Below are 72,089 nucleotides of genomic sequence, written 5' to 3'. Positions count from 1 at the left end.
CCAACTCCTTGCCAATCACTAACAATTGAAGAATAAACAAATAAAAAACCTATTTTCTAAGCTGTCCCTCAATACACCAAAGAAATAGAAACCACTTCACCAATTAAAGCGAGAATTTCCCTATTATTCATCTTGAGTTCTTTAATTACAATTGCATGATGGTTGTTTTAAATATTCATAAAGTGCCTACAAAGAATTTTGGACTCCAGGGAGTAAAATAAATTGAAATAGGTCCTGCTTTCTCCAACTTACATTTGAAACCTCTTTATATAGATTTGTTACTTTTTATGTTACTTCTAATGTTACTTATTAAATGTTTATGTTACTTCTAATGTTACTAATTAAAGGCAGGAATTCTAGCACAGTGCCTGGGATAATGCAGATGATATTCCTTTCTAGGCTTTTATTAAATTTTCATTCTTTATTCTTTGGATCCATCTTCAGCTGGCAAGGTTTTCAGAGAAGTCCAAAGTACTTGACATGGAAAAGGAAAATGCTGTAGTCATAATCCACCAAGAAACTTCTCTTTCTAGATAGAGTAGGTGATAAACTTCACACAGGAATGAAACATGTTTGCCCTTGCAAAACGACAGCCAACCCAGAAATTAAATAAGCTCATATAACCTGGTTAAACCAGATAGGTAAGTCTTTTCTTCCCCTACAAGTGAAACAGTAGTTGACTCACTGTACTAAGTACTATAATCTGAGATAAACAATCCAGTTACCAGTCTACTGAAAGCTTCCTTGAGAAGTGCGAAGCTTGTGTCTGTCTTCTCTACCAGAGTCACTCTTATCACATCTAAATATGTACTGAAGAAATAATTTAGCCCAATTTCAAAGATACAGTTTTTTACATCCTAAGCAAATAGCAAATGGAACTAAATCATTTGCTGTTTTAGATATGTGGTAGGAGCTTATCATAATAAAAGTTATTATTAGGTAAACTTGGCTGGATCATAAATTAAACATGCCTGTAAAATATACTTTCAAGATAATATACTCTGCCGTAAGTAGTACACTTACATAAGCCTATAAAACTATTACCTCCAAGATAGTTGTGTTCAACCTGAGCTTCTCAGTTAGTGTCATAACACGTTTCTGTTCTCCTGAACACTTTTTTCTTTTATAGTTAGAACACTGTAGAGAATTTAGATTCTAGGAAAATATCTTCTTTTTAATAAATTAAATGCTGAATGGCCTTTCATATTCACATTTAACATCTGTTACCCATAATTAATTGTCATCATTAATGAAAACAAGTGAGCTATTAGCACAGAGTGAGTCAGTCCAGTACATTTTACATTTAAGTTGGGTGAACTGAGGCATTTTCATTTTGCCATCTTTCTCAGTATAAAATATTTCAAAGGATTGACTGTTGGAAGAGTTCCTCCTCAGCAGTGTGTGAGTTCTACCTGACCACCACAGGTCTCTCACTCCCATGTAGTAGCTAACTTTGAAGAGAGCAAGTGTCTACAGTGGTTTCAGCAGCTTCAGTGAAATTTTCTTCCTTTGCATGGCTAAGTACACTTACTTGAGGTTTGTCTTTTTCACTAAGGATCATCTGAAAGTTCAGAGATAACAGAACTATTTAAATATTGGAATTAAATGTAATAACTTTAATTAAACTTGTCTTTAGAACTTTTGCCTACTACCGTAATCTGCATCCTGTTTTTAACATCAACAAACATTATATGGTTTAAAAAAAAAATGGGAAAAATTGATAGTGAAAAGAATGGAGAGGGGGAGCCACTGTGGAAACAATTATTTTTCTTACTATTTTGTTTTTGCCACCTTTCTAATTTGTTTTTAAATAGGTAGCAAGACTAGATGTGCTGCTTAATAATTCTGATTTAATGATTCTGATACAATTGTTTTCACTGAGAAGGCATAGCTTAGAAATGCCAGCAGGACTTGCAAGTTAAAAATATGAAGAAGGGGCTTCCCTGGTGGTGCAGTGGTTGAGAGTCCGCCTGCCGATGCAGGGGACATGGGTTCGTGCCCCGGTCAGGGAAGATCCCACATGCCGCAGAGCGGCTGGACCCATGAGCCATGGCCACTGAGCCTGCGCGTCCGGAGCCTGTGATCCGCAACGGGAGAGGCCACAGCAGTGAGAGGTCCGCGTACCGGGGAAAAAAAAAAAAAAAAAAAAAAAAAAAAAAAAAATATATATATATATATATATAAAGAAAAAGAGGAGGAGAAGGAGGAGGGGTCTGGGCAGGGGGAGGAGGAAATGGAGTGGAAGGGGAAGAAGAGGAAAGGGGAAGAGGAAGAACAACACAAGAACATTTGAAAAATCTCATGAATTAATAGAAATCTTCTTAAAGTTTCATGACATTTCTTTTCAAGAGGAGTAAAAAAGATATCCAGCTGTTGATATGGACTTCTCACTGGAGTTCTTTTCTCAGGAAGCTGGAGTGAGCCTAACCAAACCTGACAAACTTGAGTTGGTTTCTTAGAATTGCAGAGGGACCAGAGAAAATCAACCTGCATAATAAAAGAAAAGCATTTAATAGGAGGAGAGATTAAAGAGATTTTGTTAGTAAGGTTAGAAGCATGAAAGAAGAGGGTAACTGTGTTAGACTGGATCCTCCAACAGCTGATGCCAAGATAGGATTAAACGTGCTAACATTTTAAGTGAAGCAGCTGCTAGAAAAAATATGAAGGGAGCCTAAGACGGCTGGAAGAGCTTTTAGACCACAATGCAAGTCTGACCCTGAGTGAAAGAGAGGGAAGGAAGGTCGAGTGCAAACATCCTTGACTACTGGATAGTCTAAGGAATGTTTGGCAAGGCTGTCAGGTTGTCCTCAAGGCAGAGTCAGATGTCAGAGGTCCTGAGTCTCCTAGGGGTCCTAGCATCATATCTGCCTTAGTTTCCCTGGCCACTATCAGTTGATTGTTCAGTGCCTCTTCCATGGTGGGTATTTTCCTCTGGACATTAACATATGATATAGAAATCTTCACATTTGATGCTTACTTGAATATATCAATTCACATTTCTCTACTCCAGACCCTGGAAAGTCTCTGCTTTTTCAACCTTTTTTCTTCCATGACCTAACTAGATGGCCAGGCCATTGGCCATTACCCAGTAAGCTCTCTCTTCCCACCTTGGGCCACTTCTCTTTCCACAGGTCCACTATTAGTCATTTCCTCAGTTCCCAAATTAATAAATAAAACAGAACTGGACTTTAGCCATCGTTCCACGTGTCCCCTCTACCCCCACATTCTGATAGAGAGCCAGGATGGTGATTTGGGTCTCTGGGATCAAGATAAACTCACACCTTGTGTTTGTTAAGTCCTCAAAATATTTGGTTATTCCACCTTTCCTCAGTGTATAGTCACCCAATAAATAGGTCCCTTTGTGGAGAGTCTGGGGAATTATCATGGTATAAACTTGTCATAGTGTTGCAAGGTCCTTTCTTCTAGGGACTTGAGCATCTTTTTAGTATTGATCCATATCTGGGAACTGAACAAGGGATTGTGACTTTTTATTGGGTGATCACCTTCCATTACCTTAAGCACCTTGTTATGTGCCTGTCTATTTTGCTATTAGTTCCACATTCCTTGCTGGTTACCTCCTTGGCTATACCTCTGACCTTGCTGGTCTTTATGGAAGTTATGGCCTCTTGACTTCTGAGAGTAAAGCCCCACGACTTGGCCTTGATTATTTCAGGACCCAAGATCCCCATGAGTGTTAATGAGCTCAGCTTTGTCACCTACCATCCTAGGTCTTGGGACCAGGGCCTGCAGAGGATAGCTACTAAAAAATTTCTTAGTGTTGCTGGTGCCCTTTCACTGTTGCATTCCTGATGGCCTTGATGAATGCATTGTCCTTTGAGTCCTCTTATAGAACATAATCCTCTGATGTGTCATCTGGCCTTCTGTAGCATATTCATTGTAGCATGCCCATGTCCCTCAGCCTCTTTATTCCTTTCTCTACATCTACCAGGGCAGGGGAGTCATTTCTATCTCACTGTGATTAGCTGTCTTTTTTTCAAGGCTTCTAAGAACCACTCCAGCAGCAAGATTTCTCCATCCTCTTGGGTCCTGTGTCCTGAAAATGGCCCTCAAATCAATGAATTTCTGCAAGCCAGTCTTACGTTCTAGCCCCTCAATCACACACATTCCAAGTCCAATCCCAGGAGCACTCGTCTGGCTCCTGCTGGTACATGTGGCTAGCTTTTTTGCGTTTTTAAAGTGGACCCTGCAGGTCCCAGCAGGGTCTTGCTTGGAATTTAATCCTAGCTGTTGGCCTGGGAACTAGAATGGAGGAGGGAGAAGTTCCTCAGGAACCACCTGTTGCCTTACTGAGGAGAGGCTTCTTCAGCATTTGCTAGGGTTGTGGAAGTGCTAGCATCTAGTAAGGAAGTTTGAGCCACCTCTTCAAGCCCAGAGAATCCAGGGGTGTACTGCAAACATCTGCTCAACATGTAGAGCAAACATCTTCAAAGCTTTCCATCTAGATGTCTCCCTCCCATGTTTTGGGACTCTAGATTTCTCCCACCAGGTTCCTGACCTTTATATACACACTTGCCTTGACTGAACATTCAGATATCTTTGGAGTTTTGCTACAAACAATTATGTATTCAGTTTGCTTCTCCACTATGTCTGCCCCTCCACTGCAGGAGAGAAGAAACTCTTTTTTTTTTTTTTTTTTTTGCGTTACGCGGGCCTGTCACTATTGTGGCCTCTCCCGTTGCGGGGCACAGGCTCTGGACGCGCAGGCTCAGCGGCCATGCCTCACAGGCCTAGCCGCTCTGCGGCATATGGGATCTTCCTGGACCGGGGCATGAACCCGCGTCCTCTGCATCAGCAGGCGGACTCTCAACCACTGCGCCACCAGGGAAGCCCGAGAAGAAACTCTTTGTAAGCTACCACGGAGGCTCTCTGGCTCCCACACTTAGCTATTAGGTGCTTGTTAATAGATCCTCAGACCCTTATTATCTTTCTGCATGTCATCAATACAACTTTAAAGTAATCAGCCAACTTGGCTCTCTTTGTAAGTATTGAACCTGTAACTTTCAAATGCCTGCGTCATTGCACCTGGCACAGAATTCCCCTCCACCAGTACATTTTCTAGATCACCATTATAAAATCTTTAGCAAATATGCTACCATCTTGTGTCAGGCGCTATCTGTACATCACTTAACAACCAGGATGGAGTTCCCTAGGTGGATGAGCCAGTCCTAAGTCCCCATTTTACTGCCTGTTTTCTGGTACCACCCGTGTTAGTCCCTCTGAGAAGCAGATGCCAAGATGGGATTAAATATGCAAGAATTTTAGTAGGGAAAACTCTGGGAGGAAATGGGGAAGGAGCCCAGGAAGGCTGGAAGAGCCTTGTAAACTGTAGGAAAGCAGGAAGCAAAGGTGAGCAGAAGTGTCCCAGTCAGCTGTGTGTCCTCCTGTAGTTTTGGCAAGGTCATCAGCAAGCCCTCGAGTCAAATACCTATGTCTCCCAGTGTCAGATCTGCTTTAGTATCCCTGCAATGGTCAGTCATTGGTTGGAAGCAGTTTCTTCCATGTGTGGCCTGGGCCCAAATGTGGTAATGGATTTCAGAGCACAAGAGCTGGCCAATTTTGGTCCCTGTTGTTGGAGGTCTGCAGCTTCCATTCTTATGGCCACGCTGACCAACAAAGGTGGAGGAAAGACATCTGTAGACTGGGCCCCACTCTGATGTCCATACTTAGGGGAATCACACATGGCTCACGGGCCCAGCCGCTCCGCGGCATGTGGGATCCTCCTGGACCGGGGCACAAACCTGCGTCCCCTGCATTGGCAGGCGGACTCTTAACCACTGTGCCACCAGGGAAGCCCAGAAATGTATATTTTTAAGGGCAACGTGTGAGATTAACAGCTTCATGCCACTGACTTCATGATTCTACAAGTTGATTTTAAAGTATTCTTTTAATACATGTCCAGAATATAAACTTTATTATTGGTAGTCAATAAGCATGTATTAGCCTCAAAACATGCACCTCTGTTAATGTCACTTTTTAAGATGACATCTTGCAAGTTCTCTAATTGTTTTTGTTTTTTTTCTTCTAAGATGATCAGCAGTTTAAACAGCTCAGAAGGCTTTGTTAATTACTGGGAACATATGATGTCCTAGCCCCTAGTATTTACATCAAGTCTCAAGAAAAGTTATTTCCTTTTTTTTCCAATTATTTAGGAAACTACAAGTAGTTACTTAATTGTTGAATATCTGAGCTAGCAACTGGATCCTCAGCAATGGCAAGTTTAAACCCTGGGAACTGAGAGACAGTTGTAAAAGGGGATTGCACAAGGAAGCAATTTCTGTGCGCTCTGAAATTTGTCTTTTAAATTGTTGGAAATAAACAATGTTGTATCTCTTTAATAGAAAGGAAAAATACCCTAAAGAATCCTCCCCTGCAGAAATCTTTCATTGCTTCAATATTCTTTAGAATTATGGTGTCTCCAAAGTGCTTTATTATTAAGATGTACTGAACCACATAAGTCAATGTTATCTTGAAGTTCAAACACATCAGATAAGAGGAACCACTAAATAACATCAAAGCTGTTATAAAGAACAACTCAGGAGGATTTTAAAAGGAGTCTTTAGATTTGATCTATGTGAATAAACAATACTGTGCCTGCCCATTCTAATTATAATTACTATAATACACAAAAGTTGAGTAATCGTAAGGTAAAATTGTTGTCATGGGAAAACTCTTATTCCACTATTGCATGATTCTAGTTATTTTAACATGGCAGGGCATACGTGCAGCTCTGAAGATAAGAAGCACTTTGGCATACAGATCTGAGAATGAATCACTTTTTGTATATACAAAACTCTGAAAAAGCCATGTGAAGGCTGCATGATGTGTGAGTGGTTTTAAAATATTTCATCAAGAATCTTTCAATTTTGCAAGAAAAGAAAATACTGTTTACCATTAAAAGGAAAGTTGACAGAAATGACACCCGAATATGAACAAATTGAGTTCTGATTTATCTGAACAGATTTTTTAAAAATAATTTCAGACCTACAAGGACATTTCTTATACATCTCTCAGATTAAGATATTGAACGAAACATGCTTTTGTTTTCTTTCAAAATCTGGGTTCTAGTGTCAGAGAAGTTAGTGACATTTTCTGACTGCCTCCCTGTCATCTTTTTCACAGACTCAGGGCTGTTGACACTGAGCAAGGCAGAGAGCAAAAGAAACATTGATGAAGAAACTCTCTCTCTTCAAAACACTTAATTATTAGTATTCCTTACAATCATTCATACAGTCCTTACAATCAATCAAGCCGTCAAATGGTATATAATGTCTGGTATTATTTTTCTCCATCTTCTTCATAGGTGACCTACAAACATTTTACAATATAGATATCAGAGGTCAGATAGGAGCATGCATGTCTTAGGCTTTTTAAAAAATATTAAATCCTCCTCCAATAGGAAGTTGTCCCTGATAAACTTTGAAAAGCCTGTTTCTTTTTAAATTTATAAGCTTTTATCTGGAAATAATTTCAGACTTACAAAAGAGTTGCATGAATAATACTAGCACAAAGAACACACCCGTATACTTCTTATCCAGATTTATCCATTGTTAACATTTTACCATTTGCTATATAATGTGCTCTTTTTCCCTGTCTCTCTCCCTCTCTTTATATGTATTTATATATAGTTTATATATAAATATATATATGTGTATATATATATATATATGTATACATATATACACCATTTGATTATTTCTTTACTTTCTGTCATAACAAGATGTTCAAGCTTACGCTTATCTTATATTTAGCCTGCCGCAGCCCTGGAAACAGACTCTCTGAGGAGCCTTCATTCCTTTCAGTGGAAAATTACATTAGAGACCGAGATCTGAGTATGAGGTGTGCTCGTTTCTACAGGGTTGTCATTGCTTCTTATACCATTCAGCAGGCAGAACTAGGAAACATGTACATGTGTATAAATGCACACACGTGCAAATAAACACACAATACACATACATATGTATCCATTCTGCCCATAACCTCTTCCTTGCTTTACTCTTAGCTAGAAGTTATGAAATACTTATCAGTATATGAGATATATTCATGAAAGTATGAAATACTAAACATTAGTTGCTTTATCAACATTTTCCCAGTCATCTTTGGTTGGATGAATCTCATCCTTGTGTTGATTATCATGTTTCACTTTCATTTCTGTAAAATCTTTATTTTACCCTCCTACCTTTCTCCGTTTCCTGTTTTCCTTTTACTGTTTCATCTCCAAAGGTTCACCTTCTTAATATATATGATTCTGTTCCAGAAGCAGTGCATCTTTGAGGCTGCCACTTCTGGTGCTGTATACTTTCAAGTTCCTTTCCTGTGGTCAATTCTATGAATTAGTAAGTTCTGACATACGTTCAGTATTTTATCATTTATTTTTGAGCATTTTCTTTTTGATAATGATTTCATCTATGCCTTGAAAGGATTCAAAATGAACGTCCCTAAAATGTGCCACTTTGTCATGTGGATTACTTTGAGCTGAAGTCAATCAAGGCCCAGAAGACTCAGGGAGAGCTTTTTACTCCCTGTTAACTTCCTGAAAGAATTTAGATAGAGGGCCTGATTCAGGAAGAGAGCTATCACCAGAAATAACTACAAGGAATATGGACTAGGTGTGGTAAGCTTGGGGGAAGCTAGGTAGGGCCTGGAGATCAAACCCTTTTTCCCATTGTTTCTGCATGGCATAGCAAACATTTGTTTACTGAACATTTGCTCTTCCCATCTTCCTGTGGATTATCTTCCTCCCGTTTTTAAACCCAGACCCCTGCCCATTCGCCTTAGTTTAGAATGACATATACACCACAATTGCCTGACTGCCTTTGGGTCTCACAGTCTCAGCGGCCCCCTGTACATATATAATTAAGTTTGGTTTTCTCCTGTTAACCTTCCCTATGTTAATTTGATTATATCGGTCAAAGAACAAAGAGGATAGAGGAAAAATTCTCCCTCCCCTACAGCTTCATCTCAGTCCTTTGCTCTCCTCTTATTCTTACTCAAGGAGAGTTGTTAGTCTTCTCTCTTCTGCTCCCTGCATCCACAGGCTTGCAGCACAGAGCTGGCAGTGGGAAAGACATTGGAATTTTTGCTTTGTTTCTTTTCTACTTACAGATAATTATAAAGTTGCATTTTCCTGTCTCCCCAACAAAGCTTAAAGTATTGGTTCTATGTGGCTTATTTCTTCTCCCTGTTGATTTTCTGGAGTGCTGATTAATCAAAAATAGTTTCTTGCCTTTTGAAAAACCTTAAAAATATTACAGGCATAGAATAAATATTTTTATAGAAATTACCAGTTAGATTTAAATATTTAGAAGTTAGAAATGTGAGCCAGACACCAAATCTTCAGTTAATTTGGGGAGAGTGAGTAAGAGGTCAGAAAGTGAAAGGGACCATGTAGGAGAGGTGAGTAGGGTAGCCAGAGGGCAGTGGGGCAAAGTGGGAATGATACAGGAGAGCAAAAATATAATGGGTCAGAAAAGCACTGGGGAACAAGAAAATTTTTTTATCATCTCCCAAATAAGAGGTTTTTGAAAATCAACAGTGTTTAACGTAGAGCTTTTGGGCAAGTGGTATCCTCAAAATAGAGCTATGGGGAGGGAATATTCTGTGAATAGTTGGTTTCCAGAAAATAAAAAATTGGTGAGTAGTGGCGCATTCAGATTGGAGAGGCTAAGTAAGGCAGCATCAGGATTAAAGTACAATATGGAGAATGGCTAAGGATGGCTGGGATGCACCCACCCCAGGTTTGGATGAACTGTTCTTAAATAGAAATCGCATACAAAGTAGCTTCAATGGGCACAGGTAAGTCTGCAATTTGAGCCAGAAGTTTATACAATGGTCCAAGCAAAGGGCCTTAGGAGAAACAGATGTCTCATCTGTGGGCACTGAGGCAGACACAGGCAGAAGTTCCTGGTTGAGTTTGTAGGGGAGGAAAAGTATTTTTTCTTCATACTTCTAGGTTTTCAGCTGGGTTTCTGTAAGAAAAGAGAGATTAACAAGAGACAAAAAAAATTTTTGACATGTATATCTCATATACACATGGGAGAAATTCAGTCATGAGTTACTCAAAGGGATGTTTTGGACTGAGGCTCCTACACCATCTTAAGGAGGGGGTAGACTTCTGGACAAGGGGAGGTAAGTTATGGGAAGGTAACTAGGAGAAGTATAGCAAACAAGGGTAAGGGTTGTTGTGCAGATCAGAGTGGTACCTTCTCCAGTGATGAGTCTCTTGTGATTAAGAATCATCCTTCTCTTCTGGGTACAGAGAGAGAGAGAGAGAGAGACCCTTAGAAGAGAGACCCTTAGAAATGTACAAAATGTAAATTTCCTTTACAAAAGGGAGACTTTTTTCCTTTCTTCATAGCTTCTCCTGTGTCAGCTATTTCTTGAAATAATCAGCTCAAAATTATCTTTATGCCAAAGAGGCATACTTTGGGGTGGCACATTCTGGTTTACGAATCAAAGTCCTGGTGTGTGGACCTGTAAGCTTATGCAGATAAAGACTGGAATGGAGCTGGAGATCTACATCTAATCTACTGAGAGCTTTAGTCCTTTCCTTTTAGCAGTCTATAAATACTGTATGCCAATGCACTCTTTTCTTGCCTCCGGTACTGCAAAAGAGATATCTAATAGTGTCATCACTTTCTCCTTTTCATGGGTTATAGTATGATACTTAGATATGTGTCCTTCATTCACAATTCAGTGAAATCTCTCAATCTGTGGACCTAGCACTTTCTTTAATTTAGGGATATTGTTTATTATGATATAATTAAAGGTTCTCCTCCATCCTGTTTATTCTTTAGAAGCCCTCATTATTCAATATTAAGTTCTCTTTTTCCTCCGTATTCCCTTCTCTCTATACTTTGCCTCCACTCTGAGACAGTTTTCTCCTATTTTGCCTTCTAGACCGTTAAAGCGGGTTTCAACAGTCTCATCTCCAATTTCAATTTATTCACTGAATTGTTAAACTATGAACAGTTATGTTAAACCATGGCTTGCTTAACTTTAATTTCCTTAAGTTTTGTTATTAATATTTTAAATTTGGATTTTCAGTTGCTTTTTATACGTGTTCTGTGTGTTCTGACTGACATTTCAGAAGCTGAGAGGGATAGCTAGTTCTCTATATTTAGCTCATTGTAGCTTAAGCATAATAGTAGGAGGGTGTGGTTGCAGTTCTACACTGGTAGATTTCTAACTGGCTGTTTCTCTTTGAGGCATGGCCTCAGATGTAGAAGCAGGCACGTTCCAGTTTGTAGCAGAAATACCTGGAGGAAGTCTACCTGTTCTCTAGTTTCCTCTAACTCTCAGTCTGAGAGTCATGGAAAACCTGGTTCACTTGTCAGCTCCTCTAGGTATTGTGGGCCCCAAAGGAAAAGTCAAACCTACATAGGGTCATTGTCAAATGGTACCCTTTTCCTACCATGAAGAGGTGCTCTCTACAAATCTCTGAGTGCCAGTGTCTTCCCGTAAGATGCTACTTGCTGACTCATGCATGGGAGGCCCTGATAATGTCTCCAGGTCTTCATGCTTAGCCCACCATAAAGAAAGGCCTGTACCAGTTATCTGCAGTGAGATTCCCTTAAAGTAGGGTTACCTGATAAAATACAGGATACCCGATTAAATCTGAATTTTAGATACACAGTAATTTTTTTTTAGGGACCTACTTATAGTAAAAAAAAGTGTTCATTGTTTACCCAAAAATCAAGTTTAACTGAGCATCCCATATTTTTATTTGCTAAGTTGAGCCATGCTACCACAGAGCTCAAGGCCATCTTGCACATAGCTTCCTGTAGGGTCATGCAGAAGGTTGAGGCAGGAGGAGCAGCTAGATTGGTCTTGAGAGGTAGAGGAAAGAGGTTCAGTTCTTGTCACCATGTTCCAAATCTCTTTGTCTACAATTTTCTACTTCCCTTTTCACTTTGCCTATCATATATATTCTCCACAATGAACAAGACCTTATGAGCTAGCCCAGGAAATAAAAACAACTATAATAAAAGCTTTCCCCATTAGAATCATGTGCTTGTAAATATAAATATTTTGGTTTCTTTTCCAAATCAATGATTTTATTATTATATTAGGTTGTAAAGCAAAATCTAGCTACAAACTATTTTAAAGAAACAATTTAAAATGAATAATTTAAAAAATAGTTAAAATAAAGGGACACTAGACAAAGGAAAACAAAATATTTTTAAAAAAGGAAAAGAGGAAGAAAGCAAGAGTGAAAAGTCAGTAGCAGATTATTGGAAATTTAAGTTTAAAGTCACTAAACAGGATAAAGAAGTACATAATGTAATCATAAAAGCACAGTTTATTAAGAAAATATATTAGCCAAACATCTACATCTTATACACAAAATAGATAAAAACACAAAAAAAGTAAGCATTGACTAGAAATAATTATAATGGAAGACTTCCCTACTCTCAAAATTATTCAAATTGAATGACCACAAGAATAGCAAAATAAAGTAAAGGATACTCAGGATAGGGAATTAATTTTTAAAAAATAAGTAGTTATAACATACTATTGGTGAAGGGCCTGTAGAGTAAGGAATGTTCTCATAGGGTGAAAAACTGGAGGAAAATAAAGTGTTATAAGAATTTGGAAAAGCAACGGGGAAACATCTACTAAATTGAACTTTCAAAAATCTTTTGGCCCAGCAACCCATTAATGGAACTTTTTTCCATAAAAGGGAAAACAGTATCTGAAGTCGAGTAGACAGGAATGTTTACTGCAGTATTGTTTGCAAAGATAAAAAAAAAAAAGGGTGGAAATCAAATGAACGTCTCTCAATAAGAAAATGGCTGAATTCTATCCTTAACAAGGGATATATGTCAGTTGAAATGGAGGGAGTTGTAGTAGTTACTAGCTGAGAGAGAAAATCATGATGCAGAAAAATACATATAATGTGATATTTTAATTTATATTATTTATCACTTAATGTATAAGTTTATATAGGGTTGAATAAACAAATGAAGAAGCATGGGTCAAAATATATATATTAACACAGTTCACTTTATGTTGATGGGTAAGAGGGAGAAGGAGAAAGAAAATGAGAAGGGAAACCCAAGAAGAAAAGGGAAAAGATAAAAATTCTACCTCACAATGAAACATTTATCTGAACTAATCAATGAATTTGGTAAAGTAACAGGATACAAAATTAATGCAGAGAAATCTCTTGCATTCCTATACACTAACAACGAAAAATCTGAAAGAGAAATTAAGGAAACAATCCCATGTACCATTGCAACAAAAAGAATAAAATACCTAGGAATAAACCTACCTAAGGAGACAAAAGACCTGTATGCGGAAAACTACAAGACACTAATGAAAGAAATCAAAGATGATACAAACAGATGGAGAGATGTACCATGTTCTTGGATTGGAAGAATCAACATTGTGAAAATGACTCTACTACCCAAAGCAATCTACAGATTCAATGCAATCCCTATCAAACTACCAGGGCATTTTTCACAGAACTAGAACAAAAAATTTTACAATTTGTATGGAAATACAAAAGACCCTGAATAGCAAAAGCAATCTTGAGAAAGAAAAATGGAGCTGGAGGAATCAGGCTCCCTGACTTCAGACTATACTACAAAGCTACAGTAATCAAGGCAGTATGGTATTGGCACAAAAATAGAAATATAGATCAATGGAACAGGATAGAAAGCCCAGAGATAAACCCATGCACATATGGTCACCTTATCTTTGATAAAGGAAACAAGAGTATACAATGGAGTAAAGACAGCCTCTTCAATAAGTGGTGCTGGGAAATCTGGACAGCTACATGTAAAAGAATGAAATTAGAACACTCCCTAACACCATATGCAAAAATAAACTCAAAATGGATTAAAGACCTAAATGTAAGGCCAGACACTAGAAAACTCTTAGAGGAAAACATAGGCAGAACACTCTATGACATAAATCACAGCAAAATCCTTTTTGACCCACCTCCTGGAGTAATGGAAATAAAAACAAAAATAAACAAATGGGACCTAATGAAACTTAAAAGCTTTTGCATAGCAAAGCAAACCATAATCAAGATGAAAAGACAACCCTCAGAATGGGAGAAAATATTTGCAAACGAAGCAACTGACAAAGGATTAGTCTCCAAAATATACAAGCAGCTCATGCAGCTCAGTATCAAAAAAACAAACAACCCAATCCAAAAATGGGCAGAAGACCTAAATAGACATTTCTCCAAAGAAGATATACAGATTGCCAACAAACTCATGAATGGATGCACAACATCACTAATCATTAGAGAAATGAAAATCAAAACCACAATGAGGTATCACCTCATACCAGTCAGAATGGCCATCATCAAAAAATCTACAAACAATAAATGCTGGAGAGGGTGTGGTGAAAAGGGAATCCTCTTGCTCTGTTGGTGAGAATGTAAATTGATACAGCCACTATGGAAAACAGTATGGAAGTTCCTTAAAATACTAAAAATAAAACTACCATATGACCCAGCAATCCCACTACTGAGCATATACCCTGAGAAAACCATAATTCAAAAAGGGACATGTACCACAATGTACATAGCAGCACTATTTACAATAGCCAGGACATGGAAGCAACCTACAATTTACAATTATTTACAATAGCCAGGACATGGAAGCAATGTGTCCATCGACAGATGAATGGACACATTGATGATGTGTCCATCATCATGATGAATGGACGGATGAATCGGTAAAGAAGATGTGGCACATATATAAAATGGAATATTACTCAGCCATAAAAAGAAATGAAATTGAGTTATTGGTAGTGAGGTGGATGGACCTAGAGTCTGTCATACAGAGTGAAGTAAGTCAGAAAGAGAAAAATAAATACCATATGCTAATACATATATATGAAGTCTAAAAAAAAAGTGGTTCTCATGAACCTAGGAGCAGGTCAGAATAAAGATGCAGATGTAGAGAATGGACTTGAGGACATGGGGTGGGGAGGGGAAGCTGGGACGAAGTGAGAGAGTAGCATTGATATATACACACTACCAAATATAAAATAGATAGCTAGTGGGAAGCAGCCACATAGCACAGGGAGATCAGCTGGGTGCTTTGTGACCACTTAGAGGTGTGGGATAGGGAGAATGGTAGGGAGGGATTCTGGGGATATATGTATACATATAGCTGATTCACTTTGTTATACAGCAGAAACTAATACAACATTGTAAAGCAATTATAATCCAATAAAGATGTAAAAAAAAACATTCTAGACATGATCACGCCTATGAACTTATGTAAAGAAACATATTGCCTTATGTGTAAATAAATTAAATTGACTAATTCTTAAAAAAGTCTTTGGATTCCTACCCAGTATATGCATATTACAGAAAAAATCTTTGCTCCAGATTTTGATCTCAGAATTTATCTTTTCTCTGCCTCTCTTTTTTGTGAGTCTTGTTTACCTATGTCTATTGAAAGTTTGTTCCCTCAACAACCCCAGGTCAGAAGTAGGCATCTACTTTTCAGCGGGGATCTCACACTAGTGGTTTCTATTTTGTTGTTTCCTTCCTTTTTAAGCATTTCCTGCACAGCTCTCTGTCAGGTGCTATGGAAGTTTAGAGAACTGTATCACTCAATCTTAGTTTTGAAGGAGCTTTCAGTATAGTTGGAGAGGCATGTGTACTTAAAATATTACAATTTTAGAATAAAGCACTGCATATGCTGGTATAAGCCAGGACGTAATTAAGAAATGCATGCAGTCTAAATAAATAAAAGGCAAAATAATAGTGTTTGTTACTTAGTCCAAGCTCATACGGCTCACCACATAACAGGCCAATAAATCGAGAGATGAGTTACTGGGGCATTGAATAGTGACTTTATTTGGAAAGCTCACAGACCGAGAAGATGGTGGACTTGTGTCCCAAAGAACCGTCTTGCCTGAGTTACAATTCAGGCTTCTTTTATACCAGCAGAGGAGGGGATGTGGTTGGTTGTTGCAAGTTTGGCATCAGAATCCTTTGTTCTTCCATCTGTCCACTAGGTTAGGTCATGATGTTCTTGTAAACTTCCAGTAAGACAAATGTTATTCTCTGTTCTGCAACTTTTTATCTCTGTATGAATGGAAAAGTGTTATACCTTTAAAGGTCAGAGCCTTGAGAATGGGCTATCCTGTATATTTCAGGCTATAGGCAACATTCTTAATTGTAGCAAAAGCAATAGAATACAGAGGTTAAAGCAAAAGAATCAGATCCAATATGGAGACAGATTTGTTCTTCCCTATTACATGTTCGTAAAAGGGAGAATTTGGGTTAGAGTGATCAGGAGAGAATTCGGTGAGGCTGTTAGGACAAGGACTAGGTTTCTGAAACATGTGGAAGTAGAAGGGTAGAAGGTATTCTATGTAGGCATGTTTTCTGAAAAAGAAACCAACACTCTCTAAAAAGGAATGAAGAAACACCACAAAGAAAAACATAGCATCACATTATTTGATAATGAGAATATCTATCCCCCAAGGGATGACTCTTTGCTAAATAAACCTACATCCAATTGCTTACTACACTGAGGTGGGAAAATAGGTCTACTCAACACTACCATTCCTTGAACACAATAATAGCTAATGCTTCTTGGATATTCACTACATTCCAGACACTGTATATATTTAGAGGCAAGTAAACTGAGTCACAGGTATGTTAATACTTGCTCAGGGTCACATTGCTGTTGAGGGGTAGAACTAGGATTGTAACCTGGGCTCATAACCACTATGCTGACTGCCACTTTAACAGTGGCCACGTTACAAGGCAGTGGTAGAGTGGCTATTGGACTGGATGTGGAAACAACTTCATTACACGAGAGTACACATTTTAAAACATTTATAAAAATGAGATTCTAGCTATGCAAACCAACTTCCTACTGCATCAGGGAAATACCTTCAGGACCAATGGTAATTAGTGAAAGGAATCTTTAGATGACTTCTATAATCACTGTAGTGGGAATGTAGCAGGGTACCCATGGCATATTTTATACTTGCTATATAATTTAGACAACTGTCAGCCCATGGGGAACTCATATTTAAACTAATTTAAAATAAATGAGTAATTAGCTTTTCATGAGCTAATGAATCAAACATTTTCCTAAATGGAAAACAAATCATGTTTGTAGCTTAGCCCTCAATCTCAGCTATAAGTCCTATAATTCACTTAAAAATAAGCTCTCTGGCCTTTGGTTAAAAAACAACTTGGGGGCTTCCTTGGTGGTGCAGTGGTTAAGAGTTCGCCTGCCGATGCAGGGGTCACGGGTTCGTGCCCCGGTCCGGGAAGATCCCACGTGCCGTGGAGCGGCTGGGCCCATGAGCCATGGCCGCTGAGCCTGCGCGTCTGGAGCCTGTGCTCCGCAACGGGAGAGGCCACAACAGTGAGAGCCCCGCGTACTGCAAAAATAAATATATAAAAATAAAAAAAATTAAAAACAACTTGGTCTTTTTCCTCTGGAGATATCTAGATTTTCATCACCTACCAGCCACCTTAATATACACTTGATATCAAAATAATGCATTTTGATTTGTTCCATGAGTTTTTTTTAGTGAACAAGGTACATTGAATGATCTTTTCAAGATAATTTACAGTGTGATCCATGTTATAATTAAAACCTTTATTTGAAATGGTGGGGATAAAAAAGTGGGTGGAGTCTAGAATAGGAAATTTCAAAAACAAAACAAATGAATAAACATAGAAAAATGGAAACAGATTTATAGATACAGAGAACAAACAGGTAGTTGCCAGAGGGGAGGGGGGTGGAGGGAGGAAAAAAATAGGTGAGGGAGAGTAAGAGGTACAAACTTCCAGTAGCAAATATATCTCTATCTCTATCTACCTATTTATCTATCTATCTATCTATCTAATTTTTCTACATTTTAGGCCCTATGCTGAGTTCTTTACATGCAGTATCCAAATGGGCCTCATAGTAATATTAGGTGGTAGTATAATTACTATCCCTAATGTAAATAGACTCACGAATTCAGCATTTCTGAATATCTATCATGTGTCAGAGACTGTGTTACACAGGACCCATCCCTTTGAAATGTAACCATCAAGAAACACAAAGCCCCTATCTCCCAGCCTCTGTGGGAGTGTAGCAGCCTAATTTCTTCCCAAATAGCAAATGCAAATGGCCTAATCATATTAACCAACTTCCCTCCTCTCCTAATGTCATCCAGTACTTTTCCACTAGCTCATGCTGATGTTTAAAAACTCTCTCACCTTTTGTTTCAGTAGTAGGAATTGAGTTTAATTTCTCCTTATTGCAACCATCTTGAATAAAGTCTTACTTGATGAGGCACAATTTTTTTTTTTTTTAATTACAGATCTAATCTCACAGAACACAGTGTGAATGGCTGGTGGCTTCCTGGAGTGGCCCAGTGTGTGGTCCTGGTCAGGCTAGAAAGGGGTGGGGGGACATTGACACATGATTACATAACAACACAGCTACAAATATTACAAATGCTAATAAGAAAACTGCAAAGTATCATGAGAGTTTTAACAGTTAACCCAAGCTGAAGCTTCTAGGAACACTATGGAGAGAGAAAAATCACACTTAGATTCCATTTGAGGTCCCACTTGGAGTATAATTAGAATTGTGAGGTAAAGACAATGTGTATGTCTTTCAGATGGAAAGAACAAAGGACAACTATCAAATAGCTTTGGCTACAAGAGTGTAACAGAGATAAAAGATAGAGATTAAAAGATAAGTAATCACAGACTTTCCCCCTCTTAACAAGAGATACAGGACTCAAAGGGAAGTGGACTGTGCAAGCTGAGTTTCATGGCTACTCTTAGGTAGCAGCAGTGGGTGGATGAGGGATGAAGCCCAGAGACTGCATGTGTCAGGGAGGAAGAAATTCTACTCTACCCTTCTAGGTTCTTCTGGCTGGTCTAAGAATTAAATTGACAGAAGACAGATTAGCAGGACAAAATCAAACACAAGTTCAGTAACATTTATACATGGGAGAGACACAGGAGGACTGAGTAACTCAACAAAATGGCTGAAGCCCTCAGCTTAAATACCATCTTCAGCTAAAGACAAAAGAGGATGTTGGGGATAGTGATTTGGGACTTCAAAGGCAAGGAAGGCAATTCACATGGAGTAGGGAAAGCAAATGTTTGGTAAACAAATGTTTGCTTGGTCAAGCAGAGACAATGGGACAGAGAATAGACTCTGAACTCTAGACCCTTGTTGGGAGGCAGAGATGTTGAATAATATCCTCCAAACTAAGAAGGAACTTTGAGACCAAAAAACAAATCAGGCAACTCCATAAAGTGCAATTATGAAGTTTACAGGGGGTAACTTACATACAGACAGGGTCAGGCAGACAACCATCCAGAGATATTCACAGCTGCACTTTGCATGGCCAAAAGGGGTACAGGGGGTTTTAAAGGGGCCAAAACTAAAAATAGAATCTGACTTCCAAGTGAAAAGCACATCCACTCCCACAGGAACAGAGGTTTTCCTCCCCCCAGGGGTCTCATGACCATTAATGCACCTTTAGGTTCTTGGGCTACAGGAAGGAAGGTATTTCACCTATTCTTAGAACTCAGAGGCAAAAGGGATGGAGCTGACCGAGAAGTGGACAGTGACTGATTGCTGAAGCGGAGCAAAATTTGCCACCGAAATACGTCTCTTTGGCATAAGGATTATTTTAGGCTGATTACCTTTAAGAAACAGCAGACACAGGAGAAGCTCTGAAAACTGCGTAGAACATGTCCTTTTGTAAGAGAAATCTGCTTTTATAAGGGAAATCTCTATTTGTAAAGATGTCTTTCTGTCTACCAGGAAAAGAAGGATGACTAAATCTCTAGAAATTCTTATCAGTGGAGAAGGCTGAACAGATTTAAATCTGCATAACATCCATACATTTGTTTACTGTGCTTTGCCTGATAATATCCTAAAACTGGCTTTTCACCAACTCCCCCGCCCCCGCCCCCCCCACAACATCTTCTGGCCATTTTGAGAGTTACTCACTTTTCCTGGGTATGTATATGGGAGTAATACATGTTATTAAACTTATAAGTTTTTTTTTTCCTTTTTCTGTTAATTTTTTTTTTTAGGGAGGCCTCAGCCAAGAACCTAGAAGGGTACATGAAAAACTATTTTTCCTTCCTTTGATTGCCTTTTCCCCAGAGACACAGTTCCCCCATCTCAGTAGCCTCCATAAACACAGACACCCAAGCCTTGAACAACACACACTTGACTAAAAAGTTCTCAGCACCTTTCTCATGCCTATAGTCTGAGGAAACCGAATTCTAGACCTAAGTGACTTCTGTTAAAAGGAGCCCTCTTCTCAATGAGCTTGACAGTAAAGTTATTCTTTAACAGGGGCTGAGTACTCAAGGAACCCCTATTCTTTGGTCCAGGCCAACACCTGCTTCAATAGAGCTTTGTGTGTATATTCAGATAGACAGATGATAAAGTAAAAAAAAAAAAAATCTTAGGAAATATGCCTCCACTCTGTGGTAAATTCCCATTCATGAGAAAGAGTTAAAATATTTATTTCTGGGACAAAAAGGATCTCATCTATTAATCCTTTTTTTTTTTCTTTTTCAATTTTCTCCCTTAGTCATACTAATTGAAATTAATTTCCAAAACAAATTTTAAAATAAAGCTTGCAAAATTTCTCACATTGGAAAGGTGAGACAACTTAGAAGGTATTTGTTATTCTTTAATGTGTCGAGCACTGTTCTAGATACTGTAGGTACAAAATAAATAGGTCACCCCAAGCCCTTAGACTCCTTGGGACAAGTTGGCTGTTCCTACATTTCTCTAAATCTTGCCTATGATTTCCTTTCCAGGCACACTTCATCACTTTATTTCTGGTTTGTTGTTGTTGTTGTTTTTCAATTTCTGTCCCATTCCCTCAAAGCTCATTTCTAGTTGGTCAGGAGTCAGGAAAGCCTTCATATTTAAAATGAACTTTCAACTGATATGCAGTGAGTGGATATTGCTAGGCAAACAGGGAAGGAAAGGCAAAGAAGATTTAGGTAGGAGGAACCGCAGTTTCTCACACAGATGTGTCAAATAGTCTGATTTATTTGGTGAATTTTAAGCAGTTCAATATGACTGGGTGGAAAATTCAAGGAGTGATATTATAAGGATGCAAGTGTGGAGAAGGAAGCAGGGGCTAAATTATTATCTTGTGATAAAAGCTGTTTAGACTTTATTTTATAAGAAATCTGGAGAATCAATCTTAATCTTGAATCAGTGAGTTTGGTCCTGCTCGTATATTTCAGGAAGAAAAAAAAAACTAAGCTATGTAAAAATTAATAAACGGAAACCTCCATTAAATATATTTGAGAGACGCGGTTCGGGGCTGGTGCTGGAGAGCTCTCACTCCGTGTGATGATAGCCGAGTCCAAAAGAAAGAAGAAATACTCCTCTTTGTACCTGGCAAGGACTCAGCCAGTGAAACACCATAGACTCTTTTTTACTATACCCCTCTCAGCTTCCTTCTCTTCTATATAAAAGCCCGCCCTCCTCCTTTCCATTGCCTTGGGAGCTTATTACAGACCACAAATTGAAACTCTCTGCTGATCCTGAATAAACCTGTCTTTGCTGGAGAAATATGTCGCAATCTATTTGTTTCAGGTCAACACAAAAATACGAGAACGTCTTGTATCTTGTATCACTTTTTTCTTTTTTAAATTGCAGTATAGTTGATTTACAATATTGTGTTAGTTTCAGGTGTACAGCAAAGTGATTCCGTTATACATATACATGTTTCTGATCATAGGACACTATCTCCCCTTCCACAGTCCTGACCTAATATCAGACAGCTTCTTCTTGAACCAGTGCTGTGATAGGGGACTCAATATTTAAAAAAAAAAAAAAAAAATCAATTCACTGTTAGCCAGCCCTGGATGTCTGCTTATTCTTCATTTGGTTGAGGTAGAATTGTACTCTGTGAAACTTTACCAAACTGTTCCTCTAGTTCTGCTCTCTCAAGCAAAACTGAATAAGCATTCTTCTTCACATGACAATTTCTCTTAAAATATTAATTTCCTTTGAAGCACGCTGTGGAAGAAATTTCCTACATTGATCTAGAGATTGGTCTGGGTGGCCTCTATAATTCTATTATTCTATGAAGCAAGTATCATAATAAAACCGTGCAAGTACAATAATGAAAATAACAACTACTTCTTTTTTTTTAATGTCTACCAAACATTTGCATTCATATGAAAACAAATATTTAAAAAATTTCATATTAACAAACATTAAGCCAGAAAAAGCAAAAGGCAAAAGTATGTGCATAATATGATCTCAAATATGTAAATAATATACATAGAAAAAAGACTAGAAGAAAATATTCTAAAATATTAACAGGATTGCTTCTAGTTGGGAAGATTATGTTTTTTAAAAAATCATGGTTTGCACTATTTCCCAAATGCTCTATAATTCACATACATTATTTCCTTTTTTTTTTTTTGGCTGCACCATGCAACACACAGCATCTCAGTTCCCCAACCAGGGATCAAACCCATGCCTCCTGCAGTGGAAGCATGCAGTCCTAACCGCTGGACCACCAGGGAATTCCCATGTACATTATTTCTATAACACATGTTATTGAAATCTTTTTTTCTTAACATCTTTATTGGGGTATAATTGCTTTACAATGGTGTGTTAGTTTCTGCTTTATAACAAAGTGAATCAGTTATACATATACATATGTTCCCATATCTCTTCCCTCTTGCATCTCCCTCCCTCCCACCCTCCCTATCCCACCCCTCTTGATTGATGGGCAGGTGCCAAGTCTTAATCTTTACAATAACCCTGGAGAGTTGGCATTATTATTCTACTCATGCAGATTAGAAAATTAAGGTGAGTAACGTACTCATATGTGTGTAGCTGCTAAGTGATGAGCCCAAGATTTAGGTGTAGTTCTATACTCCTATTTCTTAAAAAAAAAAAAGGATGCCATACAGTGTTACATCTTTTCACACTTCGGTAGGTTAATTAACTTTACTTCTCATTTTAAAGAAGTTTTAAATGTTCATTAATGTCCTAGGACATTCTTATTGTACCATTTTGATCTGAGACCCAAACCCGTAGATTCCAGATATTTTAATTAGACACAGTTTTTTTTTTTTTCTATGAGTAGCATTATACTCCTACATTGCTTTAATTTTTTCAGGGGAATATAAAACTTTGTTAGAGTAATTACTCGAATATTGTCAGACAAATGCTGAACATTTTGTTTATAGTACTTTAACTTTTAATTAAAACAACTAAACAAAGCAAACTATGAATTAGGAAAGAATAAAGCAAAATAGCATTTTGGGAGGCCTTACACATTCTGGGGTTTGTTCTTTAATAAAACTTTGCATGTGCAATTTTTAATTTTTTAATTAATTTTTTAAAATTTATCTTAGAGCCCTAATATAATTATTATAATTAATAATTTGATTACTTTGTCAACAAAACATTAATTGATTTTAAAATCTGATAGTGTCTAGCAGTTTGTATACTACTAGGCTTCTTTAGTGCTCCAGAAGTATTTTATTTAATTATTCCAAATATTTATATAAAAAGTATGAATTAGGTCAATTAAAAATATATAAAAATTTTGGGTATATTTGAATCAGTATATTTAAATCAAAATTATTTAAAGAAGTGCTTTAATTTTGAATATCAGTACATTATTATGGTATTAGAGTGTTTGATAAATGATCTTAATAAAATGATGAGAGAATTCTATTCTTAACAAATGTCTAAAAGCCTGGGTTTTGAAATCTATTAGACTGAGGCACTAACTCATTGTGTGATCTCAGGTCATAACCTCCCTGCTCCTCAGTATCCTCATTACTAAATCGTGATGATAATGTTCTCCTCACAGAGACCATGGGTCAATGATATGGGACATATGTATAATGTATAGAGCAGTTAATATTGTCTGTGATTGTGAGGAGATCATATCAACTAAACTTTTGAGAATAAAGAAAGTGGATATGCTTCTGTTGTTAGAAGGGAAAGCATTCAGTCTTTCACCATTAAGTATGGTGTTAGCTGTGAGTTTTTACAGTTGCCCTTTTTCAAGTTGAAGACATTCTCTTATCCATCTATTTTTCAGAGCTTTTTTTAGACAAAGATAATGCGTTTTTTAAAATGCTTTTTATGCATCTATAGTTTTCATAATTGTCACTTGTGAACTTTATAAATTACAATGATTGATTTTTAAATGTAAAACCAAATTTACATTCCTGGGATAAATCTGATCAAGTCATGATGTATTATCCATTTTATATATTTTTGGATTTGATTCATTAACGTTTTAAGTATTTTTGCAATTATGATTATCAGGAGTCTGGTCTGTTATTTCATTTTCTTGCAGTCAAAGTATGTTGTTATTCAAATATCTTTCCAAATATCAGGTTTTAATATTAGAGTAATGGTGTTAGATGTTAGAAAGTGTTAGGAAGTATTGTCTCTGCTTCTATTTTCTGGAAAGGTTTTTTGTAGGACTGATACTATTTCTTCCTTATATGTTTGGAAGAATTCACCAGTGAAGCCATCTGGGGCTTGAGTTTTCCTTGTGGGAAGGTTTCTAACTATGAATTCAATGACTTTAGTAGATATAAGACTATTTAGTGTATGTATTTCTTCTTCACTGGGCTTTGATAGTTTGTATCATTCAAGGAATTTGCCCATTATCACATTTATTGACAAAAGTTTTTCATAATATTCCCTTAAAATCCTTTTAATATTATAGAATCTATCATTATATCCCCTCTCATTCCTGATATTGGTAATTTGTGTCTTTTATCTTTTTATCCAATTAGTCTGCCCAGAAGCTTATTAATTTTATTGATCATCTCAAAGAAACAGAGTTTGGTTTAATTGGTTTTCTTTTTTTCTGTTTTCTATTTCATTAATTTATACTCTTTATACATTGACTGTGATCTTTATTATTTCCCTTTCTTCTACTTGCTTTGCTTTTTATTTGCTCTTGTCTCTCTGGTTTCTTAAGGTTGATGCTAAGGTCACTGATTTGAGACATTTTCTCTTTACTGACATAAGCATTTTGTGCTATAAATTTCCTCCTATTTACTGCTTTAGTAAGATCACACAAATTTTGTATGATGTTTCAAAAGATTTTTTTTTTAATTGCTTGTGCTATCTTATCTTCTCAAGACAACATTACCAAACATTCATGCATTACAACCTTGTTCTTGTGTGTGTGTGTGTGTGTGTGTACATTTGTGTCTGTGTGTTTCTTTTGTCCAGTTGGTCAAAAAGATCTAGAACTGGAACTGATACCATATTGAAGAAAGGACAGAGTAAGTGTTTTGCTTATAGTCTGACATGAGCCTCAAGGAAAAGGATGTTCTAGTCATTTTTATAATCTCTCTTGTGGCAGAAATGATTGGTAGGGTTGATATCCAATCACAGGTTTCTTATCTCATTTGAGGAGGGTTAATAGTCAGATACCTCTCTAACTCTTAATACCAGCATAAAGTGGCCAGGAGGCACAACTATAAACAGAGCTATCACAGAAAAGTTTTGCAAGCATTATATTCTATTTGTGCTAATATGTGAACTTTATTTCTTCAAAAGGTACATACAGATTTTAATAGTACTAATTTTATTCAAACTCATTTTTTTCTCATGAGAGAGGAAGAGTCATACAAGGTACAGGGTAAGACATCAAGATTTAAAGAGGAAATTTGATGAAATTTGTCCATCAATAAAATGTCCAGTTCAGATTATTGCAACCTGTGCATTATAATTGTGCTTGATTTATTTTAGTAGTGTGTTTATTTTGATTTATTTTGTGAGTGAAACCTTTCGCTAACTAAATAAATTTCACACACGCATAGAATTTAATTTACTGAATTGTCGATTACACTCATCATAAAACATAAAAATAAACATTATTAAGAACTTTTACATATAAAATTACTACCAGTTACTGAGCAATGAGTGCATGTACATTATCTCATTTAATAGTCATAAGAGTTCTGCATGCTAGTTATTATTATCCCCATTCTGCAGATTAGGAAATCAGGCTCAGGATGATTACCCTAATTGGGTCACACAAGGAGTTGAAACAACATTTGTCTGACTACAATGCCAATGCTTTCCACTTTACAAATACACTATTTCAAAGAAATTAAATTATAGCAGCATTTATTTAACAACATTTACTAAGTTATGTACACACTTTAGGCCAAGCATTTTGGTGAAGGGATTCTAATCTCAGACAAATTAGAAGCCCAGAAATGACTAATAAATATTATTGTCAGATCCCATCTATATTCTGAAACCAATAATTAAAACTTAAAATATCTAAGGTTTTACCAGTAAAATTGTTGCATAGAAGGAAAATAGGTATTTTTCAAGTCCTAATGGGTATTTTCAAGTCCTCATTAAATTAAGACACAAATGGATTTGTATCATTATTACGTATGACTATAAACTCAAACTCACATTTATTTTTTTCCTGAAAAATTATATGCTTGAATGTCAAAAAAGGCTATGCCTGTGAATTTACTATCTCTTTACAGAAAATGCCAGGCAGTGCATATCATTTCTGAGGAAGAAAAACAGAAAAACAAAGCCCCGTATGCACGTTTGAGTGTGTTAAGGGAAGTCAGGACTCATTTGTAGAGGGTTTAAGTCAATCATCCAACTTTCTTGTCTTCCCACGGTCCCACAACAGAGACCTTGGACTTGAAGTGAACTTGGAATCTCTTAGCTTTCTCTGGTGGGTCCAAAGTGTTCAGGCCTGGGACTGCCCTTAGTTTTGTGAATAGCCATGCCAGGAAGTTCTGGAAAATTAATTTTCATATCCTCCCTGTCCTGGACTTGGATATTGTAAGATCAGGTAGTGAAAGGACACGGTTCAGTAAAAACTTAAAATTAATTCATTAGATGCTTCTCTGAGCCAAAAAGTTTGAAAAGCCTAAGAGAACTACCTCTGAGGTAGCTTCACAAATACTGAATAAGGAGGGATCACCATAGGTCATGAAAGTGAGCATTCTCTCAGGACAACTTTTCATTCACTGGCTGGTCTGAAAATAAATAGCCTGAAGTGCTTTGTGCACAAGAGCCATAAAAATGTTCATTCTGCAGGGTGCTTACCATATTCTTCATTAACTTCTGGGCATCTCAGCACGTTTAATTATATGCTCTTGAAACCATTGAATTAAGTTGAAAAACAAGTTGAGAAAACTTTCCTGAGTGGAGTGGGGATGTTGATTTAGCTTCAAAATAAATTTTACAGTTCTCCAAATTTTGACAATAGTATTGTTAAGGACTTAAGTTGCTGTGGAATTGTAAAACACTTGGCTGCTTGAAGCCAATTTCTTTAATAAAAATGGCAAGCAGTGTTTATAGCTTATAACTATGTGTCTTAACATCATCTCTTCCAATCTGTGTGTACCACACTGTTCAAAGGGCACATAACGATATTGTTAAGCAGTACCATCCCTCTCTGAAGGTGACATGAAGAGCTGCTTACATAGTATAATTTCTTTCTTCATGTAACATTTTTTTTTGTAATAGAAGTATATAATAATTTTTCAAAATTCAAAGAATCCTAAATAATAGAAAGAAAAAATAAATAAAAACCTCCTTGTGACTCTTACAACCTAGGAATAAAATCACTGAAAACACATTTAGAATATTTGTTTAGATAATAAACAAAAAATATATATAAGGAGTTTTTATGAAAAAATAGGGTTAATTGTATTTAATCATAATTTATATGCACTGGGGAAATGAACCAAATGCATTTTCTCAGGCTTTACTTAATCTCAAAAGCTCAGAAATTTCAGTTAGTCTTAGAAAGTTTATGAAAAGCTTTGCATGACCCAAAATATCATTAGTTTATGTACTTACTAACTCTGTGATTATTATGCAAAAAACAAAAAACCTAATGGGAAATTATTCCCTGCTCCTTCTCTCTTTAATGTAAAACTAGTTTTACTATATTTTATGTCTTTCTTTAGCAGGTCATTCCATTACTGGAAATTACTTTCAGCACTCTTTTAAAATGGCTTCATTTTCGGGTTTCCCTGGTGGCACAGTGGTTGGGAGCCCACCTGCCAATGCAGGGGTCACAGGTTCAAGCCCTGGTCCGGGAAGATCCCACATACTGCAGGGCAACTGAGCCCGGGCGCCACAACTATTGAGCCTGTGCTCTAGAGCCCGCAAGCCACAACTACTGAGGCTGTGTGCCACAACTACTGAAGCCCGCACACCTAAAGCCCATGCTCCACAATAAGAGAACCACCGCAGTGAGAAGCCCCACACCTCAACGAACAGTAATCCCTGCTTTCTGCAACTAGAGAAAGCCCATGCACAGCAACAAAGACCCAATGCAACCAAAAATAAATAATAAATTAATTTAAAAAATCGTATTAAAAAGATAAATAAAATGGCTTCATTGCCTTCATTTATAAGTTTTGATTTGCTGCATATATAGTATAGTCCTAGCACCAATCAATTTTTTTTACATTCGTTTTAGTGGGTTTTTTTTTTTTTTCAGTTATATAATGAGCATCTTCTTACAGCAAAGGGAGAAAACAGTTGTGTGATTATTCACATTTGTGGGTTTTGCTCCTAGCTCTAAGACTCTAGACAGCTCCTGGGATGGATGATAAAGGACTCTTCTAACATTTGGTAGATGGAGGTGGGAATTTTAGTTTCAAAATTAAGCTTTTCTCAGTCCTAAAAAAAGAGACCATTGAAACTATCAATTGATGCCTCAATCTATTATCCTATTAAGGACTCTCCCTATAGAACGAAGAAAGCAGTGGTGGGTTTATAATGGGCTAACATCTATAATATATGAACCCACGGATACCACCTTTCATTAATTAAACATATGATGGCTCTGTCTAGACACCTAGGTTCTAGTTATCTACTCATCATTTGGACTGGTGGAGCAATTAACTTCTTTTGGTTACTCTTAGGATAACAATATTGCTTAATCTCTTGTGCCAGACACTGCTAATTGCTTAGCCAGTAATCACGTTCCTCTTTTCCAAATTATTAGAGATCTGACTTTGCTCCAAATGTTATCATGATTAGTTACATTTGCCAACTTCCTTGCAGCTAGGGGAATTATTTCGCCCAGTTCTGGCCTGTGAGATTTAAAAAGAAATATTCTGGGAATTTATTTAAAAGTTTTCTTTCCTTCTATGGATTCCATCCACTCACTCTCCTCGTCACTTTTTTATGCTGGAAAGGGAGATGGAAGATGTATATGGAGCAGCCATTTTGTGACCAGGAGGAGGAAAACCATGCACTATGGATTGCAGAACAGAAAGATTAAATAGCCTGGGATGCTGATGGCATCTTGGAGCTACTATACCAAGCCTGGATGTCCTGCACCTGGGCTTCTTGTTACGTGACAAAAAATAATCCTTTTAAGATGCTATAGGTAGGTTTGTAAGACAGGCAACCAATGCATACTTTAGAGGTGGTATTGTGAGAACTAAATAAAAATATAAAAATGAACTATCCCTGAATATCACAAAAGCAGTTTACATTGATTAGAAATCTAATTATTTTTGTTGTTGTTGTTATTGTTGTTGTTGACTTTAGGAGCATGAAAATTAATTTTATTTAAAAATTTATACATGGGTGTCAAATTTATTGGGTAGGCACTGGGAATATAAAAATGTCAGTTTCTTCTCTCAAGGAATTAGGTCTAGTAAGGCTAAAGATAAATACATTTTTACATAAACAAAAAAAGTAAAACACTGTGGTGAATCCAAGGAGTGCTTCCTGGAGGAGACATCTGTGTTGGTAGCAAGTGCTAGAAAGTGAAGAGATGAGAAAGAGGGGAAATATTCAGGAGCAGAGCAGTAAGTGAAAAGCAGGGAAGTTTAGCTGTGAGATGTAGTTCACAAAATGTAGTTCAGAATTGCAGAAGCAAAGGATAATAAGATGATGAGGAGGCATTGCCTTATCAGAAAGGACTTTGATGTTGTGTTTACAGTTTGGAATTTTATCCTGAAGGCAATAGAGTAGCTCTGAAGAACTTTATACCAGGAAGGATGATACTTGGCATGTTAGGCAGGGCACTGGGAGAGGTGTGGACAATACTGCTTGAAGAGGACAAGAACAGAATGAGAAAACCCAATTAGAATACAATAATTATAGTCCAACTGAGAGATGGTAAGGATGGGAAAGTGGGACAAAATCAGTAAATAATGGAGATAACAAAGAAAGATTTCTTCACCGATTGTATGCGTGTAAGAATTTGGTAGAGGCTGGGGGTGTGGCAGAAGCAAAATGTAATAACATCTCTCACTACTATAAATTTCAGGCCTGTATTCTCGACCATTAAAATTCCTTATAAGTGGTAGCCAAGCAAAGATGATATCCAAGAAAAGAAATGCCCCAAAAGTTCCAGAACATGAGATGATTTCTTAAGATTAGGTTTTAAAAGAAATCACTGTTGTTTTGTAGTTAAAAACTAACTCTTAAGTAACCAAGATGTCTTTCAATAAGATAAATTGATAAGCAAATTGTGGTACATATAGAAAACAGAATATTACTCCATAGTAAAATGAAATGAGCTGGCAGAACACATGGAAGAACCTTAAATGAATATGGCTAAGTGAAAGAAGGCATTCTTAAAAGGCTACATATTGTATGATTCCAATAAGACATTCTGGACAGAGCAAAACTATAGAGACAGTAAAAAGATCAGTGGTTGCCAAGGGATAAGAGGGAGAGGGAGTGAGATGAACAGATGGAACACAGGACATTTTGGAGGCAGTAAAACTATTCTGTTTGATACTGTAGTGGTGGATGTGTGGCATTATGCATTGGTCAAAGCCTATAGAACTGTGCAACACAAAGAGTGATCCTTAATGAACTGTGGACTTTAGTTAATAATAATATATCACTATTGGTTCTTGAGTTGTAACAAACACATCACACAAATGCAAGATCTCAGTGACAGGAGAAACTGTATTAATGTTGGAGGAGGGAACCATATGGGAACTCTACTTTCTGTGCAATATTTCAGTAAATCTAAAACTGCTCTAAAATATAAAGTTTATTAGGAAAAAGCTTTCCCCCAAATAAATCAAGTCAGAGTAATAGTAAGTCATAGAAATATTTTTTTTTCAAGATAGGAAAATCTTTGAGCACAAGTTCCTTATCACACAATTCATCCTTCAACAGAAGTTTGAACTCCTCACTTTACTTTTTCTTCCCATTTTTTTCTTTTCTTAATAACGACCAGAAACTCTCCTGAGCTTCATATTTTCAGTCTAATGTTTCTCATCAGATCAAGAATAAAATTCCATAGAGGGTTCTACTGATAAATTAATATCTGACACTTTGGGGTTTTCCTCCTGACTTATGGATTCTTTAGGTTTACAAAACTATATTTAAGCTGCTCCTCTTCAGACTCTGCAGTTCTGTTGTCAAAATCTGGCAAATATTTGTTACTCCTATCATGTGCAAAATGCACTTCTAGATGTTACCGTGACATCCAGTACCATTCAACTCTAAAGAGCAGAGAAATTAACCCATGGGGAAGGTAACATTTCCTTCATGTATGTATTATGTGAACCACCTTATTGATTGCCTCTACTGTGGCCCTCCACTAATGATTTTCAAGATTCCCAGGTGATTTCTGACTTAAGTGTTTGCTTCAGTGATAGCCAAAATAAATCAGTTTCTAGAGTTATTGACTAATATATGTATGAGACACCCTGAAAATCATACATGCCCATTCCTTCAAAGTTAGTTATCATATCATATTTAAAATAATGACATCATGCACCTCTATCTTGACATTGCTATTTAGAGTCGGATTCCTACCCAAATATAATTTCTTTGTAACCAAGTTTTTTTCTTTTTTAAATTAATTAATTAATTAATTTTTGGCTGCGTTGGGTCTTCTTTGCTGTGTGCGGGCTTTCTCTAGTTGCGGTGAGCAGGGGCTACTCTTCGTTGCGGTGCACAGGCTTCTCATTGCTGTGGCTTCTCTTGTTGCAGAGCACAGGCATGCAGGCTTCAGTAGTTGTGGCACGCGGGCTCAGTAGTTGTGGTGCACAGGCTCAGTATTTGTGGCTCGCAGGCTCTAGAGCACAGGCTCAGTAGTTGTGGCGCACAGGCTTAGTTGCTCCACGGCATGTGGGATCTTCCTGGACCAGGGCTCAAACCCATGTCCCCTGCATTGGCAGGTGGATTCTTAACCACTGCCCCACCAGAGAAGTCTGTAACCAAGTATTTTTAGCCAAACACAGTATTACCCAGCTAGATTAAACACTATTTTCCAGGCATAATTCCAAATGACATAGTTATTCCTTAAATAAAATATTCTCTTAAATGGAGAAAGTATGCTACTACAAGCAGCTATATGCTAATAAAATGGACAACCTAGAAGAAATGGACAAATTCTTAGAAAAGTGTACTCTCCCAAGACTCAACCAGGAAGAAATAGAAAATATGAACAGACCAATTACCAGTACTGAAATTGAATCAGTAATTTAAAGACTCCAACAAATAAAAGCCTGGGACCAGATGGCTTCACAGGTAAATTCTACCAAACATTTAGAGAAGAGTTAACTCCTATCCTTCTGAAACTCTCCCAAAAAATTTCAGAGGAACACTTCCAAGTTCATTCTATGAGTGCACCTTCACTCTGATACCAGAAGCAGACAAAGATATTACCAAAAAAAGAAAATTACAGGCCAGTATTACTGATCAACATAGACGCAAAACCCCTCAACCAAATAATAGCAAACTGACTCCAGCAATACATTTAAAGGATCATACACTATGATCAAGTGGGATTTATCCCAGGGTGTAAGGATTTTTCAACATCTGCAAATAAATCAATGTGATATACCACATTAACAAAAACATATTACTACCTCAGTAGATGCAGGAAAAGCTTTTGATAAAATTGACCATCAATTTATGATAAAAACTGTCCAGAAAGTGGGCATAGAAGGAACATTCCTCAACACAATAAAGGCCATATATGACAAACCCATAATTAACATCGTACTCAACAGTGAAAAGCTGGGAGAATTTCCTCTAAGATCAGGAACAAGACAAGGATGCCTACCCTCATTGCTTTTATTCAACATAATTTTGGAAGTCCTAGTCACAGCAGTCAGAGAAGAAAAGGAAGTAAAAGGAATCCAAATTGGAAAGGAAGAAGTAAAACTGTCACTGTTTACAGATGACATGTTAATATACTTTGAAAATCCTAAAGACACCACCAGAAAACTACTAGAGCTCATCAGTGAATTCAGTAAAGTTTCAGGATACAAAATTAATATACATAAATCTGTTGCATTTCTATACACTAACAATGAAAGATCAGAAAGAGAAATTAAGGAAACAATCCCATTTACTATTGCATCAAAAAGAATAAGATACCTATGGATAAATCAGCCTAAGGAGGCAAAGGACCTGTTCAAAAACTGTAAGACACTGATGAAAGAAACTGGAAGATGACACAAACAGATGAAAAGATGTACTGTGTTCCTGGATTGGAAGAATCAATATTGTTAAAATGACCGTACTACTCAAGGTAATCTACAGATTCAGTGCAATCCCTATCAAATTACCAATGGCATTTTTCACAGAACTGGAACAAAAATTTTTTAAATTTATATGGAAACACGAAAACCCCTAATACCCAAAACAATCTTGAGACAGAATAACGGATCTCAAAGACTCATGCTCCCTGACTTCAGACTATACTACAAAGCTTCAGTAATCAAAACAGTATGGTACTGGCACAAAAACAGACATATAGGTCAATGGAACAGATAGAGAGCCCAGAAATAAACCCACACATTATGGTCAATTAATCTATGACAAAGAAGGCAAAAATATACAATGGAGAAAAGACAGTCTCTTCAATAAGTTGTGCTGGGAAAACTGGATAGCTACATGTAAATGAATGAAATTAGAACATTCTCTAGCACCATATAAAAAACTAAACTCAAAATGGATTAAAGACCTAAATGTAAAACCAAATACTATAAAACTCCTAGAGGAAAACATAGGCAGGACAGTCTTTGACATAAATCACAGCAATATATTTTTTGATCCACCTTGTACAGTAATGGAACAAAAGCAAATATAAACGTGGGACATAATTAAACTTAAAAGCTTTTGCACAGCAAAGGAAACCATAAAAAAAAAAAAGAACTATGGAATGCAAGAAAATATTTGCAAACAATATGACCAACAAGGAATTAATTTCCAAAATATACAAACAGCTCATATGACACAATATCAAAGAAAACCAAACAACCCAATCAAAAAATGGGCAGAATACCTAAATAGACATTTTTCCAAGGAAGACATACAGATAACCAAAAGGCACATGAAAAGTTGCTTAACATTGCTAATTGTTAGCGAAATGCAAATCAAAACCACAGTGAGGTATCACCCCACACCAGTCAGTCAGAATGGCCATAATTAGAAAGTCTACAAGTAATAACTGCTGGAGAGCATGTGGAGAAAGGGGAACCCTCCTACACTATTGTTGGGAATGTAAATTGGTGCAGCGAGTATGGAGAACAGTATGGAGGTTTCTAAAAAATAAAAATAAAGTTACCATATGATTCATCAGTCCCACTCCTGAGCATATATCTGGAGAAAACTCCAACTTGAAAAGACACATGCACCCCAATATGCATAGCAGCACTATTTACAATAGCCAGGACATGGAAGCAACATAAAATTCCATCGACAGATGAATGGATAAAGATATATATGGAGATATATATATATATATCTCCATATATATATAAAACATCTTCTATATATACACACACATACACACACACTCACAATGGAATATTACTCAGCCATAAAAAAGAGTGAAATAATGTCATTTGCAGCAACATGGGGATGGACCTAGAGATTATCGAACTAAGTGAAGTAATTCAGACAGAGAAAGACAAATATCATATGATATCACATATATGTGGAATCTTAAAAAGGGCTACAAATCAACTTATTTCCAAAACAGAAAGAGACTCACAGACATAAAAAACTTATGGTTACCAGAGGGGAAAGGGGGAGAGGGATAAATTGAGAATTAACAGATACACACTACTATATATAAAATAGATAAGCAACAAGGACCTAATGAATAGCACAGGAAACTATATTCAATATCTTTTAATAACCTATAATGGAGAAGAATCTGAAAAAGAATATATATACACATACGTACATATAACTGAATCACTTTACTGTACCCCTGAAACGTAAATCAATTATACTTCAATAAAAAAAATTATTTTTAAAAAGGGACTAATCGAAAGAACTTCATATGGGGTTCTATGGTGATTCCACATGAAGAATTCTGAATAATGGGAACATTATTAAAATATATTACATTCTCTTTTATTTGAAGGAAATGACACTCATTTGTACATTACTGGGTTGGCTTGTTAAAATCATGCTCTTTATAGTCCTATCATATTAAAAAATTATAAAAATCAAGAACTACAAAGGGGGAAAAATAATGGTTTTTCCCAATTAGTTTTTTTTTTCACCTTATAAATTATGCTAGAAACAACAACAAAATGTTAAAAATAAAGTGTGGATTTAAATCTTTAAAAACTTAAGTGACATTGATATTAATATGCCTATGTTATTCAGGTATTTCTTAGTGCCTCCCAGTAATTTGGTTTAATTCTGGAGACCCAAATAATAATTCCATCAGACCCCTTTCATTTTTTTCATTACCAGATATTTAGCAGTATTGGAAATTCCTCTCCAATTGGTTTCAACAATACAGTTGTTCTTTGTTATCCTTTGCGGGATTGCTTCAAGGGCATCCCTCCCCCACACCTCCAGCCCCCAGGATACCAAAATTCGCTCAAATCTCTTATATAAAATGGTGTAGTATTTGCATATAACCTAAGCACATCTTCCCCTACACTTTAAATCATCTCCAGATTACTTATAGTACTTACTGTACACTTTAAATCATCTCCAGATTACTTATAGTTCTTACTGTAAATGCTATGTAAATAGTTGCCAGTGAGTACAAATTCAAGTTTTGCTTTTTGGAACTTTCTGGAAAAGTTTGTGAATATTTTCAATCCGTGGTTGGCTGAATCTGTGAATGCAGAACACATTAATATGGAGGGCCATCTATATTTGTGACAATACTTGATCTGTTTTGACAATTTATGCCTGAGGAAAGATGAAGCCTCAGTTGGCATTTCACCTCTTCTCCCTCTCAAATTTGCCAACAAATAATGAATACACATGAGAAAGGTGTTTTACCAAATCACCAAATCACATGTACTTAGCAAGAGCTTAGCGTTAAATTCCACTTCCATTTGTAGCTGGTAGAGAATGGACGTAAGTGTGAGGTAGGTCTCACATTGCCCTCCGTTACTTCCCTGATCTGGTTGGTTGGTTTGGCTCTTAGATATGGGTTTGTCTGAACTCTTCTCGGTAGAGTTGTTAGATTTAGCATAAAAATATAGGATGCCCAGTTAAATTTGAATTGGATTTTTTTGGGGTATAATTATGCCCCAATATTGCACAGGACACACTTATACTAAAAATTATTTATCTGTACTTCATACTTAATTGAGCATCCTGTATTTATCTGGCAACCCTCCTTCCCCGTACAGCCAAGTTGGAAGACATTGCCTAGTTCCACCATGCTGAAAAAGGTCATATGTATTGTGGGATCTTATGCAACTTGGGGAGGATCAAATGCTGGCACATGGAGACATCGTTGCATTGGTCTTTAAGGGGCTGTGGTCTTTCAGCAATTACTGAGACATGAGAGGTCATGCAGATGCTCAGCCTGAATATGAGAGTAAAGATTTAATACTACTCTGAGTCATCATTTATAGGGTATTACAATGTGAAATTTATGTTCAACTGTTTACATCAATGTGTTTTGCTTGAGGTGTGTGCATGTGACATATCAGTGAAATGAAGTTGAACACTGGGTCATTTCTTTTGCTTATATGCACCCTTTACAGTCCAAGAAAATGGAAAAGAACAGTGCTTTCTCCCTTAAGAAGACCTCCTATCTTGGTTTTATTTTGCTGTGAACTGGCTACCTTGTAAAAAGAAAATCCCACCAGAGAGGTTCTTCAAAGAGTATTTACGAGCCTCAATTGATTAAAAATGGCATCAATACAGTGGGTACTTAGAAGTTACTCCATCCTGTAATTAACTTTAGTCTTTCCTTAAGGGTTCTTTAATTAACCAGGCATTTTCTAGAATGGAATCAGTATGCCAGAGGCATTTACTGAAGATGCCTGGATCAGTGCCCACTTCACAGATTAGCAATCTCCTACTAGTCTCCTAGGGGTCCTCCTCCCCTCTCTTCTGATTATTCCTTTATAAATGAGTCATTTTATCGGGTAGCTCAGAAAGTCCGTGTCACATAACTGATGGATACATCATCTGCTTTTCAGGACACCAGTGCTCCATCTGTATGCTCATTGTTGCTTGGTCAGGCATTCCTTGGCAGATTACTTTTTCATTTGGATAACATCGCTGCCAGGTTGTTAATTGTGTAAGTTTGTTTATTTCAGTGCTTTCAATTCTGAAGAATTGTCTACCTCATTCTGATTCAGCACATTTTAAAATTATTTGATTAAACCAAGCTTTTTTTTTTTTTTAACTAGGTGGCAGGATCTCACTTCTTGTTTGATTCAGCGGGGCTAGTTTCCCTACCCTCTGTGCCCTCAGTGGTTTCTCTAAAGCAGTTTATGGTCCTACATCAAAACACGTCCTAAATTTTCTGCTACAACAGGCTGCTGTTTACCAGTTTAATCAGAACCCTTTATTTTTTGAACTCTTTACTGAGGCGCTAATATGCACACACAAAAAATACAGTTGTAAGTGTCGATTTTTCTTTTCACAAAGAAAAAAAGTTAATGAATTTTCACAAAGTAAGCATTACCAGCATATCAGAAGTTCCCCACTCTCATGCCCCTTTAAGTCATTACCCCCCAACCAAGGGTAACTACTGTTCTTATTTTTAACAGCATAGATAAGTTTTGCCTAATTTTGAAGTTTGTATAAATGGATGTACCTTTTGTGTCTAATATCTTCTACTCAACATTGTATTTGTAAAATTAATCCCCATTGTTGGAGAAATTGTAGCTTTTTCACTCTCATTGCTGTATAATATTGTGTTTTGTGAGTATATCACAATTTATGTATTCAAAAGTTGATAGGCATTTGGATGGTGATGCTGTGAAAATTATTTTGCATGTCTTTGGATGAATTTCACACGTTTCTTTTGGTACATACCTAAGAGAGAAATTTTTGAATTCTAATTTAATTTTATAACTAACTCATGCATAGTATATGTCCTTGAATTTCTTTCCTGCATCACATTCTGCCAACCTAGTACATCTTGTCCTCCACGTTTCTGTTTGTTTTAACTTGCCTCTTCTTAATGACTTAGCACAAACATGATTTAACCAAAATTTCATGTATAGTTCTAATACAACCTTAATTTCTCAAGGATTTAAGGCCATTGTCCCCAGTTTTACCAGCTTATGCTCCAGCTCAGGTTTCCTGTGGCATCATTCCCCACATGATTATTTCTAGCAGTCCCATAGGGATTTCTTGTATGTACTTACTTTTCTAGATGCTGTTTATTCCCTGGTATTCACTGGGGCTCCGTGATGATATACTAGTGGAGAAATCCTAAGTAGTTTTGCTCTATCAGATATTTTCCCTTTTTGTTTCAGAAGTAACAGCTTTGAGTAAGAAAGCTTTGGTTTATGTATGTGTTTAGTTTTCTTTTGTTTCTTAGTTTTATATGTGTCTATATAGGCTCACCATCAGACTCAGATAAGAATCCAGAAGAGATGGGTTTATTGACAAATCCAAGTAAGTGAATATAAATGCCATTATATACTCAGAGTTTATTTTTCTATCCAGTCCAAGGATTAAGTCAAGTTATCATTGTCTGGTTTCTTAGTTCCCTGAGGAAAAACAATTTCCCATTTATGCAAATTAACTCTTGGGTGACTTTAACCATCAGTTTTTCATGCATAGTCAAGGCTGTCAGAATCTCACTTAGCTTCATATAGAGACCCCACACAAATATTCAGTCTTAATCTTTATATTATCCCAAATGTCATGGTTGATTTCACCAGAATCCTTGTTAGGCTTAAGGTTATGTTACTTTCCAGTTTGGGGTAGACAGATGTAATGAATATGGAAACATGAAGTAATTAAATCCTTATTTCTCTTTTACAGAAGAGAAAAATACTTACGTGAATGAACAATTTCCAGATATACAAAATATTCATATGTAAAATCAAAATTGCAGCATTATTTTTGCAAGAAGTATGCACTCTATCTAATTTATTGAATCTCTTTAGTTCTCAGCACCTGTAGTTCCTTTAGCATCCGTACTTTTTTCCTCTCCCAGATGCAGCCCCACTTTCCATCACATACTCCTGTGTGTCCTCACTCAGCTCCCTTTCCTGGCAAATACTGATGTAGTTAAGTCCAGTTTTCAGCTCTTCCCCAGTTAACCCCATAACTGCTTGTCAGAGAGCAACACAAAGCCATGCTGACCGGTCTCACCTTAAACTTATGGCCATGATTCTTACGTGAGCTCTTACCCTGACCAGCAACTCTACTACGTTTCCCTATTTAATGTTTCTCCCTCTGTCTATTTTATACTTTATTCTCTCTCTTCAAATTCCATCATCCCATTCACCTATTCTCACTTCCAGCTGATGACCTTGAATTTTCTTTCATTAAGAATGTGGCAGCATTCAGACGAGTACTCCTTCATTTCTCCCCACTCCCTCCATCCCTCTGTGTCTGTATCCATGCATTCAGTTTTCCCCCTTTCACCATGAATGAACACTTCTACTCCTGTCTAAGGCCAGTCTCTCCATTTGTGACCTGGTACACATCCCATTTTTCTTAAGCAAAGTTGTTGCTCCTGCGATTTCTCTTCTCTGCTGCGGCATCCGCTCTTCCCTCCTGCCAGCAGCAGCAGCAGCAATCTGTAGACCCTACTGGGAGAGCTGTCTGGACTCACTGTCTTCACTTCCTCAACTTATTTTTCATGAAACCACTCTACTCAGGTACTTGTCCACGCACAACACTGAAACCCATTTGTCAAGGTCACCAATGATTTTATCATTGTTAAAATTGGTGGTCAGTTATCAGTCTTCATCTTCCTTAGCCTCTAAGATGTTTTTGACATAATGAAACCATCGTGAAACTTTTCACTTGGCTTCAGGATCCCGCACCCTCTTAATTTTCCTCTGATCTCACTGTCTACTTGTTCTCAGTCTCTTTTGTGCTAGCATCCTCATTTTTCTGACCTATGTACATATTGCCTTACCTTTAATTATCTGTAATCCCTCATTAGATGATCTCATCCAGGTCTGTGTCTAGCTAAAGTACAATTCAGTTCCCACGATTCCCCAGATTCTCTCTTCAGCCCAGATTTGACCCCGAACTTCAGATTTGTGCAGTGGTAGCTCCTTTTGGCTCCGACTTCACATATCACAACTGATCTCTTGACCCCTGCGTCCTCAGCGTGCTTCTTTCTCAGTGTTCCTTATTTCATCAAATTTCATCACTTCTGACCCTGACACTCATAACAAAATTTGCCTTTATCCTTGCTTCCTCTCTTTTTCTTATAACCCATAGCAAAAATATTATATATGCCACCTTCAAAATAGATCCAGAATCAGAACAATTCGGACAAATTCTACTGCTACACCATTGCCCAAAGTGTTCTTTCTTGCCTAGACTTCTATTATTGCTTCTAAAGTAGTCTCCCTGTTGCTTCCCCAAGGTTTCTTCAGTTTATTCCCCAAATGTCAGCCTTCGAAATATAAAACTTGGTCTGTAACTTCCTTGCTCAAAATTATTCAGTGGCTTTTCATGACCCTTATAATAAATGTCACGGTCCTTGCCTTGGGCTAAAATACCCTGCAAGACCACGATGGCCTCATCCCCTGGCTCTCTGTCCTTTGCTCACACACCTGTCTGCAGCAATAAGGGCTTTCTTACTACTTCTTGAATAGGTTAAGGAAGTTCCTATCCTAGGGCATTTGCACCTTGTAACACTCAATCTAGAAGTATCTAGAAGTTATTTCCTCACTTACTGAGATTTCTATCTAAAAATCTCTTCCTCAGAAAAGAAAATAGTTTTCTTATCAACGTATACCTAAAATAGCTGCCCTCGTTGGTCCGCACCCCCTTACTCTGGCTATTCTTCATCCCCAAACACATATGTATTTGTGGGGTTTTGTTTTACCTTATCTTAGCCACTAGATTATAAAATCCATATAATCAAGGACTCTATTTTGTTTACCAGTCTATATCTAGTACATATAACAGCATCTGATGTGTGGTGGCTGTTAGTAAATATTTCATTTATTAAATACATGAATTGGGATAGAAGAAATAATCATTCACCTGGGAATGTTCATAAGTGAATCCTGTTTTTAACAAAGACAATTCTCCCCTACCCTCCACCTTGGAAAGAGGAAGGATTTATTTTCTTACTGAAATCAGTTTAAATATATACTTTAAAAAGAGATGGATGGGGCTTCCCTGGTGGCGCAGTGGTTGAGAGTCCGCCTGCCGATGCAGGGGACACGGGTTCGTGCTCCGGTCCGGGAGGATTCCCACATGCCGCGGAGCGGCAGGGCCCATGAGCCATGGCCACTGAGCCTGCACGTCCGGAGCCTGTGCTCCGCAACGGGAGAGGCCACAACAGTGAGAGGCCCGCGTACCACAAAAAATAAATAAAATTAAAAAAAAAAAAGAGAGATGGATGGGTAACGGAGAGCAATTCAGAGAGAATCTGGGTGTTGGAGGGTATTGGAGATGGAAGAGTGGACAGTACAATAGCTACTGTGGGCTTTGACTTAGCTTGTAATTGGCCTCTCTGCATCTTCTTTGACCCTCCTTCAGTTTCCTCTCCACTATTGATAGGGATTCATAGAAGCAGGCAGGTGGGATTAGTATGGCTCTGAACTATTTAAGATTTTTCATAAAAATTGAAAAGATTTGTACTATTTTGAAATGACTTATGCTATTAGCTCTTTATTTTTCTGTTTTATTATTTTATATAAAAGACAAATGTAACATATGTCAAGAGAGAAATTTTAAACAGTGCTATTGAAACAAACACCTGTGAACATACTACTCTTCTTAAGAACTAGAATATTTGATTGATATACTTGAGCCTCGTTGTATGCTCTGCCTTGCTTATGTCACCTTCCACACACATACACCTTGCAGGAAACCACTTCCTTGAATCATTTAATCATTTAATTAATCATTCTCTTTGTTTCTTTATTGTTTTACTACATATTGATGAATCTCAAAAAATATAAGTTTAGTTACTTTAAATAAACATCTTACAATTTGCATTTTTCATGAAAATTGGTAGCAGGGGTGGACTGCTGATGAGAAATTTTTTTTCTAATTTACGCATTTATGTTCCCTTTTCTGACTTCCATCTTTCAAGGGCACTGGCTTTACCTCCCATCTCCTTGGTGCCTATCAAACCGCAAATTTTGAGGCCCTAGGAATCAGCATACACAACTGGGCAAATACAGGTTCAAGGCCAACTTATCTCTCTGGATTCAAGCTTTCTAATCATTTCTGAGTCCAAAGGTTTTACCTATTTCCTTCCAGTGCAGACAGTAACATAAAATATTTTATATGTGCATTTGACACATTATTTTAGGCGTTCTCTATTGGCTTGTCCACCTCTATGGGAGGTTAACCTATCTTATTTCTCTCTTTAATTGTAACACCACTCTGAGGCTGAACTGTGGAAATTAGTCTTTATGAGCCTACACATTATGATAGATTTAAACGGAAGACTTATCTTAGCTAAACAATGATTAGAGATAATGTAAATGTCTAAGGGATTCCATGAGTTTGAAACCCAGATATTTTACTGGGGCAAAAGCAAGTGTGCCTTTTTCCTATATTAACCTTAGTGAACGCTCACCGGGTACTTACTATGTTCTAAGCACCTTTCTAAGTATATTACTTGAATTCATTCACTGAACCCTCACAGAAACATTACGAAGCAGGAATGAGTTTTATCACATTTTATAGATCATGACACCGAGGCAGAGAGAGCTTAAGTAACATACCTAAGTCCACACAATTAAGTAAGTGGAAGAGCTGGAATCTAAGAGATTGGGAGAGAAAAGCAGTTGAATATGACTGTTCATATAGAGCATAAAAGAAGAGAGAGACATTAGAGAACAAAAGGGAGATCCTGAAAATACCAGCCCTTGCAAACTCCTGGTGGGAAAGAAAGATCATTGTTTCCTTACTCTACTTTGATCTCTCATAAGTGTCCAACTATTTGTGCACATTTTTTTCACATAACTGACTTCCTTTCGTGTTGGCAGATAAGCCAAATCAGAAAAAAAATAAGAACCAGGTGTCCTATCAGATATGTTGGATCACTTGGAATTCTAGGGTATAAATACAGCCAAAGCCCTTTAAAGACTTGGCGGGGTGGGGAGGGGGTGGGAATGGATTAATGTAGTACCATAAGCTAAGGCCAATGCAGGCTTGTGAATCTGGGCAAGGGCTGAGGAGTTAATAAGTGCTAAGTTGGCTGGTTTAATATATGTACAAAAGAGAAAGAATTGGTGGAGGTACATGAACACAGATTGAAATAGGAAAGAGGCACATACAGGAAAAAAAAAATGGGCATCAGAGGTCTTATCAAGGAAATATGTCAGAACCTTAGAAATGGTAGGCCAGCAGGAGGTGAGATGCAAGAACGGATGATGAATGGGATGCTAATCCAAGAAGGTAGGAACATAACAACTGGATGATCAAGAACATAGCTAGTCTGACTTGACACTAAACTGGATAAATACTTCACTAATGCTCTTAATATTCCCTGCTTCCCGACTAGAATTTTTCAGTACACAGGGTAGAGGTTGAATATAAAACGAGTTGGTTTAGTGGCCACATCTGCCGGGTTTAAAAGGAGTAAGGGGCAAGGAACCAGGTGGACCATTAATCAGCATAATGTGTCATTAGAACCATTCTTAGCTCTATGGCCTCTGTCACTTAAGTTAACAAATACATCATTAAAAGGGTCACCTTTCAGCCTGGAAATGACAGATTATTACCTTCCTGATCCCACCTCCCTGCTCTGTGATCTCTCACTTGTTTCTAAAAACCTAGTGCTGATAGCAAAGGTAGATATAAAATTCTTTTTTTTTTTTTGTCTCTGACCTAGACTGTGGCTCAAGATCCTATTTAAAATAAGAGTGTTCAAAATTATAATTAATTTTTTTATCTTGCCAAACAAAATAATGGGAATGCTCCATTTAGAATAAGTTAATTTGAATAGTAACAGGTTCTATTACTATTTTATATGCCAAATATTTGAGAAAAAATCAATACTGACCTAAATGAGTCTTTTACAATGTATACTATTCATGTTTTTCTTGTTTTAATGAAGTATGAGAAATTTGAATCTGAAGACCTTATTATTATTTACAAGAAGTATATATAATCACTGGAGAAGAATAAAGGGAAAAGCAAGTTCAAGTAAGCAAAAGATTAGAATAATTAAAGGAAGCTAATAGAATCTCAGCAGGAAGTGAATCTCATTGATGCCTACCTCATTGAACTGAGTTTGCAAGTTCATTACCCCTTCTCACTGTGTGTGTGTGCATGTGTGTGCTGGCCTGTGTGTGTATGTGCACATGTGGGTGTCCATGGCAACAACATAGTAAAAGAGTGATAAATAAGCAGCAGAATCATGGTAAAATTCTAGAGCTGTAGTATTTATTAGACATTATATAGTCCTCTGAGTGTCTCATTTTGAGGACAATGTAACCCAGAAAGGTTAAATGACATGCCTAAAATAAAACAATTTGGAAGTGGCAAAAGGAAGCAATTTGGCAAAACTATAAAAGTTTCAAAGAAGAAACAAATAGAAACTAAAGAGATTAGGTGATGGTTTATTAGGCTTGTTGGGGGGAAATGCTGTCACCAATTCCTTTTCTTTGTCTTTAGCTATCGTGTCCCAAATTTTTTAAAAAGATAAAAGGATTAAAAATCAATAAAATAAAAATTAATGTAGTGAAACTTGTGGGACGCTTAGGGGTCTAATACTTCTGTTTTTCATACAAAGGGTCAGCTATCAAATAGTTAATATTACGCACAATTTTTTGTCCAGGAAGTGTGAAAATGGTTTAAGACATTTATGACAAAATCTTAACTGCTAAAATTATAGTGGTTTAAAGAAAAGTCAATAAATTTGTTCATCAATTCCAAGTGCCACTTACCACCCAGTGTTCACAAACATAATTGGACACACAGAATGTATAGTTGGCCAAAAAGTTCATTCCTTTTTTTTTTTGTAAGATGGCTTTAGTAGTGCTTAGTTGTCTTTAACTTCATTCAAAATAATTTTGTTAGATTGTATTGTGACAGCTGTCATATTAGCGTGCATTAAAAAAAAAAATCAAAATTGGTGAATTTTTGTGTAGCCATTCTAATATTGAAGATGGAAGAAAAAAAGGAACATTTTCAGCATATTATGCTTTATTATTTCAAGAAAGTAAAAACGCGGCTGAAACGTAAAAAAAGATTTGTGCAGTGTACAGAGAAGGTGCTGTGACTGATCGAACGTGTCAAAAGTGGTTTGCGAAGTTTCGTGCTAGAGATTTCTCACTGGACGGTGCTCCATGGTCAGGTAGACCAGTTGAAGTTGATAGTGATCAAATAGAGACATTAACTGAGAAGAACAATCAATGTTATAACACTTGGGAGATAGCCAACATACTCAAAATATCCAAATCAAGTGTTGAAAATCATTTGCCCAGCTTGGTTATGTTAATCGCTTTGGGTTCCATATAAGTTAAGCAAAAAAACCCTTCTTGACCATATTTCCACATGGAATTCTCTACTTAAATGTAATAAAAATGTTCCATTTTTAAAACAAATTGTGACAGGCAATGAAAAGTGGCTACTGTACGATAATGTGGAGTGGAAGAGATCATGGGGCAAGTGAAATGAACCACCACCAACCACACCAAAGGCTGGTCTTCATCCAGAGAAGGTGATGTCGTGTATATTGTGGGATTGGAAGGGAGTCCTCTATTATGAGCTCCTTTTGGAAAACCAAACGATTAATTCCAAGTACTGCGCCCAATTAGACCAACTGAAAGCAGCACTCGACAAAAAGCATCCAGTATTAGTCAACAGAAAATGCATAATCTTACATCAGGATAATGCAAACCACATGTTTCTTTGATGACCAGGCAAAAACTGTTACAACTTGGTTGGGAAGTTATGATTCATCCGCCTTACTCATCAGACATTGTACCTTCAGATTTCCATTTATTTTGGTGTTTATAGAATTCTCTTAATGGAAAAAACTTCAATTCCCTGGAAGACTGTAAAAGGCACCTGGAAGAGTTCTTTACTCAAAAAGATAAAAAGCTTTGGGAAGATGGAATTATGAAGTTGCCTGAAAAATGACAGAAGGTAGTGGAACAAAAGGGTATAAAGTTCTTGGTGAAAATGAAAAATGTGTCTTTTATTTTGACTTAAAAAGCAAAGGAAAATTTTGGCCAACCGAATAGTTTCTTGACTAACACAGAGCTTACTGAAAGAGTAGTCTTTCAACAATTTATAACTAATGTTAAAGTTTTGGTAATACAGAACTGGAAAATTAGCAAGTGAGAAAAAGAGAATCTAAGAGTATAAACTGCATAGAGGGACACAAGTAAAGGCTAAAGAAATGCTGAGAATAAATATTTAGCTACAGGAGTAACAACATCAGAGGAGGATGAGAAGACAGCAGACCTATTTTTACACAAGAGAGTCCCATCTCATCCTTCATACTTAGGGTAACCTACCATGGCAAGGAGTGAACAGCTCAGAGCAGCTTTTCCTTCCAGAGACGGAGTTTGATAGGCATCAATCTGGCCTTTTAATTTGGTAGGCTCTCAGCCTAAGAGGATCAAAATGCGAAATTCTGGATGGAAAAATATATATATCAAGGTTAAAATATTTGAGCTTTCAAGCTGCAGATTATCATTTCTAATAAATTTATTCTTCTACAACCCATTTTTACAAAGAAATAACTAAGAACACACTCAGGCCAGTTTTCACACCATATATGTGTGAAAATCTTGATTCATTTAGCAAAACATTAACGTAGCATACTACTATTTGCGTGCAATTCCTGGATAATGGTGGCATAAAGATGGAAATCATCTGATTCCTGTCCTCAAGGAACTTATTTTCTGAGAGCAGAGAAGACATGTACATAAATAATTGAAAAGCAAAGTCAAAGCCATGGATATCACGTGCGAGTGACAGACACATGCTCTTGTAGGTCATTTGTACAGCCATTCAACAGATATTTATTGCACACTTTTTATGAGGCAGGCACCTAGGGACACAGTGGAGAAAAACCTCTGTCTTCATGGAATATGTGTCATACTGAGGAAACACAGATAGTAAACAATAAATACCATACATTAAGTTGTGGTAAATCCTTCAGAATAAAATAAAGCAGTGAGGAAGAATGAGGGTTCTGACAAGAATGGGGTTGGTATAGGTGAGATTTACTATTTTAAGGATGGTGATCAGATGAGAGAGAGAAAGAGAGAGAGGGAGCGAGAAAGAAACAGATAAAGACAGCGAGGAAAAAGAGAGGCCCTCAGAGAAGACACTTATACTTGTTGGATATGGAGGTTGTCAAACTCAGATTCAAGATACATTGAGGGGCCAGGTGAACCCTGTGTTAAACCTTGCCCTTGCCTAAATGCCTTCACACACATACATATGTACATACATATAGACATACATACAAAATAGAAAAGTAAAATATAAATATAGAATACTTAGAAAATATTTAGTGGGTTGATGAAATAGAACATGAAAGTCTTCCTTCCGCTGCAACCCCACCACGAGGACAGGACTACTACTGTTTTGTAGCACCAGAAAGCCTTGATGAGAGTATTTTAACCTAAAGAGTACTTTATATCTTGCCTCCTCTGCTCTGTTATCTTGGGGAAAGTGTGGAACTAGTTCATGTCTAGTCACATGTTAGACTGCCTGAGGAGGCACTTTTACTGTAGAGAAACTTCTTTAAATAACATGAAACATATGATAATAATCTTTAGGTCAAGTGGAAGCAAATCTTGGACAAGAAACAATACTGCATTTTTAGCCCTTCGGCTCCAAACAACAGCAAAAGCACACGACACATTCTTCTTCTGTTATTTTGCTTTTGGTTTCTTTTGGTGATCTGTATCTGTGTCCTTTTTCTTTTTCTCTCTGACATGAAAGATTTCATGCTGTAGTCTACACATTCAGGGCAAGAACCGTGTGGTGTTTGCCAGCTACAATTAGCAGAGCAGTTCAGGGAATTGAGAATATTTTACTGAGGAATAAAGTCATGTAGACTGGCCCAGAAAGTGGCCTGAGCAGAAGCAAGAGACCTACCTTCAGGGCATCCATCTAGAGCAGAGATCAGGAAACTCCTTCTCTAAAAGGCCAGAGAGTAAATATTTTAAGCATTGCAAGCCGTGTGGTCTTGTTCCTAACTTCGAAACTCTGCCATTGCAGCATTACAGCATTTAGAGACAATGCATAAATAAATATGGCTGTATTCCAATAAAGCTTTATTTTTAAAAACAGATGGTGGGCTGGATTGGGCCTGTGAGCAGTGGTTTCCTGACCTCTGATCTAGAGAACCCTTGGCTGCTGGCCTGGTCCTGGCCATCAATGTGTCTTACAACAGGTCCCTATCTAGTCTCCCTGTCTCCGGTTGACCTCTTACCATTCTGTCCTCCACACAGCTGCCAGAGAGATTTTTCTAAAACTCGCATGAGATCATGTCATTTACCTGATTCACTTCCTTAGTTCTTATATCATATTGTGCGTATCTGTCATGGCCATGCCTGCTGACTCACAGTCTGTTTCAGTCCGGTTCATCTGCTGTCCTGCTCAGACGAGGCTCCAAATCACACCTACTCTTGAAAACTGACTTTACTACAGTGTCGTCGGGGCCTCGCTTTCCCCAGCTACATCTCAGATGTGGCCAAAACATAAGTGCTATCCCCCGCCATCAACACTGAGGCCTCTTGCGCAGAGAAGAATGAAACCTCCTTCATATCAATCAGGAACTTCCTTTACAGGGATAGATCTAATGAGGCAAGATCTCAGAGGTTTTAGGTCTTCCAAGATATTATTTATTCTAACCCACAGTTTCACTGAGATTTTCATGATGCTTCTCCTAAATCCTAGACCTTGAACAGTTTTATTTCGCTACCCTTATCAACTGCCTGGTCTTTTATCTTAAGGCTGCAATATTTGCTAAACCCACTATTACATCTCGCTCATTCACATGCATAAAGCATGCATTTTTTAAAAAAAATACATCTTTTAAAACCTGCATTTGATCAGTACTCTAGTTACAGTCCTCCCAATCTTGCATTAAGATTTCAGAAAGTTTTAAATTCTCAAATAATAGGTTTGCTACACTCCTAATTACTTACATGGATTAATACGTTTACTTCACAGGAATTCTTTAAAAGTAAGTACCATTATAATCTCTGTTTTTTAAATAAGGAAGCTAATGAGACAAGGGCTGAAGTACCTTGTTTATGGTATTCACTGGGGAATTGGAGTCCTTTGTCTTGACCATTTCATATCATTTACTTGGCTCAATCTCGTATTCCAGTCAAAGCTATTCCAATTTGCTTCCTTTCTAGAGATGAAGCACTGAAGCACTCTTAAAGCTTCTCTGTAGAGATATGTATCTCCACATACTGTTGTCCAATGAACGTATATTATGCATCCATTCCATAACTGTTAGCTGGATCTTAAATGCATTTTAAAATAGTAACAAGGGATTTGAAAGAATTTTACAAACCCTAAAGATCTATGTAAATGTTAGAGAAAAGTATTGTCTTTCAAAGATATGTATGTTTTATGGAATAACACACAAACTATATATATTATTTATGTATAGCACATATCATACTAAAGAAAATAAAAATTTAATTATTGGACTATGAACAAGAAAAAGACATGGTATGCATAATCATTTGTTCAACACAATTTCCTCATTGCTCTGGAGTTTTAGCAGGAAACTTGGCTTTTTCATGCATAGCCTTAATGATTTTTTGTCTACACCTCCATAGGTAAATGGACAGTTAATCACTGTGTTTTCTGATGTTGTCCTTGTCTTTCTCAGAAGATATTGCTATATTGCAAAGGCTTGGCTATCAGCCTCTCAACACCCTCCAAAAGGAGGATAAACTGAAAAAATGAATCCTTGATGACATAATTTTGTCTAAGTAATGATAGTGGCTTACATTTATAAAACCTCTGCATCCCCCACAAAGCATCTACATTTCCATTGTTTTATTTGATCCTCACAATGGTGCCATGAGGATCATAGTGGCAATTTTATTGTCCACATTTACCCAGGAGGAAACTGGTGTTCAAAAGGGTTAAGTGACTGGCCTGTGCATACAGATAAGGATTTCCTTTAACAGTGTACCCAAGTGTTCTGACTTCCAGTCTGTGAAAACGCTCAATCAGGGTCTGGACTATCTTTGCTTCTGGAAAAACACAGCCTACCCATACCCTTCAGGGACTTACTATACTTTTCCCAACACATTTGTAGATGTGTTGCTGAATCTGCTTTCCTCATCCCCTTACCTTATTTCACACACAGTTCACCCACTCAGTGGCCAATACTTACCCACTTGCTGTGCTCCTGATTCTTAGCTTCTAGGTCTCCAGTTTTTAAGCCTATTTGAATACATCCTGCTAAGCTGTCCTTATTCTAAATCTTAGTTCTTCCCATATGGAACACTGATTCCAGACATAAATTTCTTGGTAACCATCCTTCATTTATCAATTGTTGGGAATCATCCCCCTTGCACTTATCTTTTTCCTCCTCTCAGAGGTAGTCCATATGGGTACATTCTGACACTACAACTAGGCATGGACAACAGCCTGCCCCATATAATGAGTATGAAAACATTGCTCAAGGATAGCTAGGTGATGTTAACTTACACATTTATTTTATTTTGTACAGCATGGATTTTAAGTGTCAAATATCTAAATCATTTTTTTCTAGACAGAGGTTAATCCAAGCTCTAATACCCTGGGGGCACATGGCTGACATTAGAAGGCTCATAAAACATTAAGGAAATGCCATATGAGAGGATACAGAGCCAAGAATATGATGGCATCAAAGGTTAGGAGGATTATAAATACTCAAATTAGGGAACTAATAGAACCAGAAGTCAGAGAGAGTGAGAGTTAAGAGGACAGCTCAGTACAGCAAGTTCATAATGGGAAGTCAAAGGTATAGGGAGAGATCTTCTGGGAAATTGCCAGAAATGGACCTTGCTAAAGGCAGTTGGTTCTGCATTGAAAAGGGACTGAAGACCAGATGAGAGCTAATGAGCATTACATCTCCTCGTTATACAGTGTCGCACATTATACCTCATAGAAACCACAGTCTTGGGGCTATTCCAAGATTATTAATTAATAATACAGGAGAAATTACATGAATGGAAATACAGTAAAACATGTCATCTCAAAACGTTAGCCTGGCAAATTAAAAATAGAATCCCAGCTTTGATGTTTACACAAGAGTAAGTCAATACATGTTAGATTTAAAGTACAAAATAGTTTACTCTCTAGAAATAAAAACACACTGTTTCTTAATATCATAAGTCAACTTTTTTCCTATTAGGAAATTTTTGTTTAGTTCACAAAAATATGTATTTTGAGTCATGTACCATATTCTCAATGTTTCCATCAATTTAAAATGTGTTGCTAGTAATGCATGTAAATGCCTTAAACTTGAAAACCAAATGACACAGTGATATACAGCTCTGCCTACATTGTATACATCTTTTATGACATGTTTCCCTTGCTTTAACTCTCTATGGCCGTAAACATCAAGGAAAACTCTTTACTATTTCAACTGAACACAAACTAAAAGCAGATAAACTATTTTAAAAAAACTGTCACCTATAATATTGTGCCAATACATTATAATGGAAATCATACATATTACATGTTCAGGCATTCATTATAGAGTGTTTATACCAATGGCTAAAAAATATATATGAGCTATATTACATTATATCTATTTAATTTATGTTCTTTTTTATGTATTGGTTATAAGAAATCATTCTTGCCTGACAACAATTACTTTTTCATGTCAGATTTCAGAAAAGCTAAGGTATCCAAAGAAGTGACCCATTATATTATGAATGGAATACCAAAAATCGTCTACGCTTTGCCTAGACCATGAATATTTACTAGGGTTAGAACTGTAAGTGGATCTACTTCAAAATTCTCTTAATTGGAGCAAAAAGTCAAACTGACAAATAAAAAGCATAGCAATTGCTTCTACAGATAATAAGTGTTTTAAGGGGAATGGAGAAGTTTTCAGAAGGCCATGAATATCCTAGCCTCTCTGTCTCAGATTGACTGAGAACAGTAAAGAGCAGCTGAAAATAAAATGTTAGCTAAGGCTCCTAAAGGCAGCTGTGGAGCACACAATGGCATTAGTGAGTAGAGGTAGAGATGCCAAACAAGGGTTGCATTGAAAGGTCTGTTCTGTAGAAAGCTATTTTTAGTAATGAATTCTTGAGAAAATATCCTCACATAGAATGTTTAGACTGTTTAATAGTTTTGTTGTTGTAGTTGTTGGAAATATTGCTTATTTTAGATTCCTTTTACTAACGACTAGTTATTAAGCCACATGTCATAAATAAACGTAATTGGGTTAAGACATTAACAGTTGGGTTTGCATTCATGGCCAAAATATGCTCTGAAAAAAGAAAAAAAGCCGAGGTAGTATGAACCACAGTTACTGAAATACACAACTCTCCCTGGTGCTGAAACCCTGTTTTAGAGGTCATAGGGATTGATCCTGATGTTTAGTGTGTTCTGCATGACAGCAAGAAGGTCTGGGAATATGCCAAAAACATTATAGCCTATATCCTAGAAGTTTGTATAAATAGAAAATTTATCTTAAGTTTCTAACTCATTTTAAAAATAAGACATCAAAAATTCAGATTACTCAGGCTATGCTGGGAACTATTTAGATGATTTCTGATATTCAGGAAAGGATATGGGTTGTCATCTCAACAGGGAAAGCACCATTGAATTTATAAAGGCAGAATAATGGTGATACATCTATTTACAAAAGAAGAGACAGTATTCTACAGCACTCAGTAAGGGGTGGTGTTTACCCTTCTTACCCAATCTGGCCACAAAAGTCTTTACTATGCATTTTAGTGGTTTCCACCCCTATGTTGTCCCTTGTTGTCATTTCACTTCCCTGAAGCCAAAGAAACAGAAACATATGCATTTTCTTTTTGATCAGGCTTATAGTTCTGAACAGCTTCTACTGCTAACATGACTGACAGTGTATTCTAATATCAATTCTTTCACTTCTGGTCCATTGTTTTTTTCTCATTTCAGAATTCAGACTGGGGTCTCTGATCCAGTGCCTAACATTCTTTTCTCAGCTAAAACCTTGGTTTCCTACACAGACCACAGTTTAAGTGGTTCCTCCTATGGCTGTGCTGTTTCAGATGGACAACCAGCCTGCTCTTCTCACCACCATTTACATAAATATCCAGCTTGGGTATTTTCCTTGACCCTAAGAATGGGAACCAGACAAGTGGGGTCAATAATGTCTAAATGTCTTTGTTAAGACATTAATACATGGGAGTATTAATTTAGCCATGCTTTTCAAAGGTAAAACAACACGCAGAATATTAAGTACCTGCAATATACCAGGTATATAGAAAGCTTTATCTTAATTAATATAATCACATTCATGAGAGAGTGATATTACCATGTCCATATTTATAGCTGAGGAAACCAACTCTTAGGTGAAAAAGGTTAAATAACTCAACTGAAATTGCCTACTTATAAATGGTAGAGCCAGAAAAAATTGTCTGTCTCATCCAACACCATGATGTTTAACTTCAAAGTGATTATCTGAAAATTGACTGAATTTATACAAGTAAATGGACTATGAACATTTTATCAATGGTAAACACGCACACACACACAATGCAGTCATGGAGAGAGGAATATATACTTACCACTCTTAATGGGCCTCTAGTGGTAAGTCTGTCCCTTAACTAGGAGGAACTAGAATGGTGAGAATCTGGATTTGATCCAAATACTCTTCTGCTCTGTGTCTCTATTCTCTAAAGTATCATGATTTGCCACATGATTTCATGGTGGCTCAGTTGCTTCATTAAAATAGACTCTAAAGCATAGTAGTTAGCAGTATAGTTCTAGGGTCTTATGGACCTGCAGTTCGTGAGCTACATGACGTTGGGCAAGTGATTTGGTATCTTTGTTTCATCACCCTTATTTGTAAGATGAAAAAAGTAACAGCTATTTCGTAAACCTACTGTGAGGATTAAGTGAAGTATTATTTACAAGCTTTTACTTTCTGGCTTACAGGGAGCACTCAATATATGTGTGTTATCATGGTACTATTTGTTGTTACTATTATTTATTTGTAGTAGGACAGAAGGTGTCATTCTCTTTGTTAGCTGCTCAAAGATGAGTTTTCCTGGCAAATGTTTAATCCATTTAACTTTTCTTGCTTTAGCTATTTCTCTTTCTGTTTGTTGTTTTACAAGTGCACCAGCGTACCAAAGGCATGGCTTTCCTCCAGTGCACATGTCTAAAAACACCTTCTAGAAAGTATTTGATGCTAAAAAATTCCTATGATTGCCCAAGATAACTTTTGCAATTGTAGAAAGTTTATAAATTATTTTGGCATAAGTAAAATGAAGAATGACTTTTGGACTGTGTGCTATTCAGATATTTTATAATAGCACACTCTTACTTAAAAACTTCACTGACGGCAGTTACTTGCTGCCTATTGTGTTCCATAAATCTAGTCTCTGGTACCTGAGAGTTGAAATTTTATAATTTGGCCACCCTGTCCATACTCACAAGTGAGTTATATATTCACAATGAATCAACTAAAAGAGATGATTTCACCTAAGCCCCTCATTAATTTAAAACAAGAGGAAACAGGGAATTCTGCTTCTGGCAATGGTGGAATAGGAGGTTTTGGACCAAGTCTTCCATTGATAACAAGTAGAATACCTGGATTTAATGTAAACAAGCTGTTTGAGGGAATCATAGAGCTACTAAGGTAGCAAGAATGTGTCTGGATAATATCTGAAAGAGAAGAGATGCCCAGAGAAGTAAACCAAATATTTTGTACCACTCTTTTCCTTGAGCTGACTATGGGTGGTTAAACCTGAAGAACTAAACAGAACTTTCTGTATATTTACAGGAATAAGACAATAAAAATTAAAGTTCAGGACTCCTAAGGAAGAGGGGCACTGTTAAGGGTAATGCAGATATAGGTCATCCCTCACAAGGACTGAAACTTAGTTTTGAATCATATCAGTACATGAATTTAGATGATTTTCTCTAATCTAGCTGTGTATCAGAGATAAAAGTAAATTCTTCCTATAGAAGTTAATGTTGAGAGCTTCAACTTACCACTATAACAATAACTTTTACTAAGTAAGCACTTAGTAAAAAATAATCAGGCATACAATTGAAGACCAGACTGGACCTAAACTGAAAAGTTTTTAAAAAGACAATAGAAACTGACTCATAGAAAGCCAGATAATGGAGTTATTATTATCATCTTTAAGATGTTACATGGTTAACATACTCAAATAATTGCAAAAATAAGATTGGGAATTAGAATTTCATCACTTAACTAAGAACTATTAAAAATCAAATAATCACCTTAAATTTATACCATATTATATGTCAATTTTATCTCAATAAAGCTTGGGAAAATCAAATAAAATTGAAGAACTGAATAATATCTGAAAGAAACAACTAATGGATAGGATTAACATCATATTACACATATCTGAAGTGCTAATTAGTGTACCATAAGATGTGTTAGAAATGCAAATGTCATAAACATGACTAGAAAAAAAAAAAGAAAGAATAAACAGGAACAAAAGTTTTTTTTAAAAAAATGGTATTTGGAATATAATGGAAATATCCAGCATATGATGAAAAAGTGAAAGAGAGTGGAACTGAAGCAAAATTGAAGAGACAGTTACCAACATATTCCAAAACAGCAAGATTGTAAAACAGCAACAGCAATCCTAGATAAAATCATAGTAAAACTGCTGAAATAAAAGAGAATATCTCAAAAGCAATCAGAAAAAAAGGCATTATCTTCAAAGGAGCAAAAATAAGTCTGACAACTGACTTCTCAACAGAGACAATAGATGCCAGAGAAAAAGACAAAATGAAATTTGAAAGGATGGCAAGATAATACTGTAAAAGAAAAATTCTGTATCAAGAAAAATTATCCTTCCCCAAATGTTGGTTGGAATAAAGATAGTTTCAAATTAAAAAAAAAAAAAAAAGTAGACAGAGATTTTTTCAAAAGGCAGACCTGCACTAAACAAAAGAGAAGGTGTTCTTCAGACAGAATGATGCGGTCTCAAGAGGAGGCTTACAGATTGACAGGGTAATGAAGAGCAATTGAAATGGTAAATATGTAAATCTAAGAGTATGGTTAAAATGTAAATAAATCTAAAAGAATATTGATTATATAAAACAATAATAGATTCTTTGATATTTAAAATATGAGGCACAGATTACTTGAAAACAAGAATACATAACTCAGAATGATGATTAAGTTTCAAAGATCCTTGAATACTGTAAGGAATATCAATAGTTCTATTTCATTAGAGGTTAATACATCCTAGATACAAGTTGTAATCTCTAGGGTAAGCACCAAATGACACATGTAACAAGTGAGCTAAGGAAAGGAAAAAATAGTTTAACAAAATTACTTTAAAAAGCAAAGAAGCTAAAATAAATAGACAAAAACAAACAAAAGACATGAGACAAAAAGGAAGTAAATAATATGAAAGATCTATGTATCTATATTGGTAATTGCATTAAATATAAATGGGTTAAGTTTTTCACTTAAATGATAAGATGATAGGGATTATTAGATTTAGTGAAAAAAAAGCAAACAGATATGTGCTCCTTACAAGACACACCTCAAAATAAAATATAACCCAAAGATGATGAAAGTAGAATGATAAATAACAATGTCATTAACAATAGAGGAAAGGTTGATAAATGGAACTATACTGATATTGGGAGCTTTTGTTCATCAAAGAACATTATTAAGGTAATATAAATGTAAGTCACAAAGTGGATAATATATTTGACATACAGATAACTTACAAACTGTTTGCAACTGTATATAACCCTACAATATAAAAGAGAATTTTTACTTGATGGAACAAATGGTGAGAAAGTTGAACAGGTATTTTACACACACAAAAAAATATCCAAATAGCTAAAAAACATACATAGGTACTCAACATCATTAGTCACCAGGAAATTAAAACTATCATGGATGTAATACCATGACATACACAACAGACAGGTGAAAATTAAAAAAGACTGATACACTGCTGTTTAAAATGTCAGTTACTACAAACATTTTGGAAAACTTTGTCATTATCTACTAAATTTGGAAAGATAGGTAGGTAAGTAGGTAGGAAGGTAGACGGATAGGTAGATATTTTGCTAACTAGCATTTCTACTCTTAAGTATATTACATAACACACACACATACTCCACATATTTGTTCACCAAAAGACATGTATAAGAATGTTCATAACAGCATTGACCAAAAGAGTGGAATCAACTGTATAAGAAGATTAAATTACAAGATATTTATGCACTGGAACAGCATAGAACAAAAACAACAAAGGCAGTGAATTACTGCCCAACACAACAACATGAATGAATATCCAAAACAAAATGTTGGAAAGAAGAAGCCAGATTTAAAAGGTGCATAATGATAAATCCTTTATATAAAGATCAAAAAGAGGCAAAACTAACTCATGGTGTTAGCAGTGAGAGTAATGGTTACCTTTGAGAAAGAAGGAGTGTATAGTGATGAAGGAATGGATAAAGGTGAGGGCTTGTAATATTCTAATTCTTAACCTAAGTGACAGTTAAATGAGCTTGTTCTTTTTAAGATGATTCATAGAGCTGTACAATTATAAATTTTGCCTTGCTATGTATTTGTGTTATACTCACAAAACTTTTATTTAAAAAGTAACAGATCAAAAAAGAATTAGATTTTTTTCAGAGTTATACTCCATAAGAAGAGTATACCTGATATTTTCCCAGGCTCTCTTCCTCATAATTTTCCTCTTCTTAGTTTTTTTTTTTTTTGTAAAAAATGAAACCTATAATTTCACATAACATTTGCCAGTTAATGGAGAGTTTGACCTTGCCTGTTTCATAATATGTATGTTGTGTTTAGAACCTGGAGTCTCTTAGCATGCTTTACAGATGTGAACCTTGTACTTCAACTCAATTATGTATTCCCCTTTTCAACTCTGAGCTCCTTTTCAGCAGCTATGATGTTTTATTTAATATTTGCATTCTTTTTTTTTTAAGTTTTTTTGATGTGGACCATTTTTAAAGTCTTTATTGAATTGTTACAATATTGCTTCTGCTTTTTAAGTTTTGGTTTTTTGCCTGTGAGGCATGTGGGATCTTAGCTCCCTGACCAGGGATCAAACCTGCACCCCCTTGCATTGGAAGGCAAAGTCTTAACCACTGGACCACCAGGGAAGTCCCAATATTGGCATTCTTAACCTTTAGCAAAGTATCTCACATATCCTAAAATAGTCAAGAAATGTTAAGAACTCATTCATTCTTCTAACACATAATTATTGAGAACCTTCTAGGGACTGTGCACTATTCTACTATTCTTTTTTTTTTTTTTTTTTTTTTGGTACGTGGACCTCTCACTGTTGTGGCCTCTCCCATTGCGGAGCACAGGCTCTGGATGCGCAGGCTCAGCGGCCATGGCTCATGGGCCCAGCCGCTCCACGGCATGTGGGATCTTAGCAGACCGGGGCACGAACCGGTGTCTCCTGCGTCGGCAGGCGGACTCTCAACCACTGCGCCAGCAGGGAAGCCCTATTCTGCTATTCTTGATGTTGAGAGCAATGATCAGTATAGAACAGGCTACCATTCTCATGGATTGGTTGTAGGTAGCTATTTTTCCCTGAACCCACTATAAAGAGGCCATTTTTTTCCCATGGTGCATTGCTGAAATACTGACGCTCAAAAGAAAAAGAAGTTCCCAAGGCATTTCCAGTAAACACCTCCCCTCCAAGGCCATTTTGAAATAGACAACATTACCTAGAAGATCTAAGGCACCATTATCTGATTTAGAAATGTTCCTAGTTGGAGGCCCAAAATGGAAAAAAAAATCTCTATAGTTAATGAGAGTTCCTTTCAGGCCAAAGTTATTAAGAGCCATAGCCTCAGTCTTCAATCTCTTATGGTTCCAGGAAGAGAACCCTAGTATTTTGGTAGCACAGACCATCTCAAGTCATGTGTGTCACTGTGTATATAAGGGATTGGGACCATGGCTGCTGCTGGGGGTGGCAGTTCACAGCACGCACATTTCAGCATTAAATCAATACCATGGTGAAAAATTGAGAGTTGAGTGATATCCTGTTCAGAAAAGTAAAAATGTTACCTTGCTGTACAAAACAAAATGTTCAGTCTCTGACAACTCTTAATGGTGCAACAATTAAATCCATTCTATAGGAAAGATTGAGAAAGCTGTCTATTAAATTTTGAGTGCCCCCAAAATACTTCTTTATCCAAAAGTAACTGCTACAGCCAATTGGCATGCCTGAAAACCACTCTTAGAGTCACTTCTTGGAGTTTTTTTTTTTCTTTCTTTCTTAATACCTCTTATAAAATGTAAATACTCTTGGAAGAATCAACAATAACTCATTCACACGAAAAAATTAATGGCTCATATGATTTTATATTTTAAGATGGCCACATTGGCCCCCTGTGGAGTGCAAAAGGGAATGGTGGAGGGCTCCACAGAGTGTGGTATAGGGGGAAAGACTGTGGTTTTTGGTGTCAGGGAAACCTGAGTTTAAATTCTGGCTCTGAAACGTTTTGGTAATTTGCTGTTGAACAGACTATATGATCACTCTGAACCATAAGGTTGTATGAAAAGAGTGACAAAATACTTTCTTTGTGAGGTTTTTATGAGGAGCAAGTTAACATGCAATGTACATAGCATTACACCTAATAGAGTGCTTGGCACCAAATAGTTCCCCAATATAGGTAATTTCCTGTCTTGGAGAGGGAGGAAAGTATAAAAAAATGGAATGGCATGTCTCTGGAGAAAAGTATAACCATTTTAAAGCATGACTTGCTGTGCTCTGGTAAATTCCTTCAGAAGATGGAGGAAGTTGTGTGTCAATAGAATTCTAATTAGATACTATCTCAGGAGATGTTACAAATATTAAAGAAGGCAAAACAACCAAAAAGAATGGAGAAAGGTTAAACAGTCTGTTGGTAAATTAATGTTAGATTGCTAGCAAAAGGATGAGCTAACAGACTGAGGTAACGTGTTGACATGATGGGTGTGAAAAGCTGGGAAAGCAATAATGTTGGAAAAGACTTGAGGGATTGGTTGTCATCCAATTAATTAGCTGCAACACATGCTTGTGTGATTTTACACCACACAGAGGAATTTTCCCACATGACAGTGATGTGAATGCACCTGCCACATCACATTTAACAGAGCCTCTCTAGTCTCTCAACATTGAAGGAAAATGGGAATGATCAAGGCCAATGATTAAGGCTTTTTGTAGGCTGTTCTCTGATGAAAAACTTAAGTAACAGAGGGTTCAGAATTTGATGGGGATAGCCACATGCATATCAATACAAATGTATTATAACATGATCCATTATTACATAATTAGAAAATTATGAGGCTAGTCACATTCTCCAATCCTCACTCTCTGAAGTAAAGACTGGGGATAAGACTGTTAGATTATCACATAGAAATCAGTCATGTCCTGTTTTGCTGGGATCTGCTGGATTTCCTGATGGGAGCCTCTTGACAGAGTTTTTTCAATCTGTTCCCCCTTCTTGCTTCCTGATCCAAGTCTGCCTTATCTCAGACTACCACCCCAAGGTAGCTCATACTCCAAACACATCAGACTACTGACCATTGTTTAAACAGATTCTGGAATTTCCTATTTCTCTGTCTTTATTCATCCTATTTCCTTAGCTTAAGATATTCTCCTTCAATTATCAACCCTATGCTAGTTATTCTTCAGTTTATCCCTCCAGATCCACTATCTGTGCAGCTCATTGACCTGGGAGGCTGACCATTTTGGGCTGCATTACCTGGACTTTTGCCTCCCAGCTTCTCATTGGGTTTGGCCAATGGGAGGTATTGGCAGGAGATGGAAGAGTGGTGGGGGAGGTGAAAGATTTAGTGTTTTGTTTTTTTTTTTACAGTGTCTATAATCCTGTCCAAAGCCACAACTCCCCTACTATAGTACATAATCCTTACTTTGAGTTACAATTATGGTTTTCTTACCCTGACCCTTCCAGCCTAAGGATGGTAATGACATCATGCTCTTGTTCGCCTGAGGATGCTGTACTATCCCTTGTTTGTTCCCTTAACACTGCCTGCACATTTGTACTAGTCTCTTCATTGGATTTTCTTCAGTCTTTTTGAGAGTACCATCCTCATACACAAAATCTTTCTCAGTTCCTCTATTTGGGATTGATACCTCCATTTTCTGTGCTCCTGGTGTAATTATAATAGTCACTGCAACAGCTGTGGAATCACAGGTCATGTGCTCTGGTATACAAAAATATAATAATTTTGCTATATCTCAGCTTAGTTTTTATTTTGATTTTTCTGTTCCAACTTGATGGCAGAAATTTAATTATCAATTTGAGATCACCCTACCTTCAAAGTAGTGTCAGATTTGGAGGGAGGCTGTGTAGCCCAGGTAACGTGGCAGAGCAACCTGAGCTTCAGTCATCAGTTCATTCAGGTACATATCTGTAATGGATATGGTGATGCCAAGTCCAGATCCCTCTTCAGTGAAGGGCATGTAGCCCCAGTTGCTGAGATTACTGTCAAGAGACAGAGTTCAGCTGATGCCACATTACACAGTGTCTTAACATTCCTGAGGCTGTGTAAACTCAGTAGCAATCCACCGTGATGATGTAGAGCCTTAGCCATTTTGGTCCTGTGCGTGGCAGCTTTGAAAAGGCCTTTCTAGTTCCATTGTCTGTGAGGTTGGCTGATGCCTTTGTCGGTCCTGTGGCACAGCACCACTTCTCCTTCTTTCCTGACCATTTCTTCTACCTCCCTTCCACAGGTTTTGATCCCAAGGGCACTTCCTAATAAACTTTGTGCACCAAAAACTGCATTTCAGAGCTTACTTTTTTTTTTTTTTTTTTTGTGGTATGCGGGCCTCTCACTGCCGTGGCCTCTCCTGTTTCGGAGCACAGGCTCCGGACGCGCAGGCTCAGCGGCCATGGCTCACGGGCCCAGCCGCTTCGCGGCATGTGGGATCTTCCCGGACCGGGCACGAACCCGTGTCCCCGGCATCGGCAGGCGGACTCTCAACCACTGCGCCACCAGGGAAGCCCCAGAGCTTACTTTTAAAGGATCACAATCTGCAAAAATATCTTTGATGCTACCTACTTCTCAATAACCAGTTGTAGCTGAAGTATCCTTTCTTCCTATCTCCTGACTCTCTCAGGTTTGCTTCCCTCCTTCCATCTGTGCTCTATTAGTTATCTATTGACGCATAACAATGTTGCCACAAACTCAGTAGCTTGAAACAACATGTGTTTATTATGTTTCATTTTCTGTGGATCAGGAGTGTCATGCAGGTTAGTTGGACTCTGTGATTGGGAAACGCACAAGGTTGCAATCAAAGTGTCAGCCAGGGCTGCAACCTTATCTGAGGCTCAGTTGGAGAAGGAACCACTTCCAAGATCATGTGGTTATTGACAGCATTTATTTTCTTCTGGCTGTTAGACAGTTTTGCTTACTGTCATCTGGAGGCCACTCTCAGTTCCTTGCCATGAAGGTCTTCCCAGTGTGGCTTCTTGTTTCCTCAAAGCCAGCAAGGAAAAGAGTCCCCTAGCAAGTTAGTTTTCAATCTTAGGTTATCATGAAACTGACATTCCATCACCTTTGCCATATTCAATAGGTCAGAAGCAAGTCTCAGTTCCTGCCCTCAAAGGGAGAGGTTATGAAGGTTTGAATCACAGGAGATGGGAATCACTGGGACCTCCCTAAAGTCTTTTCACCACACTATGGAAACTGCAAGATTATCTACGGCCCTGTCTGTCTAGATGCATCAAACAGCAGTTTTGTTCCTGGCATCTTACTGTCTCTCTAGGAATCTCTCTGGAGTGTAGGGATCAAAACATTTGTCTCTCAGGGCTAGAAGAGTCTTGTCTCATTGATGCTTCCCCTATTTCAGAGGAAAATGAGGCACAGGAAGGGAAATGGAGAGAACCGAGACCCTAGCAATGCTGCTGCAGTGGTGGGCGGGGTTGAGGGTGAACTATGCTTAGTTCCAGGGTCTACTCAATAGTTTTCCCTCATGTTGCTGGGAAAGGGGAAGAGGAGGGGCTGAGGAGGGTTGAGGAGAGAGGGAGGATAGAAGAAGCACTGGTCACACTAGGATGTACATTCTCCATCCCAGAGACAGAGTACTAAACAGTTACATTTAGCAACAGTTGGTATTTAAACAAATACTCAGATTGACAATTTAGTCTAGGATTTTCTACATTAGAATTTAAACCACTCAGCTTGACACTAATTCTCAGACTTACAGTGTAGAACAGAAAATTCGCTGGAGTTGTTCAAGGGAGAGAAGTCTTAGACATTCTTACTAAGCTAAGAAGCAGCAGATTCTCATACCATCTCATAAACCTAAGGACACACCTCTCCACACCTCTGTCTATCAAACATTTCATATTCTGCAGCACAAGGCAGAACATTCAGTGCATAGTTTTGTTCCGTGGTATCCATCTCTTTACACTGATCTTCATTGCAGGAGCTGACCTTAAGCATAGATGAAGTAGGGCTTCACCTGCCAACTTGGTGGGGGGCTGCCACAGCATCTTTGAGCCCCCAAATAGCTTCTTGCCACTGCCCTGCCCTGAGCTTACCTTTCATATCCATGAACTCTCTCTTTAAGTAAAGTTATGACCTAGCATTAACAATATGTCAGCAACACACTAAAATCTGTACGTGCATGAAAAGAATTCCAGGTGTATTATCAACAAAATTAACCTAGCTCAGTGAGAGTATTGAAGGTGTTCTGTGATATTCTTGTATTGCGTGACAAGGAAGCACAAAAAACGTAAGCATCATATATAAAATGATTGAGTGGGAATAGGGTATTAAACATATTTTGAGCATCTTTTATGTTCCAAGAACTGTATTATATACTTCACTTATGCCATTTCATTGTATTTTCATAATCACCTTGCAAGGTACATATTAAAACCTCCATTTTATAAATGAGAAATCAGGCACTTAGAGTTGTTAATAAATTGTCAATGTCACAGAACTGGTAGGGATTGACCCAGGATTTAAACTTGAGTCTGTGTCTTATAAATCCAGCTTTTCACTTGCCATGTTGCCTCCTGGAATTAGTAAAACATATGTATAGCCCCAAGCAACATTTCTGGGGACAGCTGGGAGGAGTGAAAAATTTAGGAAACGGGATGGAAGAATGTGCTCCCAAACTTCCTCTTTTTTCAGCAAAAGATGTTTACAGAAATTGGTCTGCTTCTATTCCTCAGTAATTTTCTGTCTGAAATTTGAAACACAGTATCCCCTACAAACAGACTCAGTGAAACACATTACCTCCCTCCCATTTCTTCTTAAATAAGGATAAACGCCCACTCTGTGACACTGGCTGAAGGGCTCCAAACCATTACAAACAATAACTGCCTGATAGCCATCTGACCCTAGATAGAATCATTTCTGTTAGTCAGAAAACATTTGCTAGAGACTTAAAGAGAAGGGGTGTGAGGGCTGTGCAGAGGGAAAAGAAGAACCATCAACCATCAGTAAAATCTTTCCCTGGAATAGACTTACCCTTGCCATTTACTCATAAGAAATAGGGAGAGAAAGAAACCCATTTGTATGAGAATCAAAAGCTGAAACCTGTAAGGGATGGATCAGTGGAAATTGAGTATAATTAATAATTGACTTAAATGGGAAGAAGAGTAGAAAAATCCCTTTCAGGTGAAAGTGATTATAGTACAAGACCTGAAATATGGGGGTGTTTGGTCAGTCATAACCGTGCCAACTCCTATTATGATTCCTAAACACATGTTGTATAAAGAGAGATGAGTGAGCTAGCCACAGCCAGTTGGTTCTACACCGATAAGTTCTAGAGAAAACCTCTCATGTATGCAATACATATAGAGGCACATGTATTTTCTTGTGAATTAGACATCAAAGGAAGTAGTTTACTTTCTAAAGTCCATAAATTGAAATGCATATGCCTTAAACTACAGGGAAGAGAAAGTTTTAAAAGCTATTGTTTTATTCTCAGTAGCACTTTCCCTGTCATTAGCAATTCAGATGAAGTTCAAAGGTGCTTTCATATTGGCATCTATAGAGATGAGGGAAATCACCTAGCTCAGAAACATTTTTTTTTTTGCGGTACGCGGGCCTCTCACTGTTGTGGCCTCTCCCGTTGTGGAGCACAGGCTCCGGACGTGCAGGCTCAGCAGCCATGGCTCACGGGCCCAGCCGCTCCGCGTCATGTGGGATCTTCCCGGACCGGGGCACGAACCCGTGTCCCCTGCATCGGCAGGCGGACTCTCAACCACTGCGCCACCAGGGAAGCCCCCGTTCTTTTATTAATAACAAAAAACATTGTACTTTCTCTCCTGTCAAGTTTCTTCTTTTGTAAAGGATTGTTTATCGCTTTTTCCTTTAATATCCTACCTTGAACATTTATTTTTTGTTGTTCCCTAATTTGACTAATTGTATCTTCTTTGCCTCAGATGTTTTCAGTTCTCTAACGGCATGACCAGCACTTTCAGGGCTTTTTAATCTATCTGGTCAATTAAATACATTCCCAGGAATAAAATAAATTTTACTCAATTTTCCAAACAGAGAAATATAAAAATTTCAGAGGTTTAAAATTTTTAAAAAATTTTATTTTTATGTCCCTAAAGTCTCCTCAATCTATTTTCAAACCCAAACTAGACTATATAGGGAAATAAGAAAGGATTTTCTCAGAAGGCAATCTAAATTGTCCTTTGCTAATAGTAACACTAATTTCACTATAGCCATCAGTTAGCATTTACAAGGGCTAAGGTTTGTTCTGATACTTTTTTCAATTCATCCTTTTCATTATACATTGTATACAATGAAGCATAATTTAACTTGTATCATGTCAATAAAATAATGATTAATCTATAATTAAGTAGAGGTGGGCCAACAGAGATTTCTGTTCAGTAAAGGGAATAGAAATTATTTCAGAAATATTCACATTTTACCAAAAAAAAAAAAAACCCCACTGATGAGCTTGCAAATACTTTACAGCTGGAGCGGGTGAGGAGCAAAGGATCCAAAGCTATGGCCCTCTCCTTTTGTATTTTAGTAATATATTCCATCATTTCATGGTGCACACTACTAAGGTGCAGAGAATCATTTAAGCAAATTTTAGTAATGCCTTTAGTGTTGTATGTATTTAGTCTCTGGATAACCTTCCGAGTTCTTTTTAAAAATATATTTATAGGGCTTCCCTGGTGGCGCAGTGGTTGGGAGTCCGCCTGCCGATGCAGGGGACACGGGTTCGTGTCCCGGTCCGGGAGGATCCCACATGCCGCGGAGCGGCTGGGCCCGTGAGCCATGGCCGCTGAGCCTGCGCGTCCGGAGCTTGTGCTCCGCAACGGGAGAGGCCACAACAGTGAGAGGCCCGCGTACCGCAAAAAAAAAAAAAAAAAAAAAAATATATATATATATATATATATATATATATATATATATATATATATATTTATAGGGCTTCCCTGGTGGCGCAGTGGTTGAGGGTCTCCGCCTGCCGATGTAGGGGACACGGGTTCGTGCCCCGGTCCGGGAAGATCCCACATGCCACGAAGCGGCTGGGCCCGTGAGCCATGGCCGCTGGGCCTGCGCGTCCAGAGCCTGTGCTCTGCAACGGGAGAGGCCACAGCAGTGAGAGGCCCATATACCACAAAACAACAACAACAAAAAAAATAAATATATGTATTTATTTATTTAAACACATTTTTGATTTTATGAGAAGACTTCAATAACCTGGGTAAATGATACAAAAAGGAAAAATGATTATGCACTATCACAGTTCAGCAGTTCTTGGCCACAATCATGGACTTTTTTAAAAGATAATTAACTTTCTTTTGAGGTTTTCAATAGGAGAGTTGTTTTCAAAATTTTAGAACATGTCTTAATATATAGGTCTCATTACTAATAAACATTGTTAATAAACATTTGTAATATGAAATATATTAACTTTGTTTCTATTAAGAAATCTTCTTTTTCTCTGTTACAACCTTGACTTACATCAAATTAAGCAAAAGGATGTTGAAGAATTGGTGGGCAGAAGTGTTTCATAAGAAAGTGACAAATATAAGCTGAATGGAAAAGAACAACAAACATTTTCATCTTCATTGTTATTGAAATGTGTTATTCAGGGAATTGAAAAATGTTCAATTTATCCATGTAAAAATGCAGTTATTGCTATATGTACCTCAGAAAGTGCCTAAAAGCAGGAACAGTGTTATTATATATACAAAGCACGTTGAAATTCACAAAGTGTGTCCCTCTTGATCTCTTAACTCTGTAGGGACAAGTATCATTTCCTCCATTTTTGAGCAGGAAAACCTGAGCTCAGAGAGATTCTCTGTAATGAATTTCTGTTTTCCACACATAGCCAACGTGACCAGGTGTGGTCAGGCCTTCTGCTCCATAATCCAGTGATGTTTCTCCAGAGGAGAATGAACTGGGTTGAGAAGAAGATGTATTTGGCATCTTTTATGGCCTTTTTAGAAACTTCAACTCCAACTGGCCCCCACACGTTAAAAATGGGGCTCTGGATCACCTACCCAGTGTCACTTAGTTCAGGCTAGAATTTACAGTCAGGGTCAGCAGATACATGAACGTCCTTCAGACAGGTCTGCTACAGCCAGGGCATACCTGGATACATTGTGGGTCTAAGCTCCCAGAGGGGCATTCAGGTCCTTCTCCATTTTTATAGAGCAAAAGTGAGAGCAAGCTTTTAAGTGGAAGACAAATAATATTCATTTCCACATCTAAAAGACTCCTTCAGTGCAGGAAACCCCTGGAGATGCTAACTGCCCAGAGGCTGCAGAAAAAAAATCTGCAGATTTAAAGATCTCTCCCTAACTGGCCTCCTCATAGCAGTCACACTTTATTTTTTTCCTTTCAGATGCCTTTAGGCCAGCTGTCCTTAATCCCCACTGAAGTTTTGCCAGCAAACCTTAGTGTTCAGGACCCTGGTTCTCACCTCCTCTCCTGTAATCACCTTCTCATCCCTTCTGAAATGTCTTCACCTCCTCTTTCATAATCGGTGACCCTGCCTCTTCTTAAAGCTCTTCCTTAAGACTTCAGATCAAATTAATCACTTTAAAATGTAAATGTCATCAGGTTAGTTCTTGCCTTTATTGAGTCATTTATGTGAATCTCTGGAGGTATTGAAGAAGTTGTTCCAGGATGGCAGGAGAAGGAACTTGAAAGAGATTTTGAGCCAACAAATTGATAGCTGAAATTTACGTCCGTGGTTATACTTTGTAAAGTCTGCAGACTCATAGTCTAAAATTATTAACAGAGAAAAAACAAATTCCAAATATTTTATTTTCCCAGCATTATATCAAGCTAAGAATTATTGTGAAGCATGCTGTCAGTAATATGATGCCGTCAGTACTATTATCTCTCAGAAATGACAGCTCTATAACTCACATTTGTCTGAAGTGGATTAATTCATTCGGTGTGCATTTTGTGAGCATTATTCTGCTCCAGCACAGTAAAGTCACAGAATATGAGAGCTGAAAGGGACCTCAGGAATCATCTCACACCCCCTGCCCCTATTATTTTTCTATAAAAATCACTGTGGGAGTGTGACAAGTAAAATATTTGTGTAACTTCTCATTTACTGCCATGTAATAGGTGAAAAAGATAAACGTGTTGATACTTATACCGTGCCTACACCACAGCTCACAGGCATTTTTAACGTGTGGGGGCCAGTTGGAGTTGAAGGTTCTAAAAAGGCCATAAAAGATGCCAAATACATCTTCTTCTCAGCCTAGTTCATTCTCCTCTGGAGAAACATCACTGGATTATGGAGCAGAAGGCCTGACCACACCTGGTCACATTGGCTATGTGTGGAAACCAGAAATTCATTACAGAGAATCTCTCTGAGCTCAGGTTTTCCTGCTCAGAAATGGAGGAAATGATACTTGTCCCTACAGAGTTAAGAGATCAAGAGGGACACACTTTGTGAATTTCAACGTGCTTTGTATATATAATAACACTGTTCCTGCTTTTAGGCACTTTCTGAGGTACATATAGCAATAACTGCATTTTTACATGGATAAATTGAACATTTTTCAATTCCCTGAATAACACATTTCAATAACAATGAAGATGAAAATGTTTGTTGTTCTTTTCCATTCAGCTTATATTTGTCACTTTCTTATGAAACACTTCTGCCCACCAATTCTTCAACATCCTTTTGCTTAATTTGATGTAAGTCAAGGTTGTAACAGAGAAAAAGAAGATTTCTTAATAGAAACAAAGTTAATATATTTCATATTACAAATGTTTATTAACAATGTTTATTAGTAATGAGACCTATATATTAAGACATGTTCTAAAATTTTGAAAACAACTCTCCTATTGAAAACCTCAAAAGAAAGTTAAAATTATCTTTTAAAAAAGTCCATGATTATGGCCAAGAACTGCTGAACTGTGATAGTGCATAATCATTTTTCCTTTTTGTATCATTTACCCAGGTTATTGAAGTCTTCTCATAATATCAAAAATGTGTTTAAATAAATAAATAAATATATATAATTTTTGTTGTTGTTTTGTGGTATATGGGCCTCTCACTGCTGTGGACTCTCCCGTTGCGGAGCACAGGCTCTGGACGCGCAGGCTCAGTGGCCATGGCTCACGGGCCCAGCCGCTTCGCGGCATGTGGGATCCTCCCGGACCGGGGCACGAACCCGTGTCCCCTGCATCGGCAGGCGGACTCCCAACCACTGCGCTACCAGGGAAGCCCTATAAATATATTTTTAAAAAGAACTCGGAAGGTTATCCAGAGACTAAATACATATGACACTAAAAGCATTACTAAAATTTGCTTAAATGATTCTGTGCACCTTAGCAGTGTGCACCATGAAATGATGGAATATATTACTAAAATACAAAAGGAGAGGGCCATAGCTTTGGATCCTTTGCTCCTCACCCGCTCCAGCTGTAAAGTATTTGCAAGCTCATCAATGGGGTTTTTTTTGGTAAAATGTGAATATTTCTGAAATAATTTCTATTCCCTTTACTGAACAGAAATCTCTGTTGGCCCACCTCTACTTAATTATAGATTAATCATTATTTTATTGACATGATACAAGTTAAATTATGCTTCATTGTATACAATGTATAATGAAAAGGATGAATTGAAAAAAGTATCAGAACAAACCTTAGCCCTTGTAAATGCTAACTGATGGTTATAGTGAAATTAGTGTTACTATTAGCAAAGGACAATTTAGATTGCCTTCTGAGAAAATCCTTTCTTATTTCCCTATATAGTCTAGTTTGGGTTTGAAAATAGATTGAGGAGACTTTAGGGACATAAAAATAAGATTTTTTAAAAATTTTAAACCTCTGAAATTTTTATATTTCTCTGTTTGGAAAATTGAGTAAAATTTATTTTATTCCTGGGAATGTATTTAATTGACCAGATAGATTAAAAAGCCCTGAAAGTGCTGGTCATGCCGTTAGAGAACTGAAAACATCTGAGGCAAAGAAGATACAATTAGTCAAATTAGGGAACAACAAAAAATAAATGTTCAAGGTAGGATATTAAAGGAAAAAGCGATAAACAATCCTTTACAAAAGAAGAAACTTGACAGGAAAGAAAGTACAGTATTTTTTGTTATTAATAAAAGAACGGGGGCTTCCCTGGTGGTGCAGTGGTTGAGAGTCCACCTGCCGATGCAGGGGACACGGGTTTGTGCCCCGGTTTGGGAGGATCCCACATGCCGCGGAGCAGCTGGGCCACTGAGCCATGGCCACTGAGCCTGCGCGTCCGGAGCCTGTGCTCCGCAACAGGAGAGGCCACAACAGTGAGAGGCCCACGTACTGCAAAAAAATAAATAAAAAATAAAAGAACGATAGCTTTTATTGTCTCTTCTTTTAGCTAAAGCTAACTGAACGATGCTGTGATTAACTGTGGTTTCTGAATCAATCTGACTACACTTTGCTGATGACATTGAAGACTTTAGAAACAGAATGCACAATCAATGGTTTCAGTGTTCACCTCCCTAATTACTACTTATAATGCTCAACTTTTTGTCTGTACTTAACCATGTGATATCTTCAGATATTAGTAAGGCATTGAGCACTATAAAGTGATTCCAAAGTATGGGTTTGCATCAGACCTACCTAGCTGCCACAGCACAGAGGCAGGACAAAAATATGGTACTACAGACCTTCCCTGAGGCTATTCCATTCTAATACACAAGTCAGCACTATTGATTTCATTTTAAAAATGTCTGGGAAGTGTGGTATTTTGTCAAAATTCAGGTAATATTCTGAGATAGATAGGAAGGAATGGCTTGATTTTACACTATTTATTGACCTTAAAGAAGTCATTTTCCTTCTCTGAATTTAGTTTTGTATTATGTAAATTAGACATGATGAGTATCATCCCATATCTTGTAGAAATGCCAAGGAAAGGCAATTAAAAAATATGGGAGAGGACAGTGGAGGGCTATTCAGGGCACTGCCAGACAGTGTCCCCTTGTAAAGGAGGATATCTTATGTTTCAACACCTGATTCCACTGTAGTCTGTAACGCAAATGCTTTCATTGTATCTTTAACTCTGTAACTGAAAGTGGGTAACACATCTGAATCTTCCCTAAATGCAGAAAAAG

Source organism: Orcinus orca, chromosome 13, assembly GCF_937001465.1.
Source record: "Orcinus orca chromosome 13, mOrcOrc1.1, whole genome shotgun sequence".
Taxonomy (NCBI): domain Eukaryota; kingdom Metazoa; phylum Chordata; class Mammalia; order Artiodactyla; family Delphinidae; genus Orcinus; species Orcinus orca.
The sequence above is the reverse complement of the archived record's forward strand: the minus strand, read 5'-3'. Positions refer to the sequence as shown.